The sequence below is a fragment of the Capsicum annuum genome, chromosome 3 (genome assembly GCF_002878395.1).
Source record: "Capsicum annuum cultivar UCD-10X-F1 chromosome 3, UCD10Xv1.1, whole genome shotgun sequence".
Classification (NCBI taxonomy): Eukaryota; Viridiplantae; Streptophyta; class Magnoliopsida; order Solanales; family Solanaceae; genus Capsicum; species Capsicum annuum.
In genome coordinates, this window is record NC_061113.1 from 250,407,629 (window position 1) to 250,468,576 (window position 60,948).

The following is a 60,948-nucleotide window of genomic DNA, read 5'->3' on the forward strand; positions in this document are numbered from 1 at the left end:
TAACAAGTAATTGAATTCATACCTTGTCGTAAGGTTGCAATTTTAGTCCACGGATGATATATTTTAGTCAAATTCGATCGATTGAATCACTCTTTGAAATCATTCCAAACTTGTTTCGTACTTGAAGCAGATAGAATGTTGGGCATTAGCTCACTTGCCACCGTGCATCTAGTCCAGGAAAGAACAATTGCATCATATTTCTCCCATAATTCAGCCAATTCACCTCTGTAACTGCTTTTTACACATGTGCCATCAATGAATCCAAGTTTGCCTTTTCTTCGAAGTGCCAATTTCATCTATCTGCTCCATAAAGCATAATTTCCTAGCCCTGTGAGCGTAATCAAAATGATGACAACTCCGGACATATCTGAAGTTTAAAGATAAAGAGGATGATGGTGATTAATGGTAACCGTCTCTGTACTTAGTCCATCTGCATTATCCGCTATGGAAATTGAAGCAAAAACTTGAGCGATTACAATAAAAACGACAATTGATTCTCTGATACCATGTGAAGTTTAGCTCGATCCAGATAGTAAACAATTGATAGAGTGAGAGGAAATTGAGAGAGAGTGAAATGAGATTCAAGTTATCATTTTCAGTTATGAAGAGAAGTACAGTGTATGCTACTTATTTATCAGTTGTAGCTGAGTACAACTGTCTACATCGTCCTACTCCATTAACACTTACCAGCATTGTAACTAACTTGTGATTACAGCTCAGCACACACTAACTAACAAGGATTAAATCACTCAGATATTTCTAACACTTGCATACCAAGTTAGGATTCCTAGGAGAAGAGAAGTCTGGAGTTGGAGGAGGCTAAATAGAAACTTATTCTTTCCTCTCTTGTGGATCATCCTGTGGTTACCGAATGATGAAAATAACAAAGAAGAAATTGTTCAACATTAGAAGTACCAATAATGTAATATTTAGAAGTAATATAATTATCTTCCGTTAAATAGATAAATAAATAATGAAACCCCTTTTTTGTTGGAGAAAAGAGAAAACTTGAAAAACGAAAAAAACAAGTATAAATTTTAATTAGATAGAAGATGTGGTATCGACCACCTCTCAAGCAATTATCAAAAAACTCCTCCACTCCCACTTAATTACATACCATGCCTCAATATATAATAATTCCATTATTTCATCATAATGGTTTAAATATTTAATGTATTCTATTATTTATATTAATTAACTATAACTACATATTGAAAGTAATTTTTTTTATTTATTTAATTGGCTATCATGTTCAAAACTAATTTGTTCCCACGAATCACATAGAAATACTAATATTTAAACTTAACTTTAAATTTTTAAAGTACAGAATTAATAAATTTAATTTAATAAAATAAATTTCTAATGAATATTTTCTTAGAATTTGTGTTGGGTCAATATGTATCAAGTTAAAAAGAAATAAAGAAAAATATATAGTAAAATTTTATTATTATGAAAGATAAATATAATGCACTATCCAATAATATTTAATAATATCATATTTTGCATATGCAAATATAGCATCCCGTATTTAATTAATATACTATTTCGGTAAATTATCGATGATTACTAATGGATATGATAAAATTATATTAATTTTTATAGTAATAACATAATCAATCACTCTTAATTAATTATTATGAGTCATCTAGGTATTAATAAAATAAATAATATTTAATAAAAAATAAAATAGACATAAAATGCGAAATTAACTCTTAATGTTTTAAATTAAATTTTCGTCTTTCGAACGATGATTTTACTATATCACTCCTTATTATAAGTCATTTATGTATTAGAAAAATAAGAATAACAAAATGATATGTCACATAAAATATTTGATTGACTATCAAAATTATATTAGTGCCACATAATTTGGGATGGGACAGAAGAAGATATAAAACAACATATATTATTTGAAAATGAAATAAAAAATACTGTAAATAACAATAATTAACAAAAAAAATTTAAAAATTGATTTATTTTTGCTGCTTCAATCGTGATTTTAATGTATTACCCGTAATTAATTATTATAAGTCACTTATGTATTGAAAAATTAATAATATTGAAACCATAATTTTACTATATATATATATATATATATATATACTATGAATAAAAATTTTCATGATATTTTAGAAAAAAATTACTACATATACTCAAAGGGCAAAAGAGTAAAAACACACAAGAGATAAATGTAGAGAAATCAAGAAGCACCAAATGGATTATTAATATTTTTAACATTCAACACATTTCTAAATGTTTTCAAATTCTTCTTGAATCAACACATACACCTAATAAAAATAATAAATAATAATAATTACATTTTACTATATCACCCCTAATTAATTATTATGGTTATTTAAGCATTGTGCCACGTAAGTTGAAATAGAAAAAATATTATAAATCACAATGATAAAAAAATTAAATTATTTTAAAAAATATAATTGGCTATTGTCGACACAAAACTCTAGACAAGGAGAGTAGCATATATTATTCAAAAATTACATAAAATTTATTATAAATTACCATAGTTAACCACTTAAAATATCTAAAAATAATTTAATATGTTATATATTTCAAAAAAATTACATGAAAAATACTATAAATCACAATAATTAACAACTTAAAAAATTTAAAAGATATAAAATATTTGGTCGACTCTTAAAAATATATCAGTGTCACTAAAATTGGAATAGAAGAAAAGTATTATAAATCACAATAATTAAAAACTTATATTATTTTTAAAATATAATTGACTATCAATGCCACAAAAATTTGAACAAGAAAAGTAACGTATATTAATTTGAAAATTACATAAAAATATTACAAATATCAATAATTAACAACTTAAATTATCTAAATACATATTAAAATAACAAATGTTGAACTCATGCTAAATTCTGGATGAATGCTAGAAAACATATGCAATCCATTTATTAAAATTTTTATTTAAATATATCAAGATTGAAAAGATAAATAAATATATTAATGTTGAGCCCGTGGGCTCGTGCTGACACGGCCATGCTCCTCTAGTATAGGTATAATTGTAAGTTGTAACAGTAATGGAGAAAAAATGCAACCAAAGGTAGCTAATATTAAGAGTGCGTTTGGCACCAAGGAAAACGTTTTCCATGAAAAATATTTTCCTAAAAAATGTTTTCTTGAAAAACAAGTTGGTTTCTTACTTATTTTCTTATGTTTGGTTAGTGAGTGAAAAATATTTTTCGTAAAATATTTTCTAGTATTTGGTTGGTGAATGAAAAAATATTTTTCAGAAAATAAATTTTAGACTTTAGCTAAAGGGTAAGAATATATTTTAGAAAAATAATTTTTGATCTTGAAAAATATTTTTTTTTACGGTATGATCGATATGAAGGAGGAAAATATTTTCTAGAAAAATAAATTGTTTCTTACTTATATTCTTGTATTCATTATACAAATTGGGTAAGTATATGTTTTCTAAAAGTATTTCTATATATTTAACAAAAACAATGAGAACGAATAGGATAAAAAGGGCGAGATAACAAAAAAAAATTGATTTTTTTAAATAAATTAAAAAAACATTATTTTAGGAAGCGGGGTTGGTTGGTGGGGGTTGGGGTTGTCGAAATAGGTAATAGGGTGGGGTAAGAAAAAAAATTATTTTTTAAAGAAAATAAATTTGAAAAAATTAAAAAAAAAAAATCGGAGGGGAGGAGGAGGTTGGTTGGTTGGTTGGGGGAGGGGCTAAGAAAAAAGTTTGAATACTCTTGAAAAAATTAAATTTTTTTTTTTTTTTTTAGGGAGTAGGGATTTGAGTTTTGGGGTAGGGATGAGATAAAAAAAAAATAATGAAATATTTTTTTTGAATGGGATAGTAGGGGGTGGAGGTTGGGGTAGGGGAGTGAGGGTGGAGTGAGAAAAAAAGTTAAAATGTTTTAAAAAATAAATTTAAATTATTTTTTTTTTAGGGGGAGGGGGAGCGAGTTGGGAGGGGTCGGGGAGGTTTTGGGTATGGAATGAGGTAAGTAAAAATTTGAAATATTTATTTTGAATGGGGTGGTAGGGGTGGATTGGGGTTGGGGATAAGGAGTTGGAGTAGGGTGAATGATTTTGAGAGTTGTATGAACATTTAACTTAAGAATTAGGTTGAAAGAGAATTTTGAAAATTATTTTGCTTACTTTTTGAAGGGAAATCATTTTCCTTAAATTTGAGTATGAAAAAATGTTTTCCTTCAGACCAAACACACCCTAAGAATGAAGTCAATTATTGGGTACAAATTTATCTTGCAATACGATTCATTTTGATCCATTAAAATTCAATTAAACCCGCATATTTGCCCATCCTATACGATACTTATCCTACGTTATTGTCCCTCGGCCACATGATTGAAGCATGATAACTCGATGTCTCAATTAATTGAGTTTTTTTTTCCCCCCTTTGGGTAGAGTTTGAGTAATTTGGAATATCTTTATTCTCATGCAAAACCATATTATTATATCACAATCTCTTGTTTATATATTACTCATAGTCGATGTCTATCCATTAGCATAATTATTGTAATTAATTAATGGCGATATCTCCCTATCCATCATTGATGTGATTTAATCACTCAAAAGATTGTCTTTCTTTTTGCCAACTTTAATTAAACTCAAAGTTAAAAATTGGCCAGTCCAAAATATAACTAAATTACCTTTTCCTTTTCAAATAAGAAAAGGACATGTGAAGTCAACTCTGACTTTTGACAGTAACCTCCTAAACGAAATTGAATACTTCCCCAAAAATTAAAAGTACGTTTCAAAACAACTGTCTACTAAAAATATTTATATTAAAATATTTGTTGCTTTAAAAAAATTAAGACTTCTCTTTCTATTTTACATTCGTGGTCTGTGATTATTCTTGAAGATTAGCATATAAAACGAGTAATATTCTAAATATACTTATAAAAAGTATGATTAAACACAATTTTAATTTTAAATATTTTAAATAAAATAATATCTGACTTCTATGATCTAACACTAGTTATATCTTAAAATGTAAATAAGAATAATATAACCAAACATCTCTCCTATTTAATTTTTTCAAAAAAGAAATATGTAAATAAAAAACATGACAAATACACATACAACACTACCTTTGTATTTTTATGGGTGTTTCAAATGATAAGCGTACATCTTTTCTGTTTTAAATAACATTATTTATTTCATAAAATTTTCCTCATGTGGTGGCAATTTTTATTATTTTATGTTGTGTTTACTTGCACACCCTGTTAAAATCTGACAGGTTGTAGCACGAAGTACTCAGGTCTCGTTTGGTAGAGTGTATAAGAATAATACAAAATTTAGTATATTAGTAATACTTGTGTTAGTTATGCTTGTATTAGTTATGCTTATGTTTTTCTTATGCAGTGTTTGGTTCGATGTATTAAAAAAACATGAATTACATAATTTTAAAAGAAAAAAAAAAATTACATAATACCCTCAATATATATGTTGGAAAGGATGAGGAAATTTTTTTAGGGGTAATAGGGTCTTTAAGCATGTTAATGCATGCATTAGATTCATTGCATTACTAATGCCATTGATTTTACACACCTCAATACACAATAGAGTGTATAACTAATACTTGCATTAGTTATATATAGGGTAAAAAGGTATACCAAACAAGGTACTACTAATACACATTAAACTAATGCATGCATTAACATTTCAATACACTCTACCAAACAACACTTAATAGTTTAAGAATTAAGATGATTACAAGTCAAGTCTAACAATCCAAATAGTTGGGTCAACTTTGATCCATCTGTTAAGGTTTATCATGAAACACAATTTAAGAAAACAACATTTTCTTTTTTGTTAATTCTAATCATCAATTAAAGTGTATAATAATACATCAAAATAATTTGAACATAGTAACTTAGTAAGCATGCTAAAATTATACTATCATTCATACAAAGAGGTCGTTAAGGATAAACTAGATATACTAAAATTAAAATTTACTAAATTAAACAGATTTTACTTTATCCTCCATAATAAGTAATTTTCTTACCTTTTAAATTTGGTAAAATAATAATTATATATTAAAATTAAGAGGTATTAATTTTTCTTTCAAAACTACTTCTGTCTAGTAGATGATTTAGAAAAAAATCTTACGTTTTTTAAATACTTCTTTATACATTTTTTTGAGTAAAATACAATAATTTAGTCAAAAAAAAAAAATCCTTCATAATTAATGATGTAGAGCGATTTTTTAATAAATGCATCAAGTTATTAAATATTGCTTGTTGTGAGCTGAAATGATTATTATTTTTTAAATAGATTAGAAAAGAAAGTAAAACACCATGAATCGGATCATGAATTGTTATGTTCATGTTAATATGTAGTCCAAATCTAATCAGTCTCACTAATTAACTTAGTGAGAAAATGCCATTCTATAATCATTTACAATTTTGAGTAAAAGAAAATATTCTTTTCACATTTATATATATTATGTATGAAAACAAAAATCTTTCCATAAATAATAGAATAATAAAATTAAATAAATTTACATAGAACAGGAGCAAAGTGGGGGCGCGTTTGCATGCAGGAAAATAATTTTCAAAAAATGTTTGTCCAATTTCTCATATTTAGAAAAATGTTTTGATAAAAAGAGGAGTAGTGGGTCAGAGATACACGTTATGTTGTGGCAATTCCATGTGCCCACATGCCCCCGCTGCTCCTATTACTACTATTTTCTTCCTCTTCTTTTCCCCCTTCCATTTTTCTTTCTTTTTTCCTTCCTCCACAAATCCAAAATGTTCTCTTTGTCTCTTTTCTCCTAATTAATTAATTTCTCCCTCCAAAACTAGTAACCATTAAATACCCATAACACTCAAAATCATTACACCTACTATCATTATCATATAATATAATATAATATATATTGAGCTGCGGGAAGGCTTGGTTCTGTACAGAAAACGAAAATGGAGAAAGGGAGCGATGGCTTTGTGAGGGCTGATCAAATCGATTTAAAGAGTTTAGATGAGCAACTCGAAAGGCACCTTAACAGAGCATGGACTATGGAGAAGAGCGCCAATAATTTGAAGAAGCCGTTGGATGATTCGTGTATTAACTATTCTACCGCTACGGCGGCGGCTGCTACCGCTACCGCTACGACGGCGGCGGCGGCGGCGTTATCTCTTTCTTCTTCTGTTAAACCTAGGCAAAGACATGACTGGGAAATTGACCCTTCGAAACTTATCATCAAAAGCGTCATTGCTCGTGGTACTTTTGGTACCGTCCATCGCGGCGTTTATGACGGCCAAGATGTCGCCGGTCAGTCACCTCCCTGTTTTTTTAATCGTTTTTTGTTAAATTTGTTAAAGTACTTTATTTGGAAAAATATTTCATGTTCAATGATTCCTGTGTTCATACAGTTTCTCAATTATCCCCGATTTTCGAATTTATTTTTTTCAAAAGAACTTTTTAATCGTTATTGTTGTTGTTATTGACGACGAACCATGGCATGCCCGATGAAGTTGATGTCCTCTGTTTAAGCCGGGTGAACAATCTTTCGTAGAAGTGCAGCTTAACATGTTAAAATAGGCTCTTGTAGTCCGTCCTTGTTCAGACACCACACATAACGAGGGCTTTTTCTCCTTTTTATATTTATAATATACAATATACTATAATTACTATTGTTGATGTTATCTATTTTGCTTTTGTGGAGGGACAGAGAGTTTGTTAGGGAACCGCGGGAAAAGTATTTTTTGGGACTGTCGGTCTATTTTCCTTTTATGTACTGTTGAGAAGTTATTTTATGTTTCCTTTATCCTTTCATTTATTTAATTAATCAATTATTAAGAAAAATAGGTACTATGAACTTAAAACAGAATATAATAGTAAAGAATGGTTCTTGCATTTACAATTTTGGCAAGTCATAAATTCAATGGTAAATAATGGAAAATTTGTGCTCAGGTACATTTTATTAGTAGCAGTTATGGTTACTGTTATTGTATTTATTAGTTTTCTTCTTTCGGTTGGAGTGTCTTTGGGTTAACAGAATATGAATATTGTGTAGTGATTTGATGGTTGTATTCTTATGGAATCCGTGAATAACGGCACGGGTTTGGATTGAATTATGCAAGTTGCAGATGACTGCATTAACTCTAGCTTGGTGTTGCAATGTTGCTGTATTACTAAACTTTCATGTGATCCAATCTGTTATTCAAGTAATAAAGTAATACAAAACATTAATGTCTGTCAAACTAATCCTACAATTCTGGATCTCGTTTTGCTCTTTCATATTATTTGTTTTTTTTTAATTTTGTTTTAATATTCTTCTTTTTACTAGCCTTTTGGTGTTAAATATAATTGTCATTGTCGCTGCTACAGGACATTAATAAACTTTGTTTGTTCAACTTTTTAACTAATTTTTGAATGATTTGACGACTACCGTGAAGTAGTGGTCTTATTAACATGTTACTCATTTACATTTCTACTTCTCTGTGATCCTCAGTGAAGCTACTGGATTGGGGGGAAGAGGGCCACAGAACAGACACTGAAATAGCATCGCTAAGGGGAGCTTTTACGCAAGAAGTTTCAGTGTGGCATAAGCTTGACCATCCTAATGTTACTAAGGTGACACTCGAACACTAACATTTTTATATGGGAAACAATTTAAGACTTCTTGGATGCTACTGCTTCTGCATGAAACTTCTGATTTAAATGCCTGCTTCTAACAATTGAAAGGGGCTAAAGAACCTGAAACCTTTTTATGTGGGAATGATTTAAGACTTCTTGGATGCTACTGCTTCTACCTGAAACTTAAATTGTCTTTAATGCTTGCTCCTAACGAATCAAAAGGGCTAAATATTTGGTGGTCCGTCTACTAATAATTTTACATTTTAGTCGGTTTATACTCTTTTCAATACTTAGCTAACAAAGTGTGGACATAATGCTAGTAGTGCAGTTCTGCAACGGCTAGTTTGGTGGTGATTAAAGTATTGCCAATCATAGTTTACTCAACATTTACACGTAATTTAAAAAAAGATACCTAATTAGTAACATTCAAATTAAAGTAAGAAAATACGTTTTAGTCTTCTAGAACAAAAAAAGAAACAAAGTGAGGCGTGCTCAAATGGTTGAGCACCTCCACAATCGACCAGTAGGTTGAGGGTTCGAGTCACACTAGAGGCTAAGTGGGAACATTATTGATCCTCCTCATGAGGGTGGGGTCCGAAGTTTTTTTTTTTAAAAAGGTAGTAAAGTAGATTATTGTGGAGAGACCAATTTAGCATGTGGTTCTTGAAGTCAGCAGAGAGAATATGGGCATAAGTTTTTAGTTCACACTTCTTGATGACCAACAGGCTCTGATTAGTAGTATTAAGAGCTATGTGAGTCATGCTCTTGTGACCCCCTGAATTTGAATGATGACACGTTTCTACAAAGGAGTTCTTATCTTTGAGCCAAAAATTTGAATGTTGCACTATTTTGTCAAATTGCCGAAGCTTTGCCTAAGCTTTTCTTTTTAATTCAGTTCTGTAACTTTGGCGTAGTGATGTTGTTGAAGCATCTAGATATTCTGTTTAAATTTGTTGTTTGGAGCACAAATTCCAACAGTTGTCATTATAGGTATTACTCCCTCCGTTTAAAAAAAAATGACTTACTTTCCTTTTTAATCCGTTTAAAAAAGAATGACCCCTTTTCTTTTTTTGCAATACTTTAATTTCAACTTTCACATGGCATGTTTAGGACCACAAGATTAAAGGGCATTTTGGTACATTTGACATAACTTTAATTTAAGGACACAAGATTCAAAAGTCTTCTTTATTTTCTTAAACTTTGTGCCAAGTCAAAGTAGGTCATTCATTTTGAAACGGAGGGAGTAGTAGTTACTGATACTTGGTAAATCAATCAACAATCTGATACGTTAAGGGAAAAGAGTAGAATGAAGAATGCATGAAACAACTCGTCTAATTATATAAACTTTGTAAATAGCAACACAACTTTTTGAGCTGATAATGGTAGGTTGAGATACTTTTCTATAATGAAGATGGGGAAAATGCTGATCTTGGGAAATTTTGCAAACTTTTGACCAGCAACTAGGTTGATGGAGGGAATTAGAATTTCATATCGACAAGATTGTTGACAGCATAATCCGCAAGGTGCCACTACCTAACTTTTCAAAGTGAGAAAAGAGAAAAACAGTATTACATATTAGGTCAATTTGAATGGATGAACCTTAAATTCCAACTATCAGGATATTAGGTTGTCAGGAAGTTGTAATAATGTCTTTGAATTTTGTTGAAATCCGAATGATTTGATAGCAACTTCTGATCTATGATATTTGAGGTACTTGAGCTATCATGTTGCATGTCGAACACAATTATCTTGATTCTCAAATCGTCTTTGGGAGGAAAAATGACATCATGTGCTATTTCTGATTGAAGCAAATGAAATACAAAATCCATTCATTGATTACAAGAAACCTTTATGGTGACGCTGAATGATACTTGAAGGACAGTTAAGGGTGATGTGGAGCATGCCTGCATCTTTTGTTGTCTGTAACAAACACCTGCAGTTTCAATTTTCAGTTAATTGTACAGGCTGCTCTTTATAATGGTTTACTATGTCTCTGTTGGTTGGATGCCTACTATGTAGTGCTATTCATGTTCAACACAAAGAGTATGGATTGTGGGCAACTTCATTTGTCCAAAGTTGTATCTCATGTCTCAGCATGCAAACTGATTTTGCTTAGATGTACCCATAATCATTCTAACAAAATGTTTATTTCACATAAAACATCTAATATATCTATCCAATTTAACGCAGTTCATCGGGGCAACTATGGGCTCTTCTGGGCTCAATATACAAACAGAAAATGGTCATATTGGCATGCCTAGTAACATATGCTGTGTTGTTGTTGAATACCTCCCTGGTGGTGCATTAAAGTCTTACCTTATAAAGAACAGAAGAAAGAAGCTAGCATTCAAAGTTGTTGTGCAGATGGCACTTGATATGGCCAGAGGGTAATTGGAACTTTGACTTTCTAATGTCTTTTGAACACCCCTGAAATATATCCCATTTATCATTTATCTGAATAAAGGTCAAACATTTGAACTTTGTAGGTTAAGTTACCTTCACTCTCAAAAGATTGTGCATAGAGATGTCAAGACGGAGAATATGCTATTGGATAAGACACGTACAGTAAAAATTGCTGATTTTGGGGTTGCTCGCGTTGAGGCTTCTAATCCAAATGATATGACTGGGGAGACCGGAACCCTTGGATATATGGCTCCTGAGGTAATATTGGAAGTGGAGTACTTCCACACTACACTACATTCATGTCAGTAATCTGTCTGGTCTTTTTCTGTTATTTTGATGGATTAACCAGATACAGCACATATAAAGCTATTTCCTGCTACTCGCAAAATGTTCCCTCTTTTTCCTGTTTTTCGCCAAGATTCATTTGTCAAGTTGCGGTAGTACAATCCTTAGTGTGCAAGACTCACACTGAGCCTATTGATCTGTAAAACTATAGGTACTACAGAAGACAACATTAATTGTTCAAAATATGCAAATCTTTTCCTATTGCACTCTCCATCTTTTAGCATCCTATGAAAGGTGATGGGAGGGGTAGGGGAAAGATAGTGTTCAAGAATGAAAACATTGAAAAGGTTGTACATAACATTCGTTGTTACTGACTTGTTGAATGCTAAAATTACAGGTTCTCAATGGCAATCCATACAATAGAAAATGTGATGTGTACAGTTTTGGCATATGTGTGTGGGAGATATATTGTTGTGACATGCCATATCCCGACCTCAGCTTCTCAGAAGTAACTTCAGCTGTGGTTCGCCAGGTAAACTCTCCAACTTCCTAGCACTTCTTGGATATAAGTAATGATATATGATGCAGACAGATATATCAGAGAAGAATATATAGTTTCTTGGTTTCTAATTGCTTATATGCTTTTGTTGCTTTGGTTAACTGTGGTTTCTGTTGCTTCAATACAGAATCTAAGGCCAGAAATACCAAGATGTTGCCCTAGTTCCCTTGCTAATGTAATGAGGAGATGCTGGGATGCCAACCCTGACAAACGGCCTGAGATGGACGAGGTAGTATCCATGATAGAGGCTATTGATACATCGAAAGGGGGAGGAATGATTCCCGTTGATCAACAACAGGGTTGTTTATGTTTCCGAAAGCGTCGTGGACCTTGAAGCTTATAGCTCTCAAGCAAACATTCAAAAGTAGTAGGTATATTCCATCTCAATTTCCAAATATTTGACAAAGGAAGTGAACTTGCAGAGCCAGAGTATTCGAACAATTCTATTGAGAAGCTATGCTGCATGCAGCATTTTTCTCTTGGTTTAATGTAAAGCTTACACATTTCTGTTTTCTTTTTTCATTTTTTTCTTATAATACATGTCCCCAATCTTTCTTTTCTATTTCTGGGAACTTTTAAAATATGCTATCAATTTGACTTCTGTTGGTTGGGTGATGGAATTGACACTGCCTCTTTACATGTATTGATATTTGTATTTTCATTCCATTTTTTAGTCGCATGTCAATAGCATGGTACACCAAACTTTATCCTGATGTTTGGTATGAGGAAATTAATTAGTTCTGGGCTATTTTATTCCACAATCCGTACTAAAATGACGTGATTACTATTCCATGTGGAGGGTGGGATAAAATAGTTTCTTGAGATATCCCAACTCATGGTATATCCCTACTTAATTATCCAATCCGATGAATCAAACGACCCCAAGTGTAGAAACAAGATGAGTAGCCAAAATGTAATATTTACACAATCAATTAAGTAGCTTAAACCGTATTATTTACATTGAGATAACTCTCTCATAAGCCTTCACCGGCGACTAGTAGAAAATGCCAAGTGACCTGCCGTAACGTGTTAAGTCAAGCTGGCCCTATCAGTGCATCTAACCTTAAATTCTAAATTAAAATTAATCTAGAATAGCCAAAAAAAGAAAAATAAATAAATCAATTTTAGGGGGTCAGTGGGAGAGCTAATCTCCAACATAGCGATATTTTAGGAGAATTAGATAAGGTAAGGTTGTATATAATAGATTCTTGTGGTCCAACCTATTCTTTGACCCAGCGCATAGCGGGAGATTTAGTGAACTGAACGGTCCTTTTTAGGCTGTGGGGTTCCTTGGAATTTCAATTTCACTCGGCTTTCCATCATCGTCCCAGTTGGTGGTTTTGTAATATTTTGCATAGAGGAGTAGCTGAATTGCTCCAGATAATGCTCCCAGGCCATTAGGTATCTATCAGTTCAAAATAACTTAATTAGTAATGTACATGAAATAACAATATTGAGGATGGGCAATATATAATAAAGAATATTATTAATTACCAGGATGTAAACATCAAATTTGAGGAATGCATAAGCGAACCAAATACACCCATTGGCAAAGTTTGCAAGTGACAGATAAAATGGCATGAATTTCACACTTTTGGTGCTGATCACTCGACGCTATGTAACATTAAACAGGAAACATCAGTCAACATACATAAAATAATTTATGTTGTCAGTATATATAACAACGTAAATTGTATAGAGTAAAGTAAATCTAGAACGAGAAAAAGAGAGATGGATTAATACCATGACGGTGAGGGGCGAAGTGTACATGGCAATATTCATAACGACAGCCACGATACCAACGAGCATAGATCTGGCTTTGGTCCCAAAAAGGAAAGTGAGCGTAATGAAAATGATGATCCCCAAAATGATTAATTCAACTACCAAAAATATAAGAATCTTCCTCTGTTCATACATATAAAAAAATACAGCATGTTATTTCAAATTATAAGTAATTAATCTAGGTTTGAAAAACAATATTAGAGTTAACTAAAAAAATGTTTTGAGTACGTACACGTTTTTGCCATTCAGCATAGATAAAGAAGATGGTAACATAAATTAACTCAATAACAAGACCAATGCCATTAATAGTGACAACAAGAAGACTGTCAGGATGAACAAATGGCATTCCATAAAATACCCAAACTGCACAATTCAATGCAGTTACAACATATGGATCTGGTTTGAATTGCATCACTCTCTTGTCTTTCCATATTTTTATGAACGTTGGCCTGCATAAAGCCAAATGATTAATAAAGCTAAATTGATCACTTAAATTAATCATAATGCACATTATGCCAGGGGACTTACACGGGGGATAAGAAGAGCAAAAACGATATAACATTTCCTGCATGAAGAATTATTGAATGGAAATTTTTTTAAGAAACTGATACATTAATATTAGTTATAAAGATAATTATAAAGAATTAATGAATAGTACGATAAGGCACGGACCGATAATTCCAACAACTGTCCTTATTGTCTCCGTGTTCGCCATCTATCTAGATATCTGATTAATGATGGAAGAGGAGATCAATTAAAACGATCACGAGATGAGAATACAACTTCAAAATTAATTAATTAAGATCAATCAAGATCCTATTTAATTTGTATATGGATTTGAAAACTCAATGTATATTCGAAACTAGCATTTGCAATTTGTATGCATGGATAATTATATATTTGATTATTAAAGAAAGCCATCGAATTGTTAAAGTATTTATACATGAACAATATGAATAAACAAATTTTCCTCAGTTCTCGGCTACTACTGATAACAAATAGAAAGTGGTCAAGTGATAATAGCTAATTTTGTGGCAATATGCATGCAATTTTATCCACAAAATTTAACAATAGCCATGTGACTTTTCTTTGTTTAGAGGATTTTGTGGTAAAGCTGGTGAATAGTGATCATAACTTGTGAGGGTATTATCCAATTATTTATCTACTCATTTATCTAACTAGCATAACTTATTTCACTACTTATATGCTAGTGAAGTGAGCTAGCGCATAGAGACTAATTATTTATCTACTAATTAATATAACTAGCATAATTTATTTCACTACTTATATGCTAGTGAAGTGAGCTAGCCTAGTGACTATAAATCGTCTCAATTGCTGTAATTTGATTTGTATATTCTTCTCTTACTTTTTCCATAGCTGAAGCATCATTAATCTAGGAAAGTGAGACTTAAATCACTGATGATTACAGAAAATGTATATTAACGACGTTAATTATATTGCTTCCCAAATTATTGAATGTTTTAATGTCGCTCAGTCATTAATTAGACAAAGATAGATACAGTAAAGTTTTGGGTTCCTTTTAAAAAATGATATTATTATTATTATTATTATTATTATTATTATTATTTATGGAGGAAACATTTTCTCCAATATTTTCATGTTCAATTGATTAAAATTTTTTAAAATATTTTCTCTAGAAAAATAATTTCGAAGAAAATAACTTCCTAGTGAAAGTATGGAAAATGAGTTCACAAATAATAGTAAGGATAAGATGTAAATTGAAAGGATACATGTGTCAGGGATGCATATTAAAAATTACTAATGTTTTGTGTCTTCCCCACCTCCAAGATATTCATAAATCATGAATCTTTATGATGAAGCAATTTGTTTTTTTAATCAACGCAATTAGTATACTTAAACCTTTATGATGAAGCAAAATAGTAGGAAAAAGGAAAAGAATATTTGAAGAATCAAGCAATGAGGAGGAAGTCTTTAAAAAGATAATGTCACCCAGTTATTTATCCTGAGGTTGACCTTCTATTAATATTAATAAAAATCTTCAAATGAAAAAGTACATTTAATTAGGAGGGTCATATTTTACCTTACTAGTTCCGGTGAAGAAATAAAAGAGTACTGGCATTTGTTTGTAAAAAAGCTAGTTTGTATACTTATATTAAACATAGTGATTATATCATAAACAAATTAAATATTTAAACTTTATGAATTTTAAATTTAATGATGATTTTGAATGTTAATAACTGAATTCTAAATTTAAAATATTTACATTTCAGTGAATTTTGTAATTTAAATAAGTTTTAGGATAACAATAACAAAAACATACTAGTCAGTATAGTTCCACGACCACAAAATGAGATCTAACAATGATAAAATATATATAATGGTCATTTGACGTTTTAATATTATACTTAATGGGTCATTTAGGCCTTATTTGTTTGCACTTAATGGAGGTCTGAATCTGAATGGTTCAGACTTCAGACCATTAAGTGTATTTATTTTTTATTAAGATTTTAACTCTTAATAGGTCTTAATCATTCAGATCTAGAACTAAGTCTTAATAGGTCTGAAGGGATATTCTGATGTCGGATAATATTCACCACTCTATTCATATTCAGCGGTCATCACCATTAACCACTTCTGTCACCGTCACAATTGTCAACCACCACCCACCACCTTCACCATCACAACCACCATCGACAAAAAATACCGCCACCAACCACAATTGTCAACCGCTACCACACCTGCTACCTCTTTTATTCTAATTAAATTCACCGCCATCACTGCCGTCAACAATACCACAATTAGCAACCACTATCGGCCAATCCCTACTACCAACCAACTCATCTATCACAACTAGCACCACCACTAACTATCACTAATACATCACAACCTCTACACATTCTTTGGCCGCCACCACCATTGTCACTAGTAACGCCACCCCTACGACTACTTCAACCAGTACTATCACCAACCCATCGTCAATCATCACACATTCATGTTTCAGCCAACACAATCAACACCTTAAACTACTAACATCAAGCAACGTCACATCTCAACAACCACCACCACCATCAATCGCCACTATCATAACAGTCACTACAATACCAACCATCACAATTATCATCACCAACATTATTAATCACTAATATTAATCATCGTCACCGCAACCACCATTATAAGTCATCTCCACTATCACTAACAAACATAAATGTTTTTTCTCAATCAGATACTAATAATTTTGTTGTATTAAATTACGTACTTTTTTAATATATAATTAATTTTTTATTATGTATACAAATAATTTTTTTTTACACGTTCTGATGTTGAAAAACAAATAGTGTTAATCATTCAGTTTTCAGATCTAGAGATAACATCTTAATAATTCAGATGTGCATTCAGATTCAGACTTCTGAATCTAAAAAAAATGGAGCCTTATATTATATTAAAAACTCATTAGGTAGAATTTATTAGTTTGTTCATTTGGCTTAATTGCACATTTTTGGCAGTTTTATGTTGGTGTCATTGTATGTATTACTTTATTCTAACTCTCATATATGACTATTAGTGTCATTAATTTCTTGTAATTTTTGTAATCTAAAGAATATTGATCTTTTCTCTTTTATCATTCCTTTTTATTCTTCCTATTCAATACAAAGATGAATACCTTAACTATAAGTAGATCTTGCGTGCATTTTATGTACAAAAAAATATGATAAGTGTAAAAAAGATTATTATGTGTAGTAGTGAAAGAGAGAGTTGACACATAAGAAAATATTTTAAGTCTTCAACTATATTTACTATACAAAAGAGAGTAATTATTTAAGTGAAAGAGAGAATTGAGACAAGGAAAATATTCTAAGTTTTTAACTATATTCACTATATAAAAGAGAGTTTTATATGTTAAAGGAAGGTGTTCTTATGATGGAATTTTGGACTCTTCAACTAATTCGGAGTTGCTTGAGTTGTATGATGTGCTGTTTTATTGTATCCTGGAGGGATAAGTCAAGAGAGATACTGTTGGATTGGTGTAGATTATGCTGTAGTGGGCTTGAATCTTCGTAAAGAGAGCGAGATATCCGCACCTCAGCAAAAAATTATCCTATTTTCTTTATTTTTTGTTTATTTTTCAATTTCAACTGCACAACAACAACAAACCCAGTGTATTCCCACATAGTGAGTCTGGGGAGGGTAAGATGTACGCAGTCCATACCTTTACCTCTAAAGAAGTAGAAAGACTATTTTCGATAGACCCCCGGCTCGAGACACGGAATACTACACAAATACATAGTAAAGCATGGAACAAGATGGCATAACATAAATACGACACCCACAAATAATAGAAAATAGAGAAAAGTAAACAGATTCGTAATAAAGCATGAAACAAGGTATCATAACAAGAATAATACCCCCACTAAGTAATTCCCTGCACTAGCGACCCAAACTGGCCTAACCTTCTGCCCTAATTCGCGTCCTCCAGATCTTCCTATCTAGGGTCATGTCCTCAGTGAGCTGTAACTGCTCCATGTCCCGCCTAATCACCTCTCCCCAGTACTTCTTCGACCTACCCTTACCCCGCCTAAAATCATCCAAAACTAGCCTCTCACACCTATGAACCGGAGCATCCATGCCCCTCCTCATCATGTGTCCGAACCATCTCAATCGGACTTCCCGCATTTTATTCTCCACTGGAGTCACACCAACCTTCTCCCTGATAGTCTCATTCCGAACTCTATCCCCCCTAGTCAGTCCACACATCCAACGCAACATCCGTATTTTTGCCACCTTCATTTTTTGAATGTGGAAGTTCTTAACTGGCCAATACTCCGCTCCATACAACATGGCCGGACAGACTACCACCCTGTAGAATTTGCCTTTAAGCTTGGGCGGCACCTTCTTATCACACAACACCCCCGTAGCGAGCTTCCACTTCATCCATCCCGTCCTAATACGAGGTGCGAGACATCCTCGTCAATCTCACCGTTACCCTGAATCACGGCCCCGAGATACTTGAAACTATCCCTTTTACATACCACCTGTGATTCCAAATTCACTACCACCTCATTCTCCAGCCTCACGTCATTAAACTTGCATTTCAAATACTCCGTCTTGATCCTACTCAACCTGAACCCTTTAGACTCAAGAGTTTGTCTCCACACCTCTAATTTATCTATCACACCCCTCGCGTCTCATCAATCAAAACTACATCATCTGCAAAAAGCATACACTAAGGCACCTCTTCTTGAATACGCCGCGTCAACACATCCATCACCAAAGCAAACAAAAAGGGACTAAGAGTAGATCCCTGATGCAATCCTGTCAAGACAGTGAAATGCTCTGAGTCTCCTCCCGCCGTCCTCACTTGAGTTTTAGCTCCATCATACATGTCCTTAATTGCTCTGATATATGCCACCGGGACTCCACTCACCTCCAACTTACTCCAAAGCACCTTCCTGGGGACTTTGTCGTATGCCTTCTCCAAGTTGATAAACACCATGTACAGGTCCTTCTTCCTTTTCCTATACTGTTCCACCAGCCTCCGTATCAGGTGAATTGCCTCCATCATCGAGTGGCCAGGCATAAATCCAAACTGGTTCTTCGAAATAGACACTATGAGTGACTCAATAACTTAATACCCCTATAGTTATTGCAACTCTGAATGTCACCCTTGTTCTTATAAAGAGGGATCATAGTACTCCACCTCCAAGTCTCGGGCATTTTTGCCGTCTTGAAAATTTTGTTAAAAAATCCAGTCAACCACCTTAAACCAGCCTCGCCAGAAAACTTCCAAAAATCTACCGGTATCTCATCAGTCCCCGTCGCCCTACCCCTTCGTATCCTGCGAACAGCCTCTCTAACCTTCTCTACCTTAAAACGTCTACAATAACTAAAATCCCGACACTCCTCTGAGTGCTCCAGCTCCCCTAACACAATAGCTCTATCCCCTTCGTCATTCAAGAGCCTATGAAAATACGACTGCCATCTATTCTTAATGTGACCATCCTCTACCAACACTATACCTTCCTCCCCCTTAATGCACTTCACTTGGTCGAGTTCACGACCCTTTCTCTCCCTAGCCTTAGCGAGTCTAAACAACTTTTTCCCCCCTCCTTTCTCTTGTAACCCCGCATACAAGCTCTCAAAAGCTTCTATCTTATCCGCCGTAACTGCTAACTTAGCCTCCTTCCTAGCTAACTTGTATTCTTTCCTGTTTACCCGCTTCTCTTCTTCGTCCTTACTCTCAACCAACTTAGCATACATCCCTTTCTTGGTCTCCACTTTCTTCTTAACCTCTTCATTCCACCACCAATCCCCCCGATGATGCCCGTCCAGGCCCCTAGAAATACCCAACACCTCACTAGCATTCTCCTTGATGCACCTAGCCACCCTATCCCACATACTATCCACGTCCCCCTTATACTCCCACACCCCCATTCCCGCCAACTTCTCCCCTATCTCCCACGCATTCATTGGCGTCAAGCCGCCCCACTTAATTCTAGGTCTACACTCCTCACCCCTTCTCTTCTTATCCTTCCTTATACCCAAATCCATAACCAAGAGTCTATGTTGGGTCGAAAGATTCTCACTCAGGATGACCTTACAGTCCTTACCCAACACCCTATCCCCTTTCCTAAGCAACAAAAAGTCAATCTGGGTCTTGGCTATCGCGCTTCGGAAGGTGATCAGGTGATCGTCCTTTTTCGGGAAGCCCGAGTTCACCACCACCAGCTCAAAGGACATCGCAAAATCCAATAGAGTAGCCCCTTTTCATTATAAATTATGATATATTACACTAACAACCGTACACAAATCTAATCCTTATCTCAAATATAAAAAAGATTATTTATAAAATTTCAATGAACACGTAAATTGTTTTCTAGCCTCTGCCCTATGTGATGATATTTCAACTAAGAGACACTATTAAAGAATGAAGTGAAATAAACGCAAAGAAGAAAGTGGAAGTGGGACTTGATTCTGACGTTGACGTGCATATTAATTAATTGTAATTAATATGTGTTGATGGTGTCGTATTAAATAATGAATTGTTGAATGTTAAGATGATCTCCTTATAGTAATCTCCTTTATATTACTTTTGCTGATATTTGACGAGTTAAATTTTATCTCATTTAATGGAGATTTCTTTAACATTAATTAGCTGAAAATTATTTTCCCCTTTCAATTATATTATTATTTAAAAAAAAAAAGGGCATTTTACATAAATCCCAACATTTTGTTACCTAATTACTCTCTCTCCCAACTTTTATATTAATTACGTGATATCCTGGATATGATACATTATTTAATTTCATATACATAAGTTTATAATAATTAATTAATACATAAGTTTATAATACATTACTAACTAATTAATTGGAGATAAAAAAAAGGAAAAAATCAGTAAAAATGCTTACAATTTAGTAATTAACACACTCAATTTAAGATTGTGTCTGTTTAATTACATAAAATCTGTAACAACTTCTTTATTTGAAATTTGAATAGTCAAATCAAGCTTCATCAATCATAATCTTCCAACATTAATTCCTTCTCCAATCATTCATTCCATGTTCATCATAAAAAATCTCATCCCCTGCATTTAAAAAAAAATTAAACACAATATAAGAATTTGATGTCTCAGAAGTACAAATTCCATATCCCATATATATCTTTCTATGTAAAAAATTTTAATGTATCAGGAATATCACATACATATATTAAATGTAGGAGGTGTAAAAAATTTAATGTATCAGAATGCGAAATCCATGCCACATATAAATCTTTTTATGCATCAGAAAGCATTCAATAATTTGGTCAGAAAATAGATCTATGTATCGTAATCAGTATATTAAATGTATCAGATATAAAAATGAACCAAAATCACATATAGGTTGAATTATATCACCACTAGAAATTCGCTATTTTTTGACTGCAATTTCCGACTGAAATAAAGTAGTCACAAATTTTCGACTACTTCGATCGAAAATTTAATTTTTTTTATTGAATTTTTACAAAATATTATTCCGACACTATTTGTGACTACAACCGTTCAAATATTTGGCGGAAAATTGCCGGAAAATGTATATTTCGACTACTGTAGTTGGAACTAAAAATAAGTAAATAAATATATTACTAAATATATAATCTGACCCTTATACGGATATTAAATAATTATTTAAATAAATTATTAAATATATATTTCCGCCCACTGTAGTCGAAAGGGTAAATAATTAAATAAATATATTATTAAATATAAAATCAGACCCTTATACAAATATTAAATAATTATTTAAATAAATTATAGCATATTAACTTCCGACCACTGTGGACGGAAATCTAAATAATGAATAAATATATTATTTAATATATAATCAAACCCTTATACAAAAATTACATAATTATTTAAATAAATTATAACATATTTACTTCCGACCACTATAGTCGGCAATCAAAATAATTAAATAAATATATTACTAAATATATAACTTATTCTTACATGGAAATTAAATAATTATTTAAATAAATTATTAAATATGTCTTTCCGACCACTATAGTCAGAAATTTAAATAATTAAATAAATATATTACTAAATATATAACTTATTCTTACACAGAAATTAAATAATTATTTAAATAAATTATTAAATATTTCTTTCCGATCACTGTAGTCGAAAATCTAAATAATTAAATAAATATATTACTTAATATATAATTTAAATATATTACTTAATATATAACTTATTCTTACATGGAAATTAAATAATTATTTAAATAAATTATTAAATATGTATTTTCGACCACAGTAGTCGAAAAAATAAATAATCAAATAAATATGTTATTGAATATATAATAAGACCCTTATATAAAAATTAAATAATTATTAAATAAATTATTAAATATATATTTCTGACGTCTGTAGTCGGAAATTTAAATAAATAATTAAATATATGACTAAATATATAATTCTATCCTCATATAGAAAATTAATAGTAATTAACTAAAAATATTATTAAATATATATTTTCGACTACTGTATCCGAAAAATGAAAATAATTAATTAAATATATATAATCAGACCCTTATATAGAAAAAATAAATATTATTTGAATATATTAGTAAATATGTTTCTGACTGTCATAGTCGGAAACCTTTAATAATTATATTATCAACAAAAATAAATACATTACAAAAACTCTCTCTAAACGTATTCTGAAAGCTTTCTCTCTCTCGCTCTCTCTCTACACTAGGGTTCACGAAACAATAGTTTCGTATTCTGAAAATGGTGTCGATGAAGACATACCTGCGGCGGTGACGACCACGGAGAACGCAGTACCGCGACGGTGAGTTTTTCTGACGATTTGCAATTGAGAATTTGAGGTCGAATTTGTTTTGCGGAAAAATTTGACTTTTGAAAGAGAGTCGCCACTTAATTTTGAAAAGGAATTAAGAAACCTTTATAAAACACTTTAAACGTTCTAAAACTGAAAAATCGTTTAAGTTAAGAGATTCTAGATAAGAGGTTCCTATTAACATTTTAGGAAGGTGTTAGGCACCTAAAACGTCCGCTAACTTGCGGTTATCCAGACTGTTTGAAAATCGTCTTTTGATTAACTTTGAAAAAGTTTATTTTTTGAAAAGAAAAAGCGATTTTAGGAATATTTTGATATTTATGCAAAACTAGTTTTTTAGCGACTTAACTAACGATTTAACTAGGTTCGCCAAGCATATATGGGAAACAAACATAAAGAACGGAGGGAAAGGGTGGAAGTAAGGGATTTAGGTCATTGGACCAAACCAACAAAACCTGTCCTAGTCTAATTGGGCCTTCGACCCATTTCACCTGTCCTAATCTAATTTTCGAGCGTTTGGCTCGAATCTTGCTTCCACCTGTGTTAAATACTACCCTGGCTTCATGGCCCGAATGAATGAATAAAATAAATAAACCAATAAAATGAATAAAGACAACAATAATTAAACGAAATGAAATAATAAATGAGACTTTTTTATCTTAGCCGCTTCAAGAATGGGACTTTAACCCATTTCTCCTCCTTTCGACTCCATGCGCCAGTTCATTACTTAACCAACTTCGGTCTTGACTCAATGGATGGGCCTGATTGGCCCATTAGGGAATGCAAATAGGAAAGAGTTCTTTTGGACTCCGAGGCGGGTTCATGCGAAAGAAGAAAAGAAACCAAATTAATACACACCCAAAATACGTATTGCTACATGGAGAAATAGTATAATAAATTGATAAACAAAACGTCAACTGTAGTGTCATCAAATGGACTACAAGACAGTAATTTAGATTCATGCAATATAATAGCACACACCATCCACCATCAGAATAAAATTGAAACTAAAAGCATGACAATATCACAGCTTTTCCAAGAAAGAATGAAGCATTGTTTTTGCAAAGAAAATTATAGCTGAACTAAACTAAACATGTTACAAAGCTACGTTGTTGATCGAACAAACTAAAATTTAGTTAAATTGAACCTGAGGAAATACGTTCGTCCAAGTTAGATTAAACAAAAATTATGAGTCGAACCACGCTAAACATCATCATACTGTTAAAATGACAAGTTAAAGAACTACAACAGGCTACATTTCATCATGGACTTAAGCTAGCGCAAGCAATTACAGGTGCAAGATTGGAGAATTGAAATTACAGCAAGCAATGATTCATCAATAGTCAGGAGAAAACAGGATAAAAATCCAATATTGTCATACTAAACTGCAAATAACAGGCTAAAGGGCTGGGATTAAAATAAAGAAAGTGCTCAACTGAGGAAAGTAATCAGACTACATGAAAAAACGACTGCTAATGAACAGATTTCACATATTTTTTAAAGATTCGATAACTGCTACGACAAATTTAGAATAAACGCAGTCTAAGAAAACCCGAACTTCGGCGAACGAACCTCATGAAATAAGATGATCAATTAAGGGTAGAATAACAAGAACATCTTCCCTAGATGTTTAATCTTCATTAAAACTAAATTCCAGAGGCAGCCATCCAAACTTATTATTATCTAACTTTTCATACTAAAAAAAATATGACACTCATGTCGATACATCGAGAAAGGTCGACATCAACATAGAGCTTTAAATAGATTTAAAGGGGGAAAATAGTAAAACACTCAAGCATTATTCGATAGTCAGAAAATGCCTTACAGAACTCCAGAATTTCTAGACAAATGAACCAAAATTGAATCAAAACTACAGTAAGAAAAGGGAAAGCAACTTGAATAAACAGCGACTGCCTAGGAAACATAAAATTAACCATAGGAATTTGATTCCGAAGATAGATAAGGCGAAAATCTAACGTGTGTCTAACTATCAAAACCAAGGGAGAAAATGATGTAGGGAAAGGCTAGACATTTTTCAAAATAGAATGTAATTAAGCAAGTTGTAACATCTAGAAAGCTTATTTACAGTGAATGAACAAAGCAGTATTTTCTTTTTCTTTAAAATTAACCCAGAACAAGAACGCTATTCGCACTTTTTTAGAAATACATCAGCGAGGCCCTCCTTACCCTCTTTTCGACCTCAACTTGAAATGAACTTTCGAAAATCCAAAGCAGGATCATCTAGAGTTCATAGGACTATCGCCTTACACAGATGTATCAGTCTCAAAGGTTAAGATCTATGAGGTAGTCTGAATCCCGTTGATTCAGTAAATTAAACCAACACCGGTGACCTTGCATTAAGGACAAGACTTAAGAAAACTGGGGCAAATCAGAGCAAAGATATGCCAAAGAAGACATAAAAAGGCCAAAGTAGGCATGTTCAAACATAGAAACAGCGAATCAAACCATAAGCAGCGTACAAAAGTGAAAACCATGATTAAATAGTTAATTAACGATATTAAAGTTTAAACAATAGATTGCAAAACCGAGGGAAGCAACACGAAGCTAAAGTCACAGATTAAATGATTATAATAATAGTTAGCCTAGCATAGCAAAAATGCTACATAAAAAAAAAAGAAACTAGAAACGAAAGACTCAATCTTGATGATATTAATGTTTATTCATACCATAACTCTCAGATAACCAATGACGTCAATTAAAAGACAGTATATTCGACATAATCACATTGAAAATTATAACATGAGCTCTGCTTCAGCGAAATAGCACAACAATAATTACAAAACAACCCCTAAAGCCATCACAACTATCTACAGCAGACGAAACCCAGCCTCATTCACAATTACCATAAAAATATCAACTGATTCTACGGAGAGAAAAGTGGATGAAGAAGAGAGTGACAAAATTAAAAGAACAAGAGTATATTCACCTCTTCTGGGGCAGCAAAATAGGACGACGAGTTGATGATAGGATTCCGACCACCAAGAATCAGTCTTTGACTCGATAGTGTTGATTAACCGCCGACCTTTTTCAAAAATAAAGATTTTACTAGAAAGGGGGTTTGCTTGAGTGCTCGATTTTCAGCCTTCCAGGCCTCTCTTTTTTTGGCTCAAGGATGAGCTATTTATAGCGAAACCAAATGGAGATTAATTTCTCATTCCATCGATGTGAGATTCTGTTTAACAAGGGTAATTTTGGAAAATTCTCTAAAAGGAAACTCAAAATTCGAACTCAAGATAGCCTTTTCCCACCAACCAACTCACATGAATTTGGAATTTTCTTCCCCTCCTGCCAAAATTCTCTAACCAATGGAATTTGAAGGGATGAAATTCCTTCACAAACCAATAGAAATCGAGCAGGTGTGTATAAACTCGTACAACTCTATCCGTTACAAATAAATTTTGAACGTTAGAGGACACCTGTGCGTGTTTCTAGAAGATTTGGCATTTGCAGTGTTGGAGATAGGCCGAGTTGGTTTGAGACTGTGGGAACCGGGTTCGCAGAAGTTGAACCCATTTTGATGGGTCATTGATGGGTTGCCGTTGTCATTGGTGGTGTAAGTCGGGTTTTGGGGTCGTTTGGAGCTGATTAACATTTTTTGCAGATGTACGGGGGTGAGGGTTCAGTTTGTTGTTCGTAACTTTGCTGTTTCCCTTTTCTGAAATTGAGGGAGAAACCTTTATTGAGTGTGGGTCGGGTCCATTTGAAGTGTTTGGGTCGGCTGAGGCTGAAAGGGCTGGGCCTGGTAGAAACTATTATTGTGTTGAAGAGAATTGGGTCTGGGCGGTTGGGTTTTTAAAATTGGATGGATTATATAATTTGAGAATTTGACCAATTCATTTAAGTTTTGGCCATTTTGAAAATCAATTGGCCAATTGCATCGCGATTGTGGCCAATTTAATTTTAATTATGGCCAACTCTAATAGATTGGCTAAATTAAGTCAAAATTCAAAATGAATTTAATATCTCCTTTAACCCCGAGCTTCTTGATTCGATAAAATCAAACACTTATTTATTTAAATAAATTATTTTTGAGAATAAATTATATTTAAATCAAGATTTTGATCATTACACTTATTTTCAAAGATTATCCTAAATTAAAATTCGATATTGATGAAAATGTTCATTTAAATGACATCATTTATACAATCTCGTATATGTAAATACAAAAATATATAATTATCACTTAAATAACAAATTTAGCCTAAATGCATATTTTAAAATGCATTTATTTGGAAAAAATAATTATTGCGATTTTATTTGAAAATCGAAGAAACTCGAGATTAAACGTAGTTGTGGAGGGAAAAAATTAGGTGTCAACAATTGCCCCGTCCCTTTGGGTAGGGTGGATGTAAGTAACCCTGGGCAAAGGGAGGTTGACTTTCCTAATTTTTGTGCGACCATAGATTCGAATCTGAAAGAGGTTGGTTTTCGCATGAGTTTCATAGAGTCATGGCCGGACCTCGGTATTAGGTTTCCTACATATCTTAGGTTACATGAGAATTCAGGCCACTTGTAGTTTATAGAGCTTTATTTAAAGCACGATTTTCAAAAAATTCACAAGTTATCTCAGTTTTAGAGTGTTTGATAAAATCGAGAAACTAGGGAATAAAGGGATTAGGGGGGAGGTTGGAATGCAGTCAAGTTTTCTACATAGATCCCAGCCTACATATCCCCAATATTTCAGGGAATCAGACTACTTGTAGTTCGACTCAATCGGTAGAAAAGATAGTCTTTTATTTCAGACCATCTTTGGCTCGGAATGAGTGACAAGTTGATCGAGTTGTAGAAAAGAGGCTTGTAACCTCTTGATCATGAATGTGGGACCCTTCACATCCATAGTCAAGAACTTACCTGGACATAATTTCCAAAACTCTAAGTGTGTTGCAGCCCAAATTTGAAAAAAAGAGAAGGTTACCCTCAGCATGAGTTTAAAAATATCCCGAAGGTGAAGCTGAAACTAAAATATCCTGAAATACCCACATGCCTTCTAACAGGGGTGTGGTTGGATGGTTGTGGTGATCATCCTTTAACTCGCGTTCAAAGAGTTTGACATCCCTCTTTAGACTATGTCCCATTTTGCTGCTAAGAAAGAGTTCCACGTTGTGCTGCGTCCTACCTGAAGTCGTCCTCACCTGTGGTTTTTATTTGAGATTTTCATCCTCTCGGATGCTCTCAATAATGCTTCAGGCAAAAACTGTTAGTGTTTAACATAATTCACGAAAAAGGTAAGTAATCTTTTACCATATCTCCACGTGAGTTGTGGCCTGAAAAGCAAAGTCGTCATTTATTGTACCTGTTTGATGGGAAATAACTCGTAATAACAGACACAACAACCTTCTTGGTTGTTGTATAATTAGCTCATCTATCGAGCGAATATGTTTTCAAAGTGGGGTGGCCCTTTTTGTTACCTATATCACTTATTGTATGTGGCATGATAACCTCTCCGGTTGTAGCCGATGATCGATTTATAAATTTTCCCTAAATTATCAATCTTCAGATGATCTTGCGTATTATTTGATATTGGATACGAGGCAAATTACAGATAACCTTTGAATTTCTAGCTTTTAGGTAATCCTGCACATCATCCGACTTTGGATAAGAGATGACTTACAGATATCCCTCCAATTGCTAGCTTTCAAGTGTTCCTGCACATTATCCGACCTTGGATACAATATGACTTATAGATAATCCCTTAAATTGACCGTCTTTGGGTAATCCTACACATAATCGATCTTGGATATGATACGGCTTATAGAGAACCCTTGGACATTTCAATTTGACAGTCACTCATATCCTTCGATAAGAATTTAGTTGCGACTTATGGATAACCTTTGAACTATCAATTTTTGGGCGATCTTGCACACTATCTGGTTAGGATGTTATTGTGGCTTACAGATGACCTATAGGCTATCAAATCATAGGTTATCTTGCACACTATCCTATTTCAAATAATATGACTTATAGATGACCTTCAAATTGTCAATTGCTAGGAAATCTTATATATCATTCAACCTTAGATAGCGACCTGAAGGCGTCCCTCCAAATTGTGTGCTCTTAATGTATTCAGAAGCTGATTCATGAAAAGATGATGATATCCTCGACGCCAGCATTATGACTTGAGTGTCAACAGATATATTGAATATTGATGATATCCTCGATGCCAGCTTTATGTCTAGCGTATCGACAGATATATTGAATACTGATGATATCCTCGACGCCAGCGTTGTGTCTAGCATGTCGACAGATATATTGGATGCTGATGATATCCTCTACGCCAGCATTGTATCTAGCATGTCGACAGATATATTGGATGTTGATAATATCCTTGACACCAGTGTTGTGTCTAGCGTGTCGATAGATATATTAGATGTTGACGATATCCTCTATGCCAACGTTATGTCTAGTGTGTCGACAGATATTGAATGATAATGATATCCTTGACGCCAGCGTTGTGTCTAGCGCGTCAACAGATATTGAATGCTGATGATATCCTCGATGCCAGCATTGTGTCTAGCGTGTCAACAGATATTGAATGTTGATGATATCCTCGATGCCAGCGTTATGTCTAGCGCATCAACAGATATGTAATGGCCTCTGCTGTAATAATATGTGATGGCCTTTGCGGCAATGATATGCAATGGCCATTGTGGCAGTGATAAAATAATTTTACCTGGCTTCATTTGTCAGTGTCCTGCTTTCTACATGTACCTGTACTCAAGGTAGACGATTAGTAGACACAAAGTCGCTTTTACTAGCGACTATTTTTAGGAAACTTCTAAATACGATACGTGTAAAGAAGACAAAGTACTTTTGTTTGTTGCCTACGATCTCAAGAAATGAGATGAACAAATCAAAAAGTCCTCAATAAATGGGTATTAAACCTATTTTTAGGGCGGCCCTAAAATACCGTTCTTGGGCATTAATGATCTGTTGTGGCTCCTAATTTGCTCGGGGATTTTTTAAAGAGACTCTCATTTTGCGTATTGATCCCTGCATCCACAGAAAAATGATTAGTTGAATGAAATTACTCCATGTTGACCTTCTTCGATCCTTGATTTGCTCCTTGCCATCTCTTGGGCATTCCACCATATTGAGACTTCCACCCTGACACTCTATCCCAAATGATTCTAAGCAAGTACTAAGTAAGTGAGTCGTAAGATTTTTGAAAATAGTCTTAAATTTTGAAAATAATTTTGGAAACTTCTGTAAAATTTTAGAAAATTTCTGCCAGTCATGTCATGTACTAGCTCAATGAATGTCTTCCTCGCGGTTCTGACTATATCCGATGGTTATTATTGGAGGGTTACTAGCTCAATATACTAGTCATGTCATGATTATTGTTGGAGGGTTTCTTCAAGTAGTTCTATCATAGCCAAATATTGAGTCTACCTAGACTTTGTTACAGTTGGTGGTTTCCAAAGCTTTAACCTCTGGTGTTGGGGAATTTGGAATATTTTTCGGCATTTGGTGAAAATTTTGAGCTCTTCCTCAAAATTTCTGCCCCAATTTAAACTTGTTTGAGATAATACCAATCTGAGTAGATCTGAAGTCTTTGCTGATCTTCATTCTCTTTGTTGGATTTGGATCTTCTCTTGTGAATTTTCGAGATTCCTTCTCGAAAATTCTGCCCCAGATTCCATTTCCTAGGGTTATATGACCGAGCCGTTGGGGCGCCTACTTATCCCATTGAAGTAGGAATCAGGTCAAACGTAGTTCAAGCCTACACTAGGGATATATATAGAAAAATCTAATGGATTGATCGAAGCCGACATAGGCCGCCTACGTATCCTTTTGTTGGGAATTCAAGTCATCACGTAGTTCATACATAAAGAAAAACGATAAATTATCCTAAGGGGTTGACCAAAGCCGACATAGGCCACCTACGTATCCCTTTCTTGGGAATTCAGGTCAAACATAGTTCGTACATAAAAAGAAAGGATAATATCCAATTACACACTAGCAAACAACATTATTAAAAAGGTGATTACAAACAAACTAAGAAAACACAAAAACTAGAACGTCATTCAAACATAATATCTCTTTACCATATCAGAATTGATTGGTTTGGTCCACTCTGTGCCATCCATCTCAGACAAAATCAGAGCTCCTCCAGATAGCACCTTGCGAACTATGTATGGCCCTTGCCAGTTTGGAGCCAACTTGCCCTTGTACTCCTCTTGGTGAGGGAATATTCGTTTGAGAACTAGTTGCCCTACTTTAAATGGTCGAGTTCTTACCTTCTTGTTAAAGGCACGAACCATCCTGTATTGATACAGCTGACCATGGCATACAACGGCCATTCTCTTTTCATCAATTAACATGAATTGTTCATAGCGAGCACGAACCCATTCTCCGTTACTCAGTTCATCTTCCTGAATAATCCTTAGGGAAGGTATTTCGACCTTAGCGGGTATCACAACTTCATTCCCATACACTAGTAAATAGGGAGTTGCTCCTGTAGAGGTTCGAACTATTGTTCGATACCCTAGCAAGGAGTAAGGTAACATCTCGTGCCATGATCTATCATTTTTGACCATCTTTCTTAAGATTTTCTTGATATTCTTGTTAGTAGCTTCTACGGCTCCATTTATTTGGGGACGTACACTGTCGAGTTGCGATGCACAATCTTGAATTGATCACAAATTTCTTTCATCAAGTGACTGTTTAGGTTTGCCCCATTATCAGTAAGAATCGATTTCGGCACTTCTAATTGGCAAATCAAGTTATTCCTGATGAAATCTGCAACCACTTTCTTAGTGACGGCTCTGTACAAAGCAGCTTCAACCCACTTAGTGAAATAATCAATGGCAACCAAAATAAATCTATGCCCATTCGATGCTAATGGCTCTATTGGTCTGATGACATCCATACCCCAAGCTACGAAAGGCCAAGGAGAATTCATTGCGTGAAGCTCTTGTGGAGGCATTCGAATCAGATCTCCGTGTATTTGACATTTTGGACATCTCTGCACAAACTTACTACAATCATTTTCCATAGTCATCCAGAAGTAACCGGTTCTCAAGATCTTTCTGGAAAGAACAAAACCATTCATGTGGGGCCCACAAACTCCAGCGTGTACCTCGTTTATCAATCTATTGGCTTCTGCCGCATCGATGCATCTTAGGAATCCCAATTCAGGAGTCCTCCTAAAAAGAATTTCTCCACTTGGAAAGTAATTCTTTGCCAAACGCTGGATTGTCTTCTTTTGGTTGTTACTAGCCTCTTCAGGGTATATTCTAGATTTCAAATACCTCTTAATGTCATAGTAACAAGGCCTTCCATCAGGCTTCTCTTCCACGTGTATGCAATGTGCGGGTTGAACCTTCAGGCTTACTTCCAAATGATCGATGTAACTCTGATCCGGGTGCTGAATCATGGAAGATATCGTGGCCAAAGCGTCATCAAACTCATTTTGTGTCTGTAGGATATGTCTAAAATCAACATCCTTGAATCTTCCGCATAATTCTTGCACCAGCTCCACATAAGGAGTAATCTTGGAGTTTTTTACCGCCCATTCTCCCCGTACCTAGTGAATCAGCAAATCTGAATCTCTAATGGCTAGCAATTCACGAACACTCATATCTAGTACCAATTTGAGCCCCAGGATGCAAACTTCATATTTAGCCATGTTATTGGTGCATGGAAACGTAACTTTGCAGTTATCGGATAATGCTGGCCCATTTTTGACACCAAAACTGCTCCAATTCCTGAACCTTTGAAGTTGACCGCCCCATAAAAAAATAGCCTCCATCCGGGGTAGATTTCTGTGATATCTTCTCCTACGAACAAAACTTCCTCGTCTGGAAAGTATGTCCGAAGTGGCTCGTATTCCTCATCAACTGGGTTTTCAACCAAATAATCTGCTAAGGCTTGCCCCTTGATTGCTTTTTGGGTTACATACACAATGTCAAACTCACTTAGCAACATTTGCCACTTGGCTAACTTTCCTGTAGGCATGGCCTTCTAGAATATATACTTCAATGGATCCATTCTCGAGATGAGGTAAGTTATGTAGGACGACAGATAATGGCTCAAATTTTGGGTCGTCCAAGTCAAAGCACAACATATCCTTTCTATAAGAATGTAGCGGGCTTCATACGGTGTGAACTTTTTACTCAAAGAGTAAATGGCTTTCTCTTTCCTGCCGGTCTCATCATGTTGCCCGAAGACGTATCCGAAAGCATTTTCTAAGACTGACAGGTAAAGCAATAATGGAATTCATTCTCTCGATGGGGCCAAAACCGGTGGTGTAGACAAGTATTCCTTGATGCGATCAAAAGCTCTCTGACATTCTTCTGTCCACTCATTCAGTGTATTTCTCTTCAACATCTTGAGAATTGGCTCACATATGACTGTTGATTGAGCGATGAATCTGCTAATGTAATTCAGACGACCCAGGAAACTCATAACTTCTTTCTTGGTCCTCAGTGGTGGTAAGTCTTGAATTGTCTTTATTTTGGATGGGTCTAGCTCGATCCCCCTTCTGCTGACTATGAACCCCAGCAACTTCCCTGATGGTACACCAAAAGCACACTTAGCAGGATTTAAATTCAAACCGTACCTTCTTAATCTATTGAATAGTTTCTCCAGATGAGTTAGATGATTCGAACTCTTGCGGGATTTGATAATTACATCATCCACGTACACCTCAATCTCCTTATGGATCATATCATGAAAAATCATCGTCATGGCCCTCATATATGTCGCACCTGTGTTCTTGAGACAAAACGGCATTACCCTGTAATGATAAACACCCCAGGGCGTAATAAAAGTCATTTTTTCTGCATCTTTCCCATCCATCAGTATCTGATGATAGCCGACGAAACAATTAATGAATGACTGCATTTCATGTTTTGCACAGTTATCGATGAGAATGTGGATGTTGGGCAATAGAAAATTATCTTTAGGACTGGCTCTGTTTAAGTCTCTATAGTCAACACAAATTCGAATCTTGTCGTCCTTCTTTGGCACAAGGACGATGTTGGCCAACTATGTCAGATATTTTGTGACCTCGACAACCTTAGACTGGATTTGTTTTGTCACTTCTTCCTTGATCTTTAAACTTAAATCTGGCTTGAATTTTCTCATTTTTTGCTTGACTGGATCAAACTCAGAATTTATCAGTAATTTATGTGACACAATGCGGTGCTCAACCCTGGCATATCATCATAAGACCAAGCAAACACGTCGATATACTCCCGCAACAGGTGGATGAGCTCTTCCCTTTGTGGCGCCACGAGGTGGACACTGATACTGGTCTCTTTGATTTCATCGTGATCTCCCAAGTTGACTATTTCAGTTTCTTCCTTATTGGGTATTTTGCGATTCTCAAATTCCTCCATAGCTTCAACTAACCATTCCTCGTCATCATCCTTCCAACCATCATCGTCCCCTTCATTTTGTTTGTTTAGGCTTTGACATGACACAACATTGGCAGGTTTTAAGCTACTGTTATTGTAATGGACAAACAAACTAAGTTAGAACTAATATAGTTTTCCAAATAAATAAAGGTCTTTTCATTGAAATTTGAGAAATAATTACAAAACCATGGCTTGTGACTTGCACAAATACAAGCCCCTTCCTTTTTTGAAAGCAGTAAGATACGAAAATAAAGTTTTGAGATATAAAAGGTGGATCGCGGGGCCTCCTCTAGATCATCACCGATTTCAAAACTATTAGTAATTGCCTTTTCATCTACCACGACGGGCGACGGGTTATGAGTGAAGTGGAGGTCCAATTTTGCAAAGCCTCCCCTGGCACAATCTGCTTCACCCCGCTGGACTCTGGGAGATCTTCTGGTACAGCATTGCATCTTTCAAACAAATATCCTATCCCATCCCCAAGACCATCATCATCTGATATCTCTCGTACGGGAAATAACTAGAACAGAGTGGTAAGGGCCTAAACAGACTCATTTCTGGCTCATCCTCAACCCTATCTTTTCTGGTAGGCTGATACCCTAACCCGTGCTTAGAGCTTCTCTCTGGGATCACAATAGGCTTGATAATTCCTTGTAAATTCTTGCCCAAGCCTCGACCAGGTTCAAACCTATTTCTTAACATCACAGTTGCAATCATTTTATAGACAGAAGGCATTGATATTTTAGGTGTCGAATCTTTTTCCGCAGCATTTACAATTTCCACTGTATAGAAACTGATACCTTTTGGAACATCTTCAATCACCGGCACATAACCATTGGGATGGTTTGCTCGACTTCCTTCTCCTTGGATGACTACTTCATGATCTTTCCAAATGAACTTCAATAATTGATGAAGGGGTCATGAAATTGCCTTTGCCCCATGTATCCATGGTCTTCCCAATAGCAGGTTGTAGCTAGGATGGATATCCATAACATGATACTTAGTCTTAAACTCAGCAGGCCCCATTTGGATATACAAATCAATCTCTCCTATGGTATCTCTCTGCCCTCCATCGAATGCTCTCATATTTACGTGGCTTTGATGAATTTTCCCTAGATCATAGTCCATTTGAACCAGCGTGGAGAGGTGATAAATATTCATACAAGATTTGTCATCTATTAATACCTGATTAATTGTATAATCTCGATAAATGACGGTGACATGCATGGCTTTGTTGTGCATTGCTCCTTCAAATGGCAACTCTTCATCACTGAATGATATACGATGGTTCCCCACAACGTTACCTATCATAGAAGCCAAATTCTTAATGCTCGTTCCTGCGGGAACATACACTTCCTCCAAGACCTTCGACAGAGCCAGTCGGTGGTGTTGCGAGCTCAATAATAGTGCCAAGACAGAGATTTAGGCTGGCGTTTTCTCCAAGTGTTTGACAAATGAGTAATTCTTTGGTTGCATATGCCTCCAAAATTCCTCAGCATCTCCTTCATTGATTGGCCTTTTCTGTGAATCTTTCTTGTTGGTCAATTCATCAGGGATGTAACATCATCCTGATCGCGTCATCCCCTGGGTAGCGGCGGTTTACACAATAAATTCCTTCTTTGGAGGGGGAGCGTACACTTAAAATGGTGCAGTCATCACTATAAATAGGTTTTTCTCGCTGATACTTAAGGCAGCCACAACTTTCTCTATCTTTCTCACCTCTTTCACCCTTTTGTGCTTTTCGAAGTTCACCTGAGTAATGGTCTTGCCAGATGCCCATTCGCGTTCTATTTCAATCATGTTAACTGCAGATCCCCCATGGTTGGATAGTGGATTACTGCTAACATTTGGAGTAGGTGCCTGGAGCGTGATAACCTTTTGATCAATCAGATCTTGGATTTTATGTTTCAAGATAAGATAGTCTTCGGTACTATGCCCTGCTGCCCCTGAATGATAGGCACAATTTTGATCAGGGTGATAAAACCGGGAGCTAGGATTGACAGGCTTTGGCTGTACTGGTTATAAATGACCAGCATTCTTTAATCTTTCAAACAATTGGGTGTGACTTTCAACTAGTGGGGTGAAGTTTCGGGCAGGTTTCTTTTCGTGGTTTGGACGCTGGGGGTTATACGGGCTTAGGTTTGTAGGAGGGGGTACTTGATGGTAATTTAGAGGTGTTTGGAAATTTGTTTGGCTATTTAAGGGAGTAGTTTAGAAATGAGACTGATAATTTGAAGGTGAAACTGGGTATTGGGAAAAGATATTTAGCTGTAAAGCTTGGTATGATGGTGGGATGTTTGGGAGTGGAGTTTGGTATTGGGGGTGGACGTAGAATGCGTGCGGAAGGTTAGGTGATGGCGGGGAAGATAAAACATTTCTAGAGTTGAACCATTATTTCACTTTTGTAACAGAATTGGCAGAAACCCCATCTACCTCTTCCTTCTTCTTCTTAGAAAACATGACAGTTCCAGATGATGTCGGGGTTTTGGCAATTTTTGCTGTCCGAATACCTTCCTCTAATGATTCTCCTATTTTTACCAAATCTGCAAAGGTCGCTTTGACAGCGGATACCATCCTGGTATAATATTCTCCTTCTTGAGCGCGAGAGAACACGGATACCATTTCCTCCTCGGACATGGGGGGCTGCACTTTGGCAACTTCTTTCCTCCAACAAAAATCATAATCTCGAAAACTCTCAACGCTCTTTTGTTTAATCCGATCTAGTGAATATCGATCAGGGACTATTTCAATGTTGAATATGAACCGGTCAAGGAAACTCTTGGCCAATGTCTTCCAACCAGTCCACCTTTTTGGCTCCTGAGACATGAACCACTCCAAGGCTTCACCATTCAAACTTCGACTGAATAGGCGCATTAATAACGCCTCGTTTTTCCCTATCCCTACTAGTTACTCGCAGTACCTTCTTAGATGGGCCATTAGATTTTTGGTACCGTCAAATATCTCAAACTTTGGGACCTTGTATCCTACTGGTAGGTCTACTCCGAGGTGAACACATAAATCATCATACCCCAAACCGTCGTGGTCCTTGGCCCCGTGAGACTCTTTGATCCTCATGATCTTTTCTTGCATGGCTAGTAAATTTCTTTGATGCTGGGCCCTCTATTCCTTTTTTTTCTCCTCGTAATGGTCCATCTCGGGGTTAGGAAGGGGTTCATAAATATCAGAGGATATGATGTCTTGAGGGGGATTTGGAAGGAAGGCCTGATTTTGCAAATGGAGGGAATTTGGTTGGTAAGTGGGGAGAACGTTTTGGAAATTGGGAAGGTTATGTGGGCCTTGTAAGTAGTTTGGCGGAATGTGAGAGGGATTTTCGTATTTGGAAATGAATTGTTTGAGTCCTAGACAAATTCATCCATAGGAGCATAGCGGATAAACTTGCCTTTGATCCAAACAAACACCACAAGCACACAAAATATTATAATAATGCGTACCGTAACTGGGGTGACCCTTTTTGAGCCAAGGGTTCAGGCATAACAAAACGGGCATAAATGCATATAAACGATAACAAAAGAGGGATACAATCTTTGGGTAAAAAGGAAAATAACATAAAAAAGGATAAGTTCCCGTGCAGGGGAGAATAGAAAAACTAGCTACTGGAGGCTCCTTCGTCTGTCTTTGCTTCTTAGCTTTGTCCACTTCTCATATTGGTGACATCCGTCGGCGCTCAAATTGTGCCTTAGATGCAACTTCCCAAATCGATCAATTTCTTACTTAACTTGCTTCAATTCTTCTTACGAAAGTAAGCAAATCAAGCTTTTTCCCGACCCCCAAAGGATAATGGATTGAATTAGAAAGGCATACATTTTATTCAACACATAAATATGGTTCGTCTTTAATTGACTCAGGGTCAATAGACGTAGGGCAGGTATTCTAATGGGCCCAATACCCCGCTCAGGTATTGGATCATCCTAGGCTCATGCCTAAAATAGGATTTTGGTTTCGTTCTATCCTAGGTGTCTAGAGTGGGTTTGAACATTGGTTCTCAAGCGGACAACTTGAGTTTGAAAATACGAACAGTGTCAGATGACTCACGTGCTGATAAGCTATTCGTATTTCCAACATATTTTGAAATTGAACAACAGGGGCCGGGACATCCACAAAACCCCAAAACAGTTTATAAGATGCAGGAATATGCCATGAGATGCGATAAATAAACTTTACATAATCGGAACACATAAACAGTTAATCAAAAGACGAAATCAATCATTTGGTTAGAACCTAGTTAAAGATCCCCAGCAGAGTCGCCATTTTTGTTTTGGGGAAATTTTGACTTTGGAAGAGAGTCGCCACTTAATTTTGAAAAGGAATTAAGAAACCTTTATAAAAGCTACTTCAAACGATTCAAAATAGGAAAATCATTTTAAGTTAGAGATTCTAGATAAGTGATTCCTATTAACATTTTAGGAAGGTGTTAGGCACCTAAAACGTCCACTAACTTGCGGTTATCCGGACTGTTTGAAAATCGTCTTTTGATTAACTTCAAAAAGATTAATTCGTTGAAATAGTGATTTGATTTTTTTTCATAAAAAAGACTTGTGTAAAATAGATTTAGGCGACTTAGTAGGGATTTTAACTAAGTCTAAACAAAACAAATAAACAAATAAACACATAAAAGGGGAAGGGAGGAGAAAGTAAAGGATTTAGGCCATTGGGCCCAAATCAACAAGACCTGTCCTAGTCTAGTTGGGCTTCCGACCCATTTCACCTGTCCTAAACTATTTTTAGAGCCTTTAGCTCGAGTCTTGCTCCACCTGTATTAAATACAACTTTGGCTTCGAGGCCGAAATGAATGAATGAATGACTAAATGACTAAATGAATAAATAAAAAGAAGACAATAATAAAAATTGAGACTTTTCAAGTCTCTTAGTGACCTCATCAATGGGTTTTGACCCATTTTCCTTCTTCGTCTATCTTCTAGCACCCACACACCATGTAGTGGACCTTGGGTTTAAACTTTGAATTTGACTCGAAGGGGTGAGCCTCATTTACCCATTATGAAATGCAAGAGGAGAGGAGTCCATTTGGACTCGAAATATTTTTTTGCATGCAAAGAAAAGATGAAGAAATTAATATATGTTCAAGGCATAAAAGTGACATACTTCAAAGTAAAAGGAACTATCAAGAACCAATTTTTGAATGACAAGAATAAGCACACTTGCACAAGAATGAGAGTCAACAAATAAAAAATGCAAAGCAAAAGTTTCACAATCATACTATGCATGAGTCAAAAATATCCAAATAATTTTATTTAGCCGCAAAAGTTCGAACTTTCTTATCATTTTAAAAAGACAACATGCGAACAAAGAAGAATAAACATCTTGGATAAAAAATAAAGCTAGAACTTCATATCTTATATGAGGGTTTTGAAATTCATTAAAATAATTAGTAAGCAAATGACAAATTCTTGACTTAACATATTACTATTTTTATTAAGGCGCAACAAATAATAATAACTATTCTTCCAACATAAAATAAACAACTTTACATGCTATAAAAAACATATCTACCAACAATAAGTTTAAACAAGACATGGGTATTGTTTTTCAAGTAAAGATCTAAACTTTATCCATAATAATCAAAGAATAAAGTAAAAAAAGAGAAACAATCAATATTATCTATTCTTTTCAACATAAAGGAAATAATTTTACATGCTAAAAACAAATATATCTACCAACAATAAGTTTAAACAAGACATGAGTATCGTTTTTCAAGTAAAGATCTAAACTTTATTCAAATAATCAAAGAATAAGGTGAAAAGGCAAAACATTCAACATTAACTATTCTTCTAAACATAAAGAAAATAACTTTACATACTAAAAATAAATGTATCCAACAACAATGAGTTTAAACAAAACATAAATACATCTTTTAAGCAAAGATTGAAACTTTATCCAAAATAATCAATAAATAAAGTTAAAAAAGGCACATAAAACTATTGCTAGCTCATTTTTATATCATGAACATGAAAATAATTAGAATATCGATACCACAACGTCCTAGGGCCTTCAAGTCCATCTACAGCATACAATCCCAGCAAACAAAATTATATCTACGAACTACGAAGAAGAAAAAAAATGAAGAAGAAGACAATAATAAAAACTAAAATAAAAAAAGGTGTGTTTACCTTTTTGGGGGCAGCAAAACGAGACTACGAGTTTCGTTGGAATCAACCACCACCGAAAAACATCGCCGGCAACTCAAAAATTTTGATTAGCCGATCAACTTATGAAACAAAAATTTTTACTAAATAAAAATAACTATTTTTGCTCAAAAGGATTTTTCACCTTTCTAGCCTTTTTTTTCTTCCTTCTCCCCTCCTCTATCTGCCAAAGTAGTGATAGTATTTATAGGAGAGAATAGGGTATTTTTTTTCTTTTTTCACCAATGTGGGAGAAAAGTATTTATAGGAAAGGATAGAGATTTATTTCTTGTCATCTATCAATATGGGAGAAAAAGAATTTAGGGGGATTTTTGGAATGTAAAAATTAAATATAAGGTGAGGTGGAAGATATTGTGGGGGGAAATAGTACAATGTAGTACAATCTTTGAATTTCAAAACTAGAAAAGGACAAAGTTGGGGAGAATAGTGCAATTTGAATTTATTTTTTGGTGGGAATTGGGTAAAAATTATGAGAGTTCTTGAGAATTTTGGGGTTATTTAAAATATAACCCCAATTGGAATTCAAAATTTAGCCATATTTATTTATTTTGACCAAATTAAAAATTAATTGACGAATTGCATTGCAATTATGACCAATTTTCAATTATGGTCAAATCTAATAGATTGGCTAAATTAAATTAATACTTTTTTTTTATCCCGAGCTTCTTGATTTAATAAAATGAATGCATATTTATCCAAATAAATTATTTTTGAGAATAAATTATATTTAAATTAAGATTTTAATCATTTGAATTTATTTTCAAGATAAGCCTTAATTAAATTCAATATTTTGTAAAATAAATATTTAAGTAACAAATTATATAATCTCGTATAACTGAACATGATAGTATATAATCGCTACTTAAAATGACAAAATCACGTATGAAAAATATTTTAAGTTTTTTTTTATTTGGATGAAATAATTATTTTGGTTTATTAAAAATTGAAGAAACTCAGGATTAAATTTAGTCGTTGAGGGCAAAAATTAGGTGTCAACAGAATTGCTTTCGTGACACCAAAGGTAATTTTGATTAGTTTTTACTTAAAATTTTTAGTTTGAGGTTTATGTTATTGTTGTTCTGGAGTAACTGATTGTTTGATTTTTGTGTAAATCAGTTTCTAGGGTTTGGGATTTTGTGCAATTTGTTCGATTGTAGCTAATGTTTTGGAATTTGAGGTCAAATTAGCGACTTTTTGTTTAAATTGATATCTAGAGTTGGAATTCCTTTTTATCTAAAGTTAAATTGATAGTATCTGCTCTCACTTGACATTTCAACTACCTTTTATCTTCTCTCTAGCATTTGGGTTTATGGGTTCTGGATTCTAAAAAAGACAACTCACTAGCATTTGGATAAGTTATTTTATACCTATTAAGTGAATTTTCTAATACAAATACCGAGTTTGTTGCTGAGTTTTACCGAACCTATAGACAGGCTTGCAGCTCTGCCCCTCCTTTGCCACCCATGAATGTGAATTATTAAGTCTATTTACATTTAATGCTAGTTTCAGCTTAAGATATGTAAATATATTTCTATTTTTTCTTCTGTTTTATATAATATTGAGTGAATGAGTTCAAATTGAACAATATGATCCATCAAGATTCATATAGTAGATTCAAACATGTCTAGGATTGAGGCTAGTTGGTATTATTGTTTACTAGTATAAGCTTTTTTTGTGAAAGATTATAGTTGTGCTATTTTTGTTTAATGTCTGTTTGAGCTTATTATATAACCTCTAGTACTTTTTGTTTTTATTTTTATGTAATATCGACTGAGATAAACTCAACGGAAACGACATGATCCATGAACATTCATATAGTTGATATAAACACGCATGTAACATTACTACAACAACAACAATGTGCCCAGTGTATATACCTGCTGAAAAAGTTTTACAGCAACAACTACTTTTAGATTTCTTTTAAACTTTATTTTCTGTGGCTAATAATGATGATGCTTGCTTGCATCTCACTCTTGTGAATAAATATACCTGTTGTTTGTTGGTAATGAGTACTCTTCTGAGTCTATAATAGATAGTTATGTTGTCTGCTTTGAGATGAAAGTGTCATGCCTTTTAAGTATCATGCAAGAGCTACTTTGTTAGTGTTGAAATCTAAAGGAATAAGTGTACCCTTTATACCGTTGACTGACTTGTATGATGAGGTTTTATGAGGAGCATTAGTACACAAATTCATGTTTTAAGCACCCCCTCCTCCTCTTTTGAGACTTCTTAAACTTCATTTACTTGAATCTCGAAAGATGGTTTGCCTTCGCTGTTGAGACATCTGTATTGATTGAATTGACGTTGTTGCTTTTGGGGTTATTTCAAAATCTTTGTTCTGATGAAATTTAGAGTTGTTACTTAAGTTGGTCTGATATTAAATGTTTGCCTTACTGAGTGAGTTGAATTTGAAGCCTTTGGGGTTTATAATATTCTTTATTATTATGGTTTGGCGTTCTTATGTAGATGGAAAATACAAATCGTACATGGATGTATAATAGAACTTATCCTAACCATGTGGGGTTGAGGGTGGAATATAATGCTGGGGTAGCTGTATTTATTGCTAAAGCAATGACACTTGATGATTTTCTTACTGAATAGTGAGATGGTCAGGTATGCTTTTGGGACACATTCAGGGGCGCAAAATGAACAAATGATGAGGCTAAGCACTTTTATGAACAGTTGGAGGAAGCTAGTCATCCATTGTATGAAGGATCAACGAATTTCAAGTTATTTGTTGTCGTTCGGTTACTGAGTATTAAGTCAAATCATTCTATTTCTCAAGAAGGCATGAATTCTATCATTGGAATTATGAATAAACTTAACCCAAATGAACATGACTTACCCAAAGATTTCTACACAACAAAGAAGTTGGTTTCTAAGTTAGGACTTTCATTAGAGAGGACTCACTATTGCGAAAAAGGTTGCATGTTATTCTATAAAGAAGATGCAAATTTAGAACATTGCAAATTTTGTAACCAACCTCGCCATAAGAAAGTCACACATGCCAAAGGGAAGAAGGTTCCTATAAAGTCGATGCATTACTTACCCCATATACCACGGTTAAAGAGGTTGTATGCATCAATGAGCTCTGCCCCTCACATGAAATGACACTATGAAAATAAAAGACCACCTGGTGTTTTATGTCACCCGTCAGATGGAGAAACATTTTAATAGTGTGTATCCAGATTTTGCTAGTGAACCAAGAAACATTAAGTTGGGATTATCTACCGATGTATTCACTCCATTTTTTGTCTCAGCTACACCATATTCATGTTGGCCGTGTTTGTGACTCCTTATAATCTCCCGCCTAAATTATGTATGGCAAGTCTGTATATATTTCTGACTTGCATTATTTCAGGTCCTCACAATCCAAAAGTTTCTATTGATGTATATCTGCAACCATTGATCGATGAGTTAAACTTATTATGGCATGAAGGTGTGGAAGCATATGATGTATCAATGAAACAAAACTTTAGATTGCATGCTACTTTGATGTGGACTATAAATGACTTTCCTACTTATGGAATGTTGTCTAGGTGGTCCACTGCGGGCAAGTTAGCTTGCCCTTGTTGTAGGAAGACACAAAAGCATTCACTTTCAAACATGGGAGTAAAAACTCATGGTTTGACTGTCACCGTTGATTTTTTCCAATGCAACATGAGTTTAGGAGGAATACTAGTGACTTTATGAAGAATAAATCTGATTTTGAGGAGGCACCGCCAATCCTGTCGAGAGAAGAAATTTGGGATAGAGTGAGGAATCTACCTAAGGTAACAGAGTCTCCACCATCCAGGATACCTGGTTATGTTACACATAACTGGATTAAATGAAAAATATTCTGGGAGTTAGATCACTGGAAGGACAATCTTCTGCCTCATAATCTTGATGCCGTGTATATTGAGAAAAACTTCTTTGACAACTTGTTTAATTCTGTGATGGATGTAAGTAACAAAATAAAAGATAACTTGAAGGCCAGTATGGATGTATAGGAGTACTGTCGGCGTAGTGAGTTATACCTGACATACTTAAACAACAAGATTCAAAAGCCCAAGGCTAGTTACACATTCACTTTGGATGATAAAAGAGATATTTGTGATTGCGTTAAGAATTTGAAAATGCCAGATGGATATGCGTCAAATTTATCCAGCTGCATTGACATGAAGGAGGGAAGTTGACCTCTATGAAGAGCCATGACTGACACATTTTCATGGAGTCACTGATGCCAATTGCATTCAGTGCATTGCCCGATAGAATATGGAAGCCCATAATAAAGATAAGCTTATTTTTCAAAGATTTATGTTCTAACACGTTAAAGGAGGAAAATCTATCTTTGATGGATATCAACATTCTCTTAACCTTAAACAAGTTGAAAAAAAATTTCCTTCTATTTTTTTTATGTTATGGAGCATCTTCAAATTCACCTTGTGTGTGAGGCATGACTTGGAGGGCCTGTTCAGTGTAGATGGATGTATCTTTTGATAGCTATTGACTTTTAACATTTACTTTTATGTGTTATAATAGAACATTATTTCATCTAAAAGATCATACTATGCAGGACTATTGGCAAATGTAAGCGGACCATAAAAAATAGATCTCGAATTGAGGGATCAATATGTGAGGTTTATTTGGCTAAAGAGACCTCTTATTTTTGTTCACATTAATTTGAACATGATATACCATGTCTGAGAAACTGACCTAATAGGCATGATGATGGAGACAATACAGATCTTTCAGCACCACCATTTTCAATATTCAATCAGCCAGGTAAAGAAAGTCTGAAAGTTGGTCCACTTCGATATTTGAATGAGGTGGATCTTAAGTCAGCCACAACACATGTATTATTAAATTGTCCCGAGGTCCTGTCTTTTTATAAGAGTATATTTATATTAGGAACAATCATTCAAGGTCTATCTAAACTTTAACTAATGAAAGTTATAACTTTGCCGTACAACTACTTCATGGCTTTACATGGGGATGTTGTTGTTTATGCTATGTTTCAGTGTGATTTAGAGAATATGTAAGCGTAACTTAAATATTTCACACCATTTACACTTTTGTTCAGTCTAATGTATATTTAATTTTAACTTTTCTTAAACTTTTTATAGGTTCACAATCCACTTAATTATGACCCAAATGGCCAATTTTTATGTGATATAGCTTGGGGACCTAATGCTAAAGTCAGAAAGTTTTCTAAGTACACTATCAATGGGTACAGATTTCATATAGAAGAGTTCTCAAAGGGCAAGAAAACCAACAACAGTGGGGTTCGGGTGAAAGGTGATGGCGGTGTTGATTATTATGATATGCTTCATGCGATTTTAGAATTCAATTATCATGTTGGTTGGTCAAAGAAAAAGTTGGTTCTCTTTCAGTGTAAGTGATATGATCCTACGCCTAGGTTAGGTACAAAGGTGCACCCTCAGTACAAAATAGTCAAATTTAAGTGTACAAGAGAGTATGGACTCTATGATCCATTTATCATTAAACATGAAACAAATGTATTACGCTCCTTATCCTTTGTGTAAGAATAAATCTGCATGGCGGGTAGCTATAAAAACAAAGCCTGTGGGTAGATTTGAAGTAGAGGATGCATTGGATGTAGCGTATCAGAATGACATTTCAAGTGTTGAAGAAAGGGTGGATGATGAATTAGCATATGAGTTACAGCATAGCGAAGGCCTATATGAAGAATTTGATCCTTCTGAACTTAGACTGATTGTTAATGATTATGGAGAAGGAACATTCAGGGCAAATGACGAGGAAGATCCAATTGATGAAAAAGAAATAAGCGAGGAAGAGTTACTTGATGAAAATTAAACAAGTGATGAGGGAGAATTGATGAATGACTATGAAACAAGCGATGAGGATTGAGTTGTTATTAATAGTAGTGTGTAGTAGGTCTTGAATTGTATTTTGGCTGCTGTTTGTTGTTATTTTACTTGACAATATGTGCTATTTTCTGAACTACTTTATTAGCTATATTTACTTTGACTTTATGCTTTATACCTGCAATAATACTAACTTTATTGTCCTTCCTCAATAATTGAAACTCCCTTTACTTGTGAAGTTTATTTATTCCTCTTGTATTCTAAGTGATCAAATTCATTTATTCAAACTACTATCATTTTCTCCAATGCCCTTCATCAGCACCTATAGACTAGTTTCCTGGCCCGGTATATCTTGATCATCATCAACCAGATATTCAAAACCATTAGTTACTTTTGTAATATGAATCTGATGCTGCACATCTAAGCTTTTAGCTACCGATTTAGTTGTAACCTACAGCCATGTATCCTCTTTTTCCACCTGTGATTTCCCTATATCTGTATCTTTGGGTGCAGGCCTTTGTTTTGATGTGCTACTTCCATAAACAGGTTTCTTCTACCACTTTTGATGAGGTGTAATAGTTTTAAGGTGCAAGCCTTTGTTTTGTAATATTGATGTACTTATGTTGCTTCTTATCTTTTGTATTCTTCATTGGAGCTTGATTACAATTTGCGTACCAGATTAAAAAAGACCAACTGGGGCTATATTTACTTCAGTTAGATTCATTAAGGCTCCATTGCAGCAAGACCCTTTTTTGCTACCGTAAGAAAGTAAGGTGAACTCTGTTTCTTACTACAGATAAAGATGTGGTGCTTGTTGCCATTTGCATAACTATGTTACAAAAAATCTAGAACTGACCCAAAGTGACTGTTTTTATCTGAAACCCAGCCGTTGACTCAACTTAGAAAGTAAATGTGATGTTTGATATATAGGTTCATTTGTTGGTTAACAGGTGCTTTAGCTAACTGTTGTCACTGTAGATTATACATTATAAATACAAGTGTAGTGTTTGATTAAATTATATACTAGCTGCACATCTGCTCCAATGTTCTTTTTCCCCTCTATTTCTCCTTTCCCCTTAAACTAGCTCCCTTATCTGTCTTTTTGTTATAAGGTGGTGACATGTTCAAAGGTGGATTCAAAAATTTGAGTATATGGGTTCTATATTCTAGAAAAGAGAACTTACTAGGTCTTGGATGAATTATTTATACATATTGAATGGTTTTCTCAACACAAATATAGAGTTCTTGGTCAAAGCTATTGATATTTGCTGAACCCATAGCCTTTAGCTCAAGCTTCACCCCTTAATATGTGATTCTACTAATATAACTACTTAGAGTAGGAAAAAAAGGATTAAGGTATGGTCATAGGAATAACAATCCAATTCTCTATATTAATATTTGTCTCTAGTTTCCCAATCTTCCTTTCTTTCATTTGTACTGCACATATAATTAGGTCTCTTTGGAGAAAAGTAAAGAGAATTGTCACTAACTCTAGTTCTTAACTTACTGATAAAATTGAACAACAAGAACAAAGAAGGTTATTCGAGTTTCGATAGTGATCAGGGATACTAAAGTATGTTTGGTCAGTGTTGAGGTTAGATTGATCGGTTCTCCAAAAAATGATTTTTATCAGATCGATCAGGTTCATGTGACAATGCTCCTAGTCACTATTTTCTTAGCTGTAATCTTTGACTGTAGCGACTATTGAGTGTCAATTTTTAAAATACAAGACAAATTGTGAATTGGATTGTTATTCATAAGTGTTATTAGACCCAACATTCAACACATATGGAAAAGTATGGCATGAAAATTTGAATTGAACTAGGAATGACTGTTAAAAAGTTGAATATTACTTCTTCTGTAACTCTTTTTTTCTCCCCTTCCATTAATGATGTCATTGATTTTCAACAAGGAACTTCTTTTGTTATTATAATAAACTGGTTGTTCTTTCTTTTTCAGATGTCTAGTAAAGAAAATCAATTGCATCAAAAGGTAATGTTAATGGACGACGTAAGAAAAGTAAGAATGGAATTGATAATCTTACTGCAGGTCAATATACCGTACCACCACCACAACCACCACCACCTGTTACCACAACTCTTCAACCAACTACTCCAAATATTCTTCCCCCTCCTAAATACACTATTTCACTACCAAAGGCCTTTTTCATGCCTCAACCGTCTGACCAGTTCCACACCTCTTCATTCCAAAATAGTCTACATAGTAGCTCTTCATCTGTGCCGTCGACATCATCTGCACCAAGCCTTTCTGGATTGAGAGTTAGAGGTCCTAACACACCAACATCGCCATCCATGGACAGTGCCACAACACCTAGTGCTGCATCAGCTGCTTCTCAGAATTTGTAATTTAAAGATGTATTAGAATGTGACGATGTTGGGAGGCTACAAATCGTCCCTTATCATGATGGGTAAGTAACACTTAAGTTTTCCTTAATTTTTAAAAGCTAAGATGATGGTTTAACATAATTTTATTGCAGGTTCATTCCACAATATGCTCGCGCGCATATGGTTATAGAAGCAATTAAACCATTTTTCAATGAGCCGTGGAATAGTTGGTTAGAGATTCCATACAAAATTAGAATTGTTATGTGGAAACAGTTTGTGTTATAAGCAGTTTTATAAGCTATAATTCTCATTGCCTAAATATAGTTTTTTTTATTATATCCATCAACTCATTTTATGATTTTATATTAAATTATTTTGCAGACAAAGTGTACATAGAGTGATTGTCATGATAATGATGTAGACCGCATTTTTGGTTGAAAGCAGCTCTACGGGTCAAAGAACACTTGTATGAGGCCCGGAATAAATTGGTAAAACCTAGTTTGTTGAATGATGAAGTTTGGTCTAAGTTCTTGATATTATGGGATACTCCTGAATATAAGGAGAAGAGGGAATGGGGAAAGGAAAATCGAGCCTCTGAAATGGGCGGCTCGCTGCACACCGAAGGTTCGATGAGTTTCTCTACCCACCAAAGAAGATTGGTACTATTCTTGTCTAACCCTTTTATCCATTTCCTCCTTTATTTCATTACAACAGAAAAGTATTTGTTTATGAGTCTCCAATTTAATCCATAGGGCTCTGGACTTCTGTTAAACTGTGCCCTCTTAAGTGTGACTTGCTTAATACCCTACTAGACTAGTTGTTACACCAATAGCTTAAGTCCTATTATAATAGCTAATAAGACAAAGAGATTTGAAGATTCATTAAACTGTCCTCTCCCAAGTTCAGTGGTGCCATTGGTGAGGATTCATAAGAATTTTTAATTATCTGGAGATATTACATCCTCTGTTTACTTGAGTCACATGGTATTAATTACATTACGCTAATAGTTAACGTATGTGTCTAGATAGAGGTGGAGATCTCTTATAAATTGTAGACCAAAATTATTTCTAGATTTCAGACATGGTTGAACTAAAAAGCTAGTTTCTCAAGTAAATAGAACTAAATAGTTGAATAAGAATTTGCAGTACTTGTGTTTCCAAATATAGAAAAATCATGTAATAGATCACATCGAGCATAAGAAAACTAAAAATAACAGTGATAGCATGACTGAGGTCAGAATGCCTGTAGATTAAATTTTAACAATCACCCGGTTTGATTTTCACAGAAAACTGCGTTTAGACTATTACTTTGAACTAGTAGATCCGAAAACTTGTTGTGATCATTCATTTAATTAGTCATATTCATCAAAGATTAGTTGAGATGTTAGCTAAAGTTTACTCTGTATCTGAAGATGTTGCTTCCACTACTCTCTTAAAACTCTCCTCAACAACTTATTTGAAGCTGTTCGAGGGAACGTTGGAACTATCTTTACCACGCTCACCTATTAATCATACAAAAAGAAAGAAATTTCTCAGGTCTGTTTACTTGATGACAACAAGTGATTGTTTGTATATAACAAACTTGAAGAGGTGCAAACCTTGAATAAAGGATTAAGATTGCTTTGAATGGCTTTTGAGAATCTTTTATTCAGTGTGTTTGGTGAAATATTCATCCCCTCCTCTTTGAGAACCACAAATATAGCCAACTGTTCTGGACCACCATTTGGTGGTGCAGCACTGACTGCAGCAATTTCCATGACACACCCATCAGCACGATCACAAACACACTTAATTTTTATTGAACTTGTCTGCAGGTAGAAAACAAGATTTGATTTGAGCATTATTGCCGAATTAATAAGCGCACTCTATAAAGCTACACATGAACATGATTATAAAGTTGTGTTGCATTCTGCTCTTCGATTCATAACTAGTGTTGTCTATTAGCAACCACGACAGTAAGAGCAACTTGGTTGAACATCTATGAGAGGAAAAGAATCTCAGTAGCATATAAGCGCATAAACTAGAAAACCTGAATTGATAGTAGTACCTTTATACCTCCTAGATATAACTCCTTTAGCTTTGTAAGGCAAAGCCAGAGGAACTCCTAGAAGGATCTTGTATCACATCAGATAAATATGCTTGTTGGAAAAGGGGGTCAATTCTTTATATCTTCCTTTGTCTACCAATACTATGAAAAGAATGGCTATATTATTTTAGTGTTTCCCTGCAGTTATACCTCAATTATGGGACTTTTTTTTTTTTGCCAAATATTTTTGCCTTATATATACAGTCCAAGTGAATAAGAACATCCACAAGTCTGAATTTAACTTTGTATTTTGCATCATTTGATTGTTTGAATGATAATCACTTCATAATGTATTATTATCACTTTTTACATCTATTTATTTTCATGTTGAATGCGATCATTTTACTGCTGCATTTTTCTTAAAGCTAAGGCACTTATAGACATCACACAATTATGATCAAACTTAGGTTTCATCATATTCCCTAATCTATTTGATCGCTTGCTGGATTTACAAAATCCTGTGGAGACAGTAGTTTTAAGGTGTCATAATTCAACTGTAAAACATTGATAAATTATTCTGTGACCTGAAATTCAACTTTTGATTCAATTGAGTTTTGCTTCTTGGTATTGTGTTCTGGTAGTATGCACTATTATACTGGTGAATAAAATTACTGTCAATCCACTCTTATTCAAGTTGGTCACAACCTGCATTAATGTACCCACAAACTTGATAGTACTCCTTCCAAATTCAAAGAAGCAAAGCAGAGAACTTTAATAATTTTATATTTAGTTCAATTTACTTTGAGAGCATTAGGAAGTTTGTTAAGGGGATTGACTAGTTTTTACCAGTCTAAAGTGGATCTATTAGTGGTTTCTGGTGGTTCTTTTTACCCTCTTAGTATGATTCAACTATTACAGCAGGTAGTGTAGATGCTGTATCACCCATAAGGGACTTATAAAATGAGAAAAAGTTTCTTCTACTATAGAGGAAGGGTTGTTCAGTATATCTCCTGTCATGTTTTTTAGAATAGTAATGTTTTTTTGCTTCACCTCTTTCATAACTGCTGAAAAATACTTGTTGTTAACAGTCACCAAGCTTAATTCATGAACTTTTACAGTAGCATTGATCTTGTATATGGGTAAAATTTTACAGAAATTCTTAAATGGGGGAGTAGATGTACCTCTTCTATAACACCCCGCAAAATCATCCATGCGTTAGCTCGTGATAATAAGCTCTTAGAGTTAAATGACTAGAATAGTGTCAAAAAGACTTAGTCTCATTTTTGGATTCCAAAATGAGTAAAGTTTAAACCATATATATAATTTCCCTTATTTCGAATTTTTATCATGTGTAAAATTGAATGAGCTTTCCGTCGATATAAGATTCGCCCAAATCCATTACCCGGGCAAGAAGTTTTGGCTAATTTAACTCCTAATCGTAAAACACCATCACTTTGGTGCTTGGCGCGTCGCGGAGTGGGCCTATTTAGCAATTGTCAAATTCCAATAGCATAGCGCGATTTTGGTGCGTCGCGCTGAAGTTTTAGGTCCCAATCTGTGGGACAACGCGATGGCTCCGCGTCGCGGTGACCTTAAGAATCCCATTCGTCAATTTTCAGTGAGCCACCGCGATTGTGGCGCGTCGCGGTGGCCTATAAAATCGGGCTCCCAGTTATATTTTTATTCTATCTCATTAAGGGTATATTGGGTATTTTTCACCCACTTATCAGCTTAAACACGGGATTTAATCCCAAAGACACCAGAATACATTCACAATCATCCAAATTACTCAAGAACACTCTCTAGGGTTTCAAACTAAAAACCCAAATAACTTAAGATTTAACCGTGGGTATTCAAGATTGATTGAAGATTTGGAATCCCCAAATCGTAGGCTTCAAGAAGCATTCATCAAATTCCTAAATTGAGGTACGTGGAGTTTATCCCAAAAATACATGGGCTTGTTGAAAATACACAATTATGATTTAAAAATTATAAAGCATGCATTTGTTAAAGGGGTTTGAAATCCATGATTTTTATTATGCTTTATGCATGTTATTGATATTGTTATTTCGGCCTTTAGGCCTCATCCCCTTAAATTGATTTACAAGTATATGTATGAAATTGAAATTTAAGATTTGTTTGAGAGCACAGATTATGGGGTTCCTCTCTTGTGATAAATTCAAGTTTATGATCTTATTGTGAATGATTTGAAATTCATGATTTATGGTTTTGAAACTAGTTTTCTCAATACCTTAGTGTTTGAACATGATATAGAGATGATGAGAGGGAGCTTCTTGATATAATTACATCCTTGTTTTAAATGAGAAAGAGTTTTATGTGATTGAGAAATTTGACATAACCACCTTATATTATTGAAAATGCTTGACAAAGAGAGTGTCTTGCATGTGTTTACATGAGGTTTGAGAAAGAGTTTCTTTGAAATGATTTATTGATATGGCGGACCCAAACTTATGTTTTAAAAATAGAGATTATAACATGTTATTAATGGCTCAGAGATGTGACTTGCAAGTCAATGGTATGACGATACCATAAACATGTATGTCATAACAGAGTATGTCTTCCGAATATGTTTTCAGAGAATGCATTCTTTAAAGAGTTAAAATGGGATTAAAGAGGGTTAGGTGCTTATCCGAAGAGGTCTTTAGTTCAAGTAACTAAAATCATGATTTTATCAATCCAGGTATATTATTTTACGCTGGCGACGGCCGTGTGACGTAGCAGAGTCAGAGACTCCAACCCTTGCGGTATACTTGGGTCGGAAGCTTCCCCGCCGAGTCAAGGGCGGATTCCATATAGCCCGTAGAATTTCAGAGTTGTAGGGTACACCACCTAGCATAGAAGTAAAACAAAGAGTGTCACAAAGTTCAGATGATTTTTCAGAGTCTTTCGAAACTGCCCATGTGATTTCTTACTATATGATATGTTTATGAATTGCTTTAAATTGCTCTCATATATGTTGAATATAAATGATTATTTTGGATTTTCTCTGCGTACCAGTACATCTGTATTGACCCCCCTCCCCTACCTCTCGGGTTCTGAGGCTCAGTCTAGGGGTCTAGATAAGCAGTAGGTAATTCAAACAGCAGATCAGATTGTACAGTAGTGAGCCTTCTCTATTCCAGAAGGCCTGTCCTTTCAGATTATGTCATCTATTACAGTTTTGGTCTACTGAATGCCTTGTCCCAGTTTTCAGATAGTTGTCAAATTTTCATGTAGTAGAGATTTCACAGACTGTCCCAGATGTTGTTTAGTTGAGTTCGGATTTCATTCCTTATTGATAAACTAAATCCAGATTATGACCATGTTTTCGTATCAGATATATTTTCGCATCTTCTTTTATTATGTGAATGTTGTGCATGATTACCAGATAGAGTAGGACGCCCGAGCCTTTATGGTTCATGATGTCTGTCATGGTCAGGCCCTAGTTCGGGTCGTGACATCTTCCTACAACCTTCGCAAAGACACATATGAAGAAAAACCCAGACGGTACAAGAGCAGAGTGGGTCGAACCGCGTGCTAAGGATGCATTTGTAAGATAATAAATTTTATATATATTATTTTCTTATTATTTAACTTAGCTTGTTTACTTAATGACAATTATTTTTCTTTCAGAAGGGATTTCAAAAAAGCATTGAATATTGGTGTCAAACTCAACCTGCTTCAGAGGATGGTACCATGGTCCAACCATCGCCTGTTGATATGACTAGAATATGAACAACTGTGGTAGGTGGTCCAAAGAAGGGTAAAATCTACGGGCTTGGAGTTAACCAATCCTCGAGTAGTTCTTCCCCAATGTTACCCAACTCCTCTTCTATTTCACAAAATGCAGAAGAAATGGAAAGAACAAAAATTGAAGAGTTGACGCAATACTGTGCAAAATTTGCAAGTTTGAGGCGTTAGTTAAGAAGCATATGCTGCAAGTATTTGAGGATGGGGAAGATAGTGAATCAGGTGATTAGATTACATTGTAGTGGTTGGTTCTTGTTTATGATAGTGACATTTAGACTTAAACTATTACAATTGGCGTTTGTTTTGGATTGTGACGTTTAGACTTGTCTTGAAATGCTTATACTATTTGATTCCGCTATTTGTTTTGGATGTTTCAAAGTGGTTGAATTTTTAAGTTTTAATTTTATTTGTAATTTTTAAATTCTAGTTGAACAGGAATGATTGGAAATAATTTATTTATTAAATAATTTAATAAATATTCCGACTACATTTGTCAGAAAATTTTAATTTGTTAAATAATTATTTATTAAATTTCTGACCACCATAGTCGGAAAGTTTTTATTTATTAAATAATTTTTAATTAATATTCCGACCACAGTAGTCGAAAATCTATTATTTTATTAAATAATTATTTATTAATATTCCGACCACAGTAGTTGGAAACCTATTATTTTATTAAATAATTATTTATTAATATTCCGACCACAGTAGTCAGAAAAAAATTATTTATTAAATAATTTTTTAAAATATTCTGACTACTTTGGTCGGAATATTTTTATTTATTAAATAATTATTTTTAATTATTAATTTCATGTTCCCGACTGTAGTAGTCGAAAATTTCCGACAAATGTGGTCGGAAGTTTTTTCCGACAAGGTATTTTCCGACTACCACTATACAGTCGGAATGTGGTCGAAAATGTCTTATTTTCTGACTACATTCCGACTACATGGGCTATCGAAAAATACTGAATTTCTGGTAGTGATGTCAGAAAGCATACAATGTCTTATTAACCTTGGATCTATGTATCAGACGTATTGTATTGAATATATCAGGTGTAGAACAAACCAAAATCACGCCTAAATTTTATGATGTATCAGAACAAACATATATGTACGAATACAAGATGGTCACCTGCAACGCATCTCTATTATTATTGAAATCCCCGATCTAAAGACTTGTTTATTCATATGATACATTACGTTAACAAGAATACGTTTAATCCATACCTTTGATAAAAAAAAACTTTTTTTTTAACTTGCTTTCTTTTCCTCTTCGCAGATGCAACAATATGCTTCTTATTGCTACTACCAAAAATCTCCCGTAGTTTCTTCATCATAATCGGATAGGTACGATACTTCAATTTATTTTCACAAAAAGTCACTGTCTTTGTAATCAAAAAAAATTATGAAAACAAACTTACCTCCTATAAATTTGAAGAAGAAAGTTAATGGAGGTTGTAATTGAAAGTTGAAACTTGAATGTTGAAGTAATGGCTGATAACATCGTTGAAATTTAAAATTGCTGAGTTGGTGAAAAATATGGATACGTCTCCATGATTTTAGGCCAGTTTTGAGGAGCAGGAGGCGCAAAAATAGGGTGGGTTGTAATGTATCAGCAAATATTAGGGTTTTATGAGTTGGAAGGATTTTTTATAATTAATTTAGTGGGTTGGAATTTTAAGTAATAATGAAAAGTTAAAGGTGTGGTTGTAAGTAATTTTTTCAAAACGCAACCATCTTCTCCAACTTCGGACAATAGACACATTTTCTTTTTTATTTTAATTGAACATTTTGATTCTTAAATTTCATCTAAATTATCAACCAATCACTTTATACGTTTTTAATATTATAATAATTTTTATCTTTTTAATATATCTATAATAATGAAACAACTTATATTTATAAAGAAAACAAAATCATCATAAATTGTACTCCTTACTTATGTTATTTTAAAATATACAAACAACAAAAATTGAAGGATTCATGTCAAAGTATCATTTTTGGTACAATGATGGAATATGATCTCAAAATATCCCATAAGTTAGGATTATTCATGGATTAGTTATCACATCTTTCATGTGAGATAATTAATTCTACCATCTTAGTGTAAAAATTATTATTAGATTAATTAACATCTCAAACCAAATATGAAATAAAATTAATTTCAAATGTTATTAAGATATTACTATCCATATCCCATATACTAACTCTTTATTCTCTGCAGGTGGTAACTATCAAAATTTGCCCAACCTATCTAATTTGCCAGTGCATTTGTGCAGTCAGAGTTGGCCATGATATTGCCAGCTGCAATATTTCGTTTTAATTGTATTAAAATGAAAGGACAAACTTATATAGTCTATAGAAGTAGAAGAAATCCCCTATTATATAGTATATATAGTGCATTAAAACATACCTTTATTTAGTTGATGGAAATAATGCTTGTTGGGTTAAAGTAACTTTCTTTACGCCAACCACATGATGGATCCTTCTGAACTTCTCTCTTTAAAAGAATGTTATTTGATGCAATTGGATACAAATGTAAAGGCTCAGTGTTTGCAACAGTCAAAAGAAACAAATTGCAATCAGGAATAAAGTTGAAGAAACAAGAATTTTGACAAACTATAAATCTATTTCCCATTATTCCTCTTTCTTGATTTTCTCCGTAATTCAAGAATCATTAATAGTGTATTTCTCAAACGTAGGATGATCTCTTTATGAATACTTTGTGATTTTGTGCGATATTGGAGATGCTCTTTAAGAGAATATTTGCTCCTATATAGGCGTATTTAGAAAATAGAGTAGATCAGCCCCAAAAACTCTAACAGAAATTCAATTCTAATCCACAAAATTTTGATGTCTACACTCCAACCTAGTTCTTACTAAAAATTTCACAATGGACAATTATTTAGTAAATGATCCTTTTTTTTTTCTTTATAATTTATAAACATTATAGATTACAATCTAAAAGTTACTTTTGAATAAATAAAAAATTTAGAAGAAATTAATTAAAATGTTAAATCACGATCTAAAATATTTGATTATGAATTTTCTTAATTATCAAATATATAGAATCACATTTTTGATAACCTGATAGATACAGCCGTTTAATTAATGGATAAAATAGAGAAACTTAACAAGGATGGAAGAAGATTCTACGCAACTGCAACGATATAATTAATTATAGTCCATATAATCAAGCTATTTTAACATTATAGTCAAAATAATAATATAGTCCATTTCAAGAAGATTGTATAGGTGTAGTACACTAAGAAATTAAAACTCATAAATTATTGCGTAATTTTATGTATGAAGGGAAAGTGTTTGAAGAAATGTGTTACTACTGACAGTGAACCTTCAACTTCTTCCACCAGAATATATTAGTTTAATACGGAACCAGTGATTTTGGTTTTTGAATAATTCAAAGAAGACAGATTTCAAGTCAATTATTTATACTAGTACTCGTAGTATTTTTGAGGGGGGGGGGGAGTGCTCAAGTTTACATAAAGACAAGAGTCTCCATGTCATTCTTATTTATTTGAATTTGATTGCAAGTAACAACATGAACTAGGCGTTCGGAGAAACATAATATGCAAATATTGATACGTTAGTAATTTGCAAATTAATCAATATTTGTATGACAAATCTGTAAGGGTGTTTGAGCTGATATATATACAACAGATGGTATCTCATAAAGGAGGCATGAGTTGATTTTACCTGCCAACGCCTTGTCAGTGAAATTCGTTGCACCAAATTTGCCTAACCAAACTTATATTTTTTGTGTGATTTGTGAGTATTTGGACATAAATGGATTAAAGGATAGCGCTGGCAATTGCAAATTTCCGAACGGTTCCAGAAAAATATTTGTATTTATCTAACATTTTTGTCCATTGTTTATGCTCACTTATTTGAAGTAAGGAGTTTTAGAGTTGCAAAACTTCCTTGATGAATATTCCTTAGTGTAACTACCATTTGTGAACCATACGTACCATCACAAATAGCACTCTCGCCCAATGCCAACAACATACACTATAATTCTACAAAATGGGTTTTTAAGCAGATTTTACCTTCACCTTTCAGATAGGGAGGTTGTTGAGAAAAATGATTTAAAGCAGTCCAGAAAAATTAAGTAATAGGAGTAGAAGAAATAAAATAGTAACAAAAATAGACGATGGCAAGCGGACAATAATTACAACACAATAATATGATAGTTGAGATACATAACAATAAATAATAATAGAAATCAAAGAAACAGAATAAAATGGGACTCCTACCATTTTATTTTATGTGTCATAATTTGACCGGACGTGAAATTTAAGAATTAAAAAAAGGCTTGATGACTTTTATTAAATTATTCTTTATTAAAAATTGTACTACTAATAATTTTAATTTAGTGAGACCTTATAGGTGAGATCAATAGGAATAAAAGTAAAATTGTATCTTTAAATAGTTATAAAAAAAAAAATAACATTCTTTTCTAAACTGATAACAAAGGAAAATAACTACACATAAAATGGATAGTTAGCAAATAACAAAAGATGATAAAGAGATAAAAAATAAATAACTACACATAAAATGGAGCGGAGAGAGTATTAAGTACCACTCGCCCAAAAGCTATAAATCAGCCCCATTTACGATTCACACCTTAGATACTACTATAAATAGGAGTACTAAACAAACACACCAAAGACTGAATTTGCCTTCAAATTCTTGCTTTGGTTGACCAAGAAACTCAATGTTATGGGTCTTGTTTTAGCTTTCCGCCAGCAGACAAAAGAAAAAAGGAACAACTTTCAAATCCCCAAAGAGCATGATGAGTAGTGGCAAGTGTGTATACTTCCAATAACACTGGCTCCTACTTCATGCTTTTCTTTTCTCTTTCTCTTTATAATTGTCGGCCAGCTTGTGCGCACCTTCATTAATTTCACGAGCAATCATGCTTTTCTTCCCTATATTAAAATCAGGTTCATTTGTCCTTAAATCAACAGAGCTAGATATTAACTGCGATTGATCAGATACTGGCGATGCTCACGGATTCCATATGAAAGTTGTAAGGTAAAAAAAGGCAGTCCTAAGCACTAAAGCTTCGCGTTTCATAAAAACAACTCATGGTAATGGAAATTATAGTCTCCGTGATGTTGCTGTTAGTTGGGATAGCTGCTTTGGTATTCATTCATGTTTGTATAGTTGGGAGAGCTTTCAGGGGCAGAAATGGTATAAATGGTGACATTTTCAACCCAAGAAATCTGAAGAGACATACAACTAGTATGTCACAAGAGGACATTAAGAAATTGCCCTGTTTTGATTACAAATTGGAAGTTGAGAAAGGGAGTAGTACAAGCCCAGTGGATTGTGCTGTGTGTTTAGAGAATTTCAAGGCTGGTGATAAGTGTAGGCTGTTGCCCAAGTGCAATCACAGTTTTCATGCTCAGTGTATTGATTCTTGGCTACAGAAAACAGCTGTTTGTCCAATCTGTAGAGCAAGTGCTAAATCACCAGTATTGGAAATAGAGGAGCAAAGCAATAATTCTACTGAAGAAGTTGCACTTGAAATGACTTAAAGGTTACAATTGTTTTCTTTTTTTGTTGGAAAGTTGGGACTTGGGAGTAGGTAGTATTGTTTGAATCCATGATTCCGTTCTGTTCTGTTCTGTTCTGTTCTGGGAGAGAGCTAAAAGGTGGTAGATTTACATCATAAATTGTGGGGAATTTTTAAAGAGAAAAGTTTTTATTTCCAGATATTTCTTGCTAGTGGTGATTCCGTTTCCATAGCCATGTATATTACTTATTTTCTTTTTTCCAAATTGTAATGATTTGTTTCATTGTAATTAATGCTACAATACTTGTCAGCTATTCAATTGCTTTTGTTATTCTCCTCCTAGAAATAAAAAGATAGGGTCCGGAGAAATTGACCTTTCCCGGTAGATGCCAAGAAAAATTGTAGAAAGGAAACTTATCCGAGTAAGATTTTTCACATGATCAAACTAAATCTTCCTAATATAGTAATATAAAAAGTAAAGGTATGGAATGGGTTAATCATCCGCTTTGATATTTTATTAAACAAAAATAGTGATATTATTTCTCCGTTGATTAAAAATTTTAATTGTTAAGAAGTATCATGATCGTTCAATACGTAAAGATTATGCTATCAATATATGCATTATAAAACCATACTTTATTTGTTTAGTTATATTTAATTAATATATATCTATCTAAATTTCTCACTTAAATATGATAAATTAGTCTTTACGTCTAGTCGAGCTGCTTTAGTTAAATATGCAATAATCCAATTGGGACTAATGTTTTATCGAAGCAAGGTATGTGTATGTGAGTCATGGATGATATTTTTGAAAGCTATACCAATTTTTTGGATGGTTTGGTGAGGGGCTGGGCGTTGGGAGCTTTAGATCTGTAATCTAATAATTAGTTTTGTTGATAACACAAGGGGGCCTCTATTATTATAGCTTTAGTTCTAAGCGTGTCAACTT

At 34.1% G+C, this 60,948-nt stretch overlaps 3 protein-coding genes and 1 long non-coding RNA gene across 4 annotated transcripts; 3 read left to right on the plus strand and 1 right to left on the minus strand.

Moving 5' to 3' along the window:
• The first annotated feature begins 6,638 nt into the window (after positions 1-6,638).
• Positions 6,639-12,512, plus strand: LOC107862399 (serine/threonine-protein kinase STY13). Its single transcript, XM_016707976.2, has 6 exons — positions 6,639-7,293; positions 8,477-8,598; positions 10,792-10,988; positions 11,088-11,262; positions 11,687-11,821; positions 11,976-12,512. Exons 1-6 carry the CDS (start codon positions 6,942-6,944, stop codon positions 12,180-12,182), a joined length of 1,188 nt encoding a protein of 395 aa, XP_016563462.1. The 5' UTR covers positions 6,639-6,941; the 3' UTR covers positions 12,183-12,512.
• Positions 12,513-12,780: 268 nt separating this feature from the next.
• Positions 12,781-14,577, minus strand: LOC107862400 (bidirectional sugar transporter SWEET5). The gene is made up of 6 exons (XM_016707977.2): positions 14,303-14,577; positions 14,159-14,195; positions 13,863-14,079; positions 13,592-13,753; positions 13,343-13,462; positions 12,781-13,253 (listed from the first exon to the last, which is right to left on the minus strand). The coding sequence occupies exons 1-6, from the start codon at positions 14,343-14,345 to the stop codon at positions 13,122-13,124; spliced, it is 711 nt and encodes a 236-aa protein (XP_016563463.1). The 5' UTR covers positions 14,346-14,577; the 3' UTR covers positions 12,781-13,121.
• Positions 14,578-46,631: 32,054 nt separating this feature from the next.
• On the plus strand, positions 46,632-54,855 carry LOC124897179. The gene is made up of 5 exons (XR_007053853.1): positions 46,632-47,111; positions 48,303-48,771; positions 48,841-49,347; positions 54,102-54,264; positions 54,347-54,855. It is a non-coding gene; the product is annotated as an uncharacterized LOC124897179 (long non-coding RNA).
• Positions 54,856-58,904: 4,049 nt separating this feature from the next.
• On the plus strand, positions 58,905-60,318 carry LOC107863666 (RING-H2 finger protein ATL39). The gene has a single exon (XM_016709699.2). The coding sequence runs from the start codon at positions 59,569-59,571 to the stop codon at positions 60,019-60,021; it is 453 nt and encodes a 150-aa protein (XP_016565185.1). The 5' UTR covers positions 58,905-59,568; the 3' UTR covers positions 60,022-60,318.
• Positions 60,319-60,948: the final 630 nt, after the last annotated feature.

Bases quoted from the DNA above. Each gene is read 5' to 3' on its own strand.
- LOC107863666 (XM_016709699.2), top strand. From the start codon at position 59,569: ATGGTAATGGAAATTATAGTCTCCGTGATGTTGCTGTTAGTTGGGATA.
- LOC107862400 (XM_016707977.2), bottom strand. From the start codon at position 14,345: ATGGCGAACACGGAGACAATAAGGACAGTTGTTGGAATTATCG. The intron at 14,196-14,302 runs GTCCGTGCCTTA...TTCTTCATGCAG, and splicing joins GACAGTTGTTGGAATTATCG to GAAATGTTATATCGTTTTTG. The intron at 13,254-13,342 runs GTAATTAATAAT...TTGAACTGATAG, and splicing joins AATTTGATGTTTACATCCTG to ATACCTAATGGCCTGGGAGC.
- LOC107862399 (XM_016707976.2), top strand. From the start codon at position 6,942: ATGGAGAAAGGGAGCGATGGCTTTGTGAGGGCTGATCAAATCGATTTA. The intron at 11,263-11,686 runs GTAATATTGGAA...CTAAAATTACAG, and splicing joins TTGGATATATGGCTCCTGAG to GTTCTCAATGGCAATCCATA. The intron at 11,822-11,975 runs GTAAACTCTCCA...GCTTCAATACAG, and splicing joins CTTCAGCTGTGGTTCGCCAG to AATCTAAGGCCAGAAATACC.